This window comes from Mus musculus, chromosome 6 (assembly GCF_000001635.26).
Source record: "Mus musculus strain C57BL/6J chromosome 6, GRCm38.p6 C57BL/6J".
NCBI lineage: Eukaryota > Metazoa > Chordata > Mammalia > Rodentia > Muridae > Mus > Mus musculus.
In genome coordinates, this window is record NC_000072.6 from 22,668,753 (window position 1) to 22,740,841 (window position 72,089).

The window sequence follows — 72,089 nt, forward strand, 5'->3', positions numbered from 1 at the left end:
GATTCATAATGCCATGAGCTGGTTTTCTTTCAGAGCTGTCATGCTTCCATTAATATGAACTCTTCCTGCATCTTGCCGAGAGAGAAGCCCTGAGTAATATATCACAAAGGTTAGTGCTTTCTTTGAATTGTTACAGGCAATTTTTCCCAAGTACTGGGTGAATACAAAAGGAAAGGGTTTTGTAATGAAAAAAATATTAAATGCTAAGAAAAATTTCAAAAAAATATAGGAAAATCTCTGTATAAAGATGTTGCCTTAGACTTATCAATTATTAACATACTATATATTTTATGTTTGATTACTAGTCTTAAAAGTATATCAATTTTAAAGATTTCTTAAAAGATTTAAAAAATTATGACATTTACACAATAGAATACTACTTAGCTGTTAAAAACAATGACTTCATGAAATTCGCAGGCAAATGGATGGAACTTGAAAATATCATCCTGAGTGAGGTAACTCAGTCACAAAAGAATACACATGGTATGCACTCACTAATAAGTGGATATTAGCCCAAAAGTTTGGAATACCCAAGATACAATTCACAGACCATATGAAGCCCAAGAAGAGGAAAGACCAAAATGTAGATGCTTCAGTGCTTCTTAGAAGGGGGCACAAAATACTCACAGAAGGAAATATGGAGACGAAGCATGGAGCAGAGACTGAAGGAAAGGCCATCCAGAGAATCCATCTCATATATGGTCACCAAACCTGGATGCTATTCTGGGAAGTGCATGCTGACAGGAGCCTGATATAGCTGTCTCCTGAGAGGCTCTGCCAGAACCTGACAAATACAGAGGTGGATGCTCATAGCCAACCATTGGACTGAGAGTAGGGTCCCAGATGGAGGAGTTGGAGAAGGGATTGAAGGAACTGAGCGGGTTTGCTGCTCCATGTGGGGAGCAACAGTGTCAACTGGCCAGACCCCTGGAGCTCTGGGGGACTGGACCATACGTGGAGGGACCCATGACTCTGGCTGCATATGTGGTAGAGGATAGCCTTGTTGAACATTAGTGGGAGGAGTGACGCTTAGGCCTGAGAGTGTTTGATGCCCCAGTATAAAGGAATGTCAAGGAGGGAAGATGAGAGTGGGTGGGTGGGTGAGCACCCCCCATAGAGGCAGAGAGAGGGAGATGGGGAGACCTGGATAGAGAAAAACATTTGAAATGTAAATAAAGAAAATATCCAATTTAAAAAAATAAGAAAAAAAGTTATCTGTATATGTATGCCACATACATATGGCTGCCAAAAAGGGGTATCAGGTAGAGGTATAGGCAGTTGTGAGCTGCCTGATATGGGTGCTGGACATGACTGAACTCATGTTCTCTGGAAGAGCAATAGTGCTCTTAAATCTTGAATTATCTCTCCAGACCTAGCTTTAATATTTGGCATCAAGTTAAGATAAAACTGACCATCTAGCCAACAAGCATTGGAACAAGAAGGCCTTTGGGCAACACTTTTATTCTTACATTTTTATCTCTGTCTTAATCAATAATAATATTTAAAATGCATTTCTCTGTCATAAACCTCCTCCCACAATTCACTTTTCTAGTTAATTAAAAAGTTAAGGTATTAAACATTCTTCTATTAAATAGAACACAGTTAAAGTAGTTCTTAAAAGCATCTGAGGTTATATAGTACATGGTGTGTTGTCAAGGTCTGGGTAGCCTTTCATTCATGACAACTATCTCCATGGCTGCTGTCTTCATGGGCAATGCTCACCACAAGACCATTTTCTTTTCTACCAGGCAAGAATAATTATTTATTTTCTGAATCACATTATGACATAGAAACGATGCTCGGTATATATGACTGTGATTCTACTCCACTCAACAGAATCCATGGGACCCACCTACCTCTTGAAAGGCCCATCGAATACTCTATTTTGGTAGAAATCTGGAACCAACTTACATTTAATCAGAAAGTTAGCAATGGGTGTAGATGTTCTGCCAAACTGTGCTGGTCATTGTTTTTTTCTGCCAGCCTATTTAATGATAGGAGATAGTCTTACCCCTGGATTTTTTTTAAAAAACAGAAAACCCGATTTCTCTTGTTAATGCTAATTGATCACCTCTCTCTATAGTAGGCCTCTAACCTGAAGGCTCTTCTCCCCACATTTTGTACATAGCATGAACCTAGTATTCAATCCTGACTCAAAAACTTAAGATTTTCTGCAGAGAGACAAACATTTGTCTTGCAATTCCTGTATCCTGAACACTCAGTCACAAAACTGAAGGTGATATCATTGGATCCATGATGGAATATGATGAAACTGGGACAGAATGCCTGATTCTTGGGGAAAAAAATCATTAATAGAGAAGGAGTAGGAAAAAAAAGGCATAGATTCAGGGAAGCGAGAAGGCAAGCTGGAAGGTTTTTCTAAGTTTCCTAGTTGCTTTCTAATTAATTATCACTTCCCTAAATGAAGGACATACAAAAATTAGAAAAAATTTAAATGTCTGGAGTCAAAGAAAATATTAGGATAAGCTGGGGTTGATTCTGTTAAAGATTAAAAACACAGAACTCCCCCCGAGCCAGCGTCGTTTTCTTTGCTTCAGTCTCCTTATCAGTTCATATTTTAGATTAAGTAAAGATACCTTCAGTTCACCCTAAATGTGTTGTCACAGTGGCTTTCGACCTGATTTATTCCAGGAGATGTCTACAGGGTGTCAACTCTGAGTAAATGTTTGAAGGCATATGACACCCCAGGAGATTTTTAGAAACATTTTATCATATTAAATAATTGGCTGTCTGAATTATCTGCATCGTCTAAGTATTCTCTTGGTTTCTGATGTACAATGGGGTTAAGGAGCTTGCCCCATCCACACTTTTATTGCTGCACACTAAATTTGAATGCAGGCAATCTTTAGCTATGTACATACAATGTATGAACCTGTAAGAGAAAGTCTCAGCAGCTAGCACACCAAACTCAGTGAGTAAAAAGACAGCATACAGGCCCTACACTCCAATGTAAATGTCTGCTTATAAATATGCAAAGCACAGCTGCTTTGCCTGCAAAACTTTGGCAATTTCTGCAAATTGAGCAAATTTACATTTCACATTTCAGGGTTATTTTCATTCATTTTACTCTTCACGCCACATCCTTTCCTTGTTTTTAGCAGGAAATGATAAATCTGCAATACTACTTAGCACACTGGCTTTCCATAGAACATCTGTCTCTGAGCAAAATACCAGATTCTGTTCCACACAATGCTTTTGGCCTCCTTAACTGTGGAGTCAAGAGGCCTACATTTTCCTGCATGTGCAATAGTGTGTCCGAAAGTTTAGAGTTTGACTTAGATGTGGCATGTACCAATTTATACCTTCTGTTGGCACCAGTTTAGCACAAGAAACTAGACCCTGTGACCCTTCTGTCTTTGACTTCTAATTATCTAAGAAATACAACCTCCTTTATATGTCTCCCAAACATCACCCAAGTCTTTGCCCTCTTCTTTCCAGATTATACACACACAAAGAAAAATTATCTTTTATCCATCCCAAGATTATTTAGTCCCTAGTGAAATTCTTCCCTCACCACCACATCTCATTATTTAGAGTTCCACCCTTGAAGCAATTTCCAACATGCTTCATTTACCTTGAATCGTTGCTAAGTACCGACTCTAAATATTTTATTCACTGCTTTTCACATTTGTCATTAATTTACATTTTCCTTTTGTAATAATTTAAAAAACCTAAAAAAATGAAATATTGAAAACAATGTTGAGCAGAATAATTCACTGCCAAATTTATTTCCTTCCATTGTACTTTATACTGGAATGTCTTCTCATCCAGCCAGTGTTGAACATCAACTCTGAAGCTGGACCAGTGACAGCTAGAATTCCTCAAACCATGGCTCCCTGTACAAGCTGCACTTGACATACCCATGAAATGATGAATGCTGTGATCCCTCAAATCTAGTGTGGAGTCAACTAAAGCAGGTGTGAACACTAAAATCAGGAGCTAGTGAAATGGCTGAGTGGGTAAAGGCATATCCCATGTAAGCTTGGTGATTTGAGTTAAATCCCTGAAACTCACATAAAGGCAGAAAGAGAAAACTAATTCCACAAAGTTCTTCTCCTGACCTCCACATATATGCTGTGGCATGCATACCCATATACACATCATGTTTACATATATACACACATGTACATGCATGGCAGTTGTAAGTGAGATACACATACACACACACACACACACACACACACACACACACACACACAGTTAACTGTTGAAAAAGATAAGAGGAACAGTAATGCTTGGTATTCAGAACTAACATAATTAACTTTATAAAGTACAACAGATCAAAAGCTGAGACACATCTGGGTCAAGACACAGTACAAGGCATGGCCCAACACTCAGAAACGAATACAATATTAGAATACATTTTGTATTTATGGCCTCACCCCACTTACAGTGTACCCTCTTGGCTTCCTGCATGTGGGTAGAGATGCGATCAGCTAGTTCCCCCCCCACACACACACACACACCTTTGGTTGCTTGCTGGCACACCTCTCCTGCTATATGGACTTTACCTTTGGAACCGTAAGTCAAATTCTTCCTTCTGTAAGTTGCTTTTAGTCCTGGTATTTTAGTGCAATAACACAAAAGTAACTGATATAGGAGATAGCATCAGAGAGTGGTGGGTTTATTGTTCAGAAGAACCTGGCTATGTTGTTTCAGAGGAGCATGGGAGACTAGAAAAAAAAAGTTGAATCCTATAAGTTTAATAGGCCATTGTAGTAGAGGCCTGGAAGGGAGTAATAGTGAAAGAAATGTACACAGTTGAGGTCTGGATCATGAGGCGTCTGAAGGAAGCATAGACCATATTCATAACTTGGCTGGAAGCTATTTGTGTAATTTTGTCAAGGAATCTGGCTGTCTTCTGCCTGTGTACTGCGAATTTACTTGATGCAAAATTAAAAGGTAATAATAGACTATATTTCCTGGTAAAGGAAATTCTGTGACAGCATAACTTAGGGGTGGTTATGGAATAGTTATTTTGATAACTGTTAGGTAGGGATACAATGAAAGAGAGTGAGAGGGGCAGAAATATTTAAAACGTACACTTGAGAGAAAAAAAAATACTTCACACTAGGAAGCTTAATCAGGCCCTAAGGCTTTGCTGAAAAAATGGGCTGTGTGTTAAAAGTGTGTAATTTGGTTTGATTTTACAGGGGGATCATAGTTAAGATACAGCCTTGCGTCTCAGAAGAGACTGGACTTTTGAAAATTGTTGAACTTTGATAACTTGCCTAAAGAGGCCTAGTCTATTATCTATATCCCTAAGAATAGAATCTTAGAACTGTAGCCTTTCTGTGAGCAGCAGCTTAGCCATCAGAAGACTGGACTATGTGCAATTAGCAGTCCCTGCCAGGCTGGCCAAGCCTTAGCTTTTCATGGCGGTGGCTGAGTTCTGCTTTAGCTGCTGCTTCAATCTTAACTCTTGGTTTGGGTTGAGCATAATACATGCTAAGTAACTGTAGAGAATTTAGAAGAAATATATTAAAGAGTCCTTACTTTTTTATAAAAGACATTTTGGAAGTACAAGAAATTTAGGTCTCTACTCTTTGGTTTTATATTCTTGAATTATTACACAATGGTTTAACAATTGGTTTGTTTGTTTGTTTGTTTGTTTTTGAGACAGGGTCTCACTATGTAGCTCTTGCTATTTTTGAACTCACTATGTAGACCAGACTGGCCTTGAACTCACAGAGAACTACCTGCCAAGTGCTGGAATTAAAGGTGTGTGCCACTGTGCCTGGCTACAATTTGAGATCTGATATGAATTTTTCCTTATGATTTTTTTAAATCTCAGCTAGAGTCTGTTTCTAACTCATTAACATTTTCTGGCCATTAGCCTTTCCCACTAAATGTTCCCAATGTGTAAAGTCTCTAGTGATTTCAGTGGAGTTGCCTGTGGATACCACACACAATGGTCACAGAGAAAATATATAGAATCAGAGCTATTTTGAAAAGACCCTAATTAAGTTCTCCCTATTCACAGAACCAGATCTTTCATCAGTGGCCACACAATGAAATTAGGGCAGGGTCCTTGTCACTTACCATGGGTGCAATCAACTGATGCTAACGTTTCTTTGAGAAACACTTGAATAAATAGTGAGCCATTATTTTTATGTGAGAATTTCTCTTCATGAGAATTGCCATCCAAGACATTATTTTGTGATGAATTATGTTAGTCCCCATGGATTTGAATTTAATTCCAGTTTTTCTTTCTTTCTTTAAAATTAAAACCACTCTTTCCTAGCGTCTGAAAATATGTCCTATATACTTATTAAACACCTCTAACAAACATCCTATTTATCTAACATTGTAAAGGAAGTGCTCTTCTACACAGAAATAACAGTAATGAAAATAGTACTCACATTACTTTTGGAGCCAACATAATAGCTTTTCATCTCTTTCATTTAATATTTATAACAATTTGGTGAAGCTCACAAAATGACTTGTCAATAGGAACACAGCTGGTCAATAGAACTGATTTTATATTCAGGTCAGTTACTCCATCAAAGTAAATAGACTTTTCTGCTACACTATGATGCCCATTATTTTTTTTTCCTAATGCACAAACCCAAAATGATTTCAGAATCATGAAAAGGATCCCAGTGACAATATAAAGCTTTCCTCAAACTAGTGTGACAGTTTTACAGAGGAGAATGTAGGGCGTGTATGGTTTAATGGATGCAGAAGATGAAACACGTATCCATAAAGAGCAACAAAATCGGGAATGAAGAGACTGTGGACTTGGAGGCAAATTCACATGGCACAGAGTAAAGCTGAAAGCATCAAACAATAGTAAAAGAGCTTGAGTTTACTAATGAGAATGCCTAAACCGTAAGAAATCTAGATGTCTGGCCAAGAGTGTAGGCATAGTAAGGTAAGAGTGATCCAATAGGAACTCTGGGGTGTCAGCAGGAGAAGAAGGCACCTTCAGGCATCAGGCACTTGAAGTGGACTTCATAAGATCTTAAACCAAAGGTCCAAGTCCGCCATTTTGTTGCTGCCAAGTCAAGATGAGACAGTTTGATGAAGACAAATTGATGTGGTTAATAGAAAAAAGAGAAAGTGAGGCAGGGATGTAGACATATCCTGGATTGATCGTGTAGTGGCAGGGTAGGGGAGGAACAAAGTGTCCATGAGTACCCTCCAGCCTTTAACCAAACAAACTAAGGAATATGGATTTAACTTTTAAAAAAATGGTGTAACTGTCCTATTTCAACTTGGCCAATTCGAATGAATACTTCTTTTGGATTTGTTGGGACGGGGCACCACTGTCCAGCTCAGACTGGTCCTCAAGTTTGACTTTCCCATCTCCACTTTGCACTTGCTAGGATTATAAATCTTGCCAACACGGTGTCTTTTTTAAAAAAATTAATTACACTTTATTTGGTTGGCTTTCTTGGAAATAGGGTATCATATAGTCTAGACGTGCCTCAAATTTACTGTGTAGCTGAAAGTGATCTGGCTATCTGTCCCTCTGCCTTCAACTCTAAGGGCTGTGATTACTATAGACAGGTGCCACCGTTTTCCAGTTTTAGGGTTCTTTAATATTTTTCACATTGATATCTAACAGTTATTTGTATTTATGGGGTTCAGCTAAATGCATAATGCTTACTGTAAGTTTGTTTCTCTAATGGCATATTTCGACCTGGCATTTTTTTTTTTTTTGGCTTCATTCCCTAATATAAGAAACTGTTAAAACCCCTGCTTTTAAAAAATTTCAACAGCAGAGATAATTTATGGCGCAATTATAAGATTAATTGTCTGTTATAACACAAATGACTGCTGTATTTGAAATCAAGCAAAGGGCTGGCGAGATGGTTGAGAATTTAATAGGGCACAAGAGTTTGTATCAGATTTTCAGTTTACAGTTGTAAGACCTGAAACTCATAAAATGTATCTACACAAATCAAACTCCTATCAAAAACACAGCTTAAAGTCTGATTCCTTAGTCTGGATTTAGTGTTGAAGAACTTATTACATGGAATATTAGAAGATGCAAGAGCACGGATGCTGGGAGTGGTTCATAGTGCTTTACCTCAAAAATACAGTGTGAAAGGACAATGGATTGGCAACTATTTCATGACACACTTTAGTGAGAAGCAAGGAAGGCTTGTATGGTTGTAGCAACCTGTACAGACAAAGCTTACATAAATGTCTGTCTGGAAATAACAAGCTAGGAAAGAGCCTGAAGTTTGAACCCAGGTAATAGAGTTATCAAAGTTCTGTGCCAATTCTTTACTCCAATTCAAGATAATCTGTATCAACTTCCACATACAAAATAGTAACTTTAGGAAAATTAAATATCCAAAGGCCTAGTTATTTTTATTTTTTGTCTCTTACACCAAAGATCTTCAGATTTGGGCAAGAAGTCTCTTGACGGAGTCTCTCAAAAAGCAGAGATGCTAATTACCCCCAAGTTCACACATGACACAGCAGTATTTGGCTTACTCCTCTACTCTCTACCCAGTCTCCACAACTCAGGAGGCTCAGGAGTCCTCAGGTGAAGATCCTAAGCATGTGTGGGGTTCAGGGAAGTGTTTGACAAAGAGACTGTGTTCTGGTAATAGAGCATGCACTCACAGAGGCATAAGACACTGCAGGGTATTTTGATGAGACGAAGGGAAAAACGGTTGTTGTATTTGGGATTTAGCAGTCTGTGAGTTCTGAGACAGCGTTTTCAGTGAAACCTGGCATGCAGAAAGCCAAAGGGAAAAACATCAAAATGTAAATGTATGCTACATCCCTCTAGACGTACAAGTGTGTAACAAAACTAGGTTAAAGCTAAAATTCAGCTCTGCAGTATTTTTGGCACCCTGGGAATATATAATCACAATTTTCAAATGCTTATGTTTAATATATTTTAATAAGTACAGAAAATATCAGAAATTTTTAAAATAAGTGCTGACAAATTGTCTCTCTTTCCAAGCTCGTTGCCTGCTCTCTACCCACATCTTCCTTTCTGTTTGTTTGTTTTTGTTTTTGTTTTTTTTGAGACAGGGTTTCTCTGTGTAGCCCTGGCTGTCCTGGAACTCACTTTGTAGACCAGGCTGGCCTCGAACTCAGAAATTCGCCTGCCTCTGCCTCCCGAGTGCTGGGATTAAAGGCATGTGCCACCACGCCCGGCATCACAACTTCTTTTCTGATCACTCAAAAGACTCTTCATCTTTGCAGAGATTATTTTTCTAGTAAGGAAAGCAAATGCAACATCCGCACAGTGAACTAGTTTGTCTTGGATTGACCCTTCCTCCCCCTTTAAAGGCATTTTGAAGATGTTTATGAACAATTACAATTTATTTTTTAAAAGATAAACTTGTATTCCATTAGAGATACACTATATTTGAATAATTCTGCATAGAAAAAAAGCTAGATCACTTGCAAACATTTGCTGTTAGAAACAATACTGCCATATTTACCCACAAGCAAACCACCCCCATAGACTCCTAGAAGTAGACTTGCTGGGATGCAGGCTATAATCCGATGCCAGGATGTTCAATGTCACCAATGTGTCACACCTTGACTGCCTACCAATTCATCATCGCATCATTCGTGGAGGCAAGGACTCATTACAACATGCTTGTCAAGGTTGTTTTAGCAAAGTTTGAAATTTCTCTTGCTAAGCTCAGTTTACCATAATTCTCAGGTAGGATTCTCTTATTAAGTGTGAAGGACATCTTTTTAAGTGTTCATGAGACTGGTGACTCATTTGCTGTAAGACATCTGTCTATACAATCTGTTTCCTTCTGGGTTGTTATTATTGGCTTACTAAACGATGTGCCCTCTTCGCATGCAAGGATACCAATGAATCTATGAGAGTTTCTACCCTGTGTGTCATGCCTTTTGACATTGCATATGATGCTCTTGTGATGTAGAAGGTTTGTTGTCCTGCTCTGAGTTTTACAGAGATGAACTGATTAGTTAATTCTTCTAGCATCTAGAGTTCATGGTGCAGTTTCAAAGGTTACTTTCACTTTGGGGTTATGAAATGTTTATTTTATTGCTTTGAAATATTTTGAACATGTTTAGGATAAAATAATTTGCTTGTTGGAAGCATACTTGGTGTGCTATGCCAGACATGTCCTATCTATTTTTGTCAGATATGCTGATTCAAAGTTGATATTTTTTCCCACTTGAGCTCCTTCTTTATCTATTGGATCAATCAATAGTTTTCTTTTTAGAAAGAAACAAGAAACATCTTTCCACCTACAGGGCTTCTCTCTGGTGCTCTCCACAGACAATGTTTCCCTTCTCAATAGTTGCAGAAGAGAATTGTTCCAAGAGTCAGACCAGCTATTCCAAATCACATGTTCAAGAGGCATGGGGAGTAGAAAGACACTCTGCTGGTACTGGAAAGCCTGGTATCTGGGTTTATTTCTTTTAATGAAAATGTTCCTCTGAGAAATACTGTTTGCTTTTGAGCTGAAATGTCAGTTATAATTTTTAAAGCTAGCAAAGTTTTCATTATGTGGAGATTGTTTTTTTTTTAAAAAAAAGAATTGTGAATAGAATTGTTTCCTTTATAATCTGTAGAAATGAGCATATAATTCTTTTCTTTTTAATATGGCAAACGTATTAATACATATCATATTACCAAAACACTCCACTATTTTACCACGTTTCAGAGGGATATTTTAAAAAATGTTGAATTCCTTTGTTAATAATATATCTTGGTGTTTTCCTTAGTCTGTAGATTTTTCTTGTGAAATATTGGTTGGGGTTTCACATTATATTTGTTCACAAGGAATAGAAGGATTTTTTATTTTGTGCTTGTTTTTATCTTAACTGGAAAATCTTAGAAAACTATTGAAAATATGCTGAATTAAAAGACAGGATAGAATTTCCCTCTTGGATTTTTAAGGTTCCTATTCTCAAATAGAACACGTTCTTTTTAATACCTATTCTCGTTCAGCCTTGAGGAAGCCTTTTCTATTTCTATTTCTCTTTCACTGTCAATTTGGGATATTCCAGTTTCCAGGAAAATTATGTATTTTGCCTGTAGACTCTTTCTCTCAGTAAGGAGAAGAATTCCTTTCACAATCAATTTTTCAAGTTTGCTCTCTGACAGATAATTTTTTTGATCATTGTTCTGTATCTCACGGAACAGTAGTTAAATTCTGTTCTCTACACCTTATAGTTAGTGGCTTGTCATTTTACGGTTCCATCAATACATTTTGGATGCATTAATTCTATGTTTCTCTGTTTTCTATTAAAAATTCTGGCAATAAATTTTCCTTTGTTTTTATTCTTTTAAAAAAGTTTTTCCTGGCTCTTTCATTATATATGATATATATAAAATATTGATATATTGTTACTTTGAGATATTCTGAAGTTTCAGTTTGTGATTAATTTGGTGGCATATTTTTAATGTTATTTTAAATATGAATGATAAAAGACAAACAACCAATTTCAAAGTTGTAGGTTTTTAAAAAATAATCATGTATGCGTGTGACTGTGATTTTTTGAGTGTGTGTGTGTGAGTGTGTGTGTGTGACTCTGTGTGTGTGTGACTCTGTGTGTGTGTGTCTGACTCTGTGTGTGTGTGTGTGACTGTGTGTGTGTGAGTAAAGGTGCCCATGGAGGCTGAACAGAGTGCCAGATCCCCTGCAGCTGGAGTTACAGGTGGTTATGAGCTGCCTGAGCCAAATTCCTCTGCAAGAACAATAGTATTTTCAACTCTTGAGCCATTTCTCTAGTTCCAAATTTGTGTCTTTTATTTCAAAGTAAGAAGTATTTTCAATGAAGGAATCATTTAGCTAACGAAGGTTAAACACACTCTCCACTACACTGTAGCAAATGTGTTAATCTAATGTAACAAAAGTTCAAAGAATCTTTACAAATTTTAAATTAATTGGATAAAACTCTTTTCATGTACATTTCTTCTTAGAAAGACCCAAAGATCTTTTCCCAATCTGTTGGTTGCCTTTTTGTCCTATAGACAGTGTCCTTTAGCTTACAGAATCTTTGCAATTTTATGAGGTCCCATTTGTCCAGAGTGGCTGGTACAACCATTCTGGAAATCTGTTTGGCCATTCCTCAGAAAATTGGACACAGTATTACATGAGGAACCAGCTATACCACTCCTGGCCATATACCCAAAAGATTCTTCAACATATAACAAAAACACATGCTCCATTATGCTCATCACAGCCATATTTATAATAGCCAGGAGCTGAAAAGAACCCAGATGTCCTTTAACAGAGGAATGGATGCAGAAAATATGGTGCGTTTACACAATGGAGTACTACTCAGCTATTAAAAACAATAAATTTATGAAATTCTTAGGCAAATGGATGGAACGAGAAAATATCATCCTGAGTGAGGTAACCCAATCACAAAAGAACACACACTGATATGCACTCACTGATAAGTGGATATTAGCCCAGAAGCTCAGAATACCCAAGATACAATTCACAAACCATGTGAAAGTCAAGAAGAAGGAAGACCAAAGTGTGGATACTTCGATTCTTCTTAGAAGGGGGAACAAAATACCCATGGAAAGAGTTACAGAGTGTGGAGCAGAGACTGCCCCACCTGGGAATCCATCCCATATACAATCACCAAACCCATCCACTTTGTGGATGTCAACAAGTACTTACTGACGAGAGGCTCCACCAGTGCCTGGCAAATACACAGGTGAATCCTTACAGCCTACCATTGGAGTGAGCACAGGGTCCCCAGTGAAGGAATTAGAGAAAGTACTCAAGGAGCGGAAGGGGTTTGCAGCCCCATAGGGGGAACAACAATATGAACCAGCCAATACCCCCATAGCTCTCAGGCACTAAACCACCAACCAAAGAGTACACATGGTGGGACTCATGGCTCCAGCTGCATATGTAGCAGAGGATGGCCTAGTTGGTAATCAATGGGAGGAGAGGCCCTTGGTCCTGTGAAGGTTCTATACCCCATTGTAGGGGAATGCCAGGGCCAGGAAAAGGGTGTGGGTGGGTTGTTGAGCAGGGGGAGGGGGGAGGGAGGAGGGGATAGGGGGTGTTTGGAGGGGAAACCAGGAAAGGGGGCAACATTTGAAATGCAAATAAAGTTAATATCTAATAATAAAAAAAGAAAGACCCAAAGATACAGACAAATAACTTCCATATGGCAGGTCAATCAAGTTCTTGTATCTTACACGCGTTCGCGTGACCGGCCAGGAAAGATGCAACAAACCAGAATCTTCTGCGGCAAAACTTTATTGCTTACATCTTCAGGAGCAAGAGTGTAAAACCCCCCATTGCTTACATCTTTAGGAGCCAGAGCGCCAGAGCACCAGAGCGCCAGAGCGCCAGAGCGCCAGAGCGCAGAGCAAGAGCTCTATTGTTTACATCTTTAGGAGCAAGAGAGCAAGCCCCAAGCCCAAAGCGAAAGCGAAACCCCGTCCCTCTTGAGGAGAGTTATCCTTCGCCTAGGACGTATCACTCCCTGATTGGCTGCAGCCCATGGCCGAGTTGTAGTCACGGGGAAGGCAGAGCACATGGGGTGGAGAACTACCTTTGGCACATGCGCAGATTATTTGTTTACCACTTAGAACACAGCTGTCAGCGCCATCTTGTAACGGCGAATGTGGGGGCGGCTTCCCACAGTTCCCCCTTTTCTATTAATAAAAGCAATAGGCCACCCATATTAATGAGAGTGGAGATAGAGGTCAAATCCCCAGTGTGCAGGTAAAGGAGCCGTACACATAACCTCCTTCCAGGCTCATCACCTAGAGGGGTCCTGGTCTGGTCCCGTGTTATTTTTCCTGGAGGAAGGACACTTGAACACTCAACCTTCTTGAAAAATGACATGTCTCCCTAGAATAGGCTCATATATGTTGCAGAGCCCTTCTGCAGTGCTTAGCCGTGTAACTCTCTCGGGCTGCTGAAGCACACTCACTCTGTCCCGTGCAATGAGACTAGCCTCGTGGTGTGTAAGAGCTGAGTGGCCAGCGACCTATTGCTTAAGCATAGATAACCATAAATCAGGGGAAGCACCATGTTCTAGAGCTGCAAGCGCCTGGGCAATAACCACCTTGTCTCTCCTAGTTTGGGCCTTAAGCTTACAGACCAACCAGAGAAGCAACACTAATCCACAGCAAAGTGTATCTCCAAATAATATCAATCCCACCCATTCTTTAAAGAAGGAAAATGCTGAGGAGATCCAATTGGGTAATCCTTTGGTCAGGGACAGGTCCAAGTGCGTGGAGTTGACCTGAAGTCTCAATTCCCGAAGGATCTGTTTAAATTCAGCCGTCTAATTTTGTAACATATACTGAGAAAGACTTTTTGACAAATTAGCTGCCCTAGTAAATTTCTCATACTGAATGGAAGTAACACACAATCCCGGAAACTTTTGTTCACATCCCAGCTGAGCTATTTGCCATAATACATCTAGTTGTACCTGGACAAGATCTATGAGTTGATTAACCAGCATGAGACCACCCTGTATCATGACATTAGCTGAGGCCTGTTTATCTATGACTGTAGTCACTGAGGCTGACAAAGTGTTAATGGTGTCAGTCGTCTGGACCTGTCCAGACAGAGCCAAGGCTGTCTGAATCAAGGCCAAACCCAGTTCCTAGTTAGTGGTAAAAAAGCAGGGGAATACTTGAGCATTATACATCACCGGCATTGGGAGTGGAAATGTCGACATTATCCCCCAACGCTGCTCTCTCTTTATTATTGACGCCCTGGACATCACCAAGACGAGGGACATCAGTATTCCCTTGGTCAGTCTGGATTTTTCGGGTGAGTCTTTCTGGTATCTAAAATGGGTTGTCTTCATTCTGTGGGAAAAAACAAATAGCTCCCCTGGATCTTATCAAAATAGGATCCGGGCCATACCATTTATTATCAAGGACATTTTTCCATTTAACCATCTCATTGGGCCTATCTGGCTCTGAACAATGACATTTAGCCGCAGTATGGCCATGAGCATCAATATTTAAAAAATTGAGTGTAAAGAGTGCCATAGACACAGACACTCTTGGTACTCGGGGTAGAGTCTCGACTCCCCTCTTCTGCTTTATTAGATAGGCTTTGAGGGTACGATGCGCACGCTCAACAATACCCTGTCCTTGAGGGTTGTATGGAAGTCCAGTCAGGTGGGTCAAGTCCATCTGACGGCAGAACTGCTGGAATTTTTGAGATGTATAAGCTGGTCCATTATCAGTCTTAAGGAGTTTGGGTTTCCCCCAAGCACTCCATGCCTCAAGGCAATGTTGAATCACATGTGAGGCTTTTTCACCTGTTAAAGGTGTGGCAAACATTACACCAGAGCAGGTGTCAATAGAAACATGTAAATATTGATTTCTCCCAAAGGAGGAAATATGCGTGACATCCATTTGCCAGACCTGTAATGGCCTGGCATGAGTAGATAAAATTTGACAACAATCTAAAGGCATTATTAAGTAATCAGAATCACTTTCTGGCAGCTCTGGCAGCTCAAGGAATACCAGAGGAAGGAAAACAGCCATGTAGGCTTGGCAAAATTATTAGTTGAGCTATTCTGTCCCTTTGTGATATAGAAAAGACAACTTGAGGACAAGAACAGAGAACCTGAAGTTCCCCTTTATAATCCTGATCTACAACTCTAGGGTGGACAATAAGACCTTGTAGGCTGCAAGAGCCTGCCTCTGTCTCTCTGGCCACAAAATCTGAGAAGGACTCTTGAGGTCCCTGGACGATCTTTGTTAGTTGTCCAGTGGCTTCACCTGCTCGGGAGAGTGCCTTTTAGGCCCTAATAGCCTTTTCATCTGATTCAGAACTACTAAGAACTGGCTCCTTGAGCTCATCTAGTGATGAGTATAGGCTCCTTCTCCTAGAAGCCTCCGCTGATTGATCTTTTTTCTTTTCTTTTTCCTTCTCCTTCCTTCCAATCTCTCCCCAGGTATTCTTACCTGACCTAAACTTTTCCTCGGGTTCAAGACCCTTGGAAAGGCCTGTATACTTAGTTTGTGTACCATATTTCCTCTTTGCTCCTACTCTCTCTCCCCGCTTTACTTCTGATAGATTGCCCTGAATTTCATCCAGAATTTTCAGCCCTGCCTTAACCACTTGATAACATGTGAAAAGGAACAAAAAGGCTCCTAACACTAGAAAAAGTTCAAGGCCAAACATACCTTGTAAAGCTATTTCCCACTTTACTTCTGATAGACTGTCTTGAATTTCGTTAGAAAGTTCAAGACCAGACTTACCTTGTAAAGCTATTTCCCACTTTACTTCTGATAGACTGTCTTGAATTTCGTTAGAAAGTTCAAGGCCAGACTTACCTTGTAAAGCTATACTTACGGGTACCCTGTTTTTTAGCTGAAGAGTTCTGAATTCACGCAGTTGAATCCTTCTCAACAGTCTGTTTTACGGGAACACTTCATTACCACCATTCCCCAGCTGAAGAGTTCTGAATCCACGCTGGATCCTTCTCAACAGTCTGTTTTACGGGAACACTTCATTACCGTGACCCGCAGTTCTGGTTCCGGAATGAGGAATCTTCCTTGCGCCGGTGATGGTTAACTCCCGTCTTGAGTTTTCTTGTCCCGGGTTTCGGCACCAACTCTTACACGCGTTCGCGCGACCGGCCAGGAAAGACGCAACAAACCAGAATCTTCTGCGGCAAAACTTTATTGCTTACATCTTCAGGAGCAAGAGTGTAAAACCCCCCATTGCTTACATCTTTAGGAGCCAGAGCGCCAGAGCGCCAGAGCGCAGAGCAAGAGCTCTATTGTTTACATCTTTAGGAGCAAGAGAGCAAGCCCCAAGCCCAAAGCGAAAGCGAAACCACGTCCCTCTTGAGGAGAGTTATCCTTCGCCTAGGACGTATCACTCCCTGATTGGCTGCAGCCCATGGCCGAGTTGTAGTCACGGGGAAGGCAGAGCACATGGGGTGGAGAACTACCTTTGGCACATGCGCAGATTATTTGTTTACCACTTAGAACACAGCTGTCAGCGCCATCTTGTAATGGCGAATGTGGGGGCGGCTTCCCACACTTGTATTCGCTGCATATGACAAAAAAAAAAGGGTTCCTTAAATTTGAAACCCAGGAAGACTTTGTAAGAGAAAGCCATTTTAGATTTCTTAAATAAATACAGTGAGCACTGAGTTATGAAATTGAAATCATAAAAATGCTTTAAACTAGAGAGATTTGGTGAAAGAGGACCATAGTTTCCTCTTCCAGGTGATGCCCTGTGGTGCTTCATTCTCCCACATTTTCACATAGTTCTGTCTATGTACTACCACTGTGCCCAGGCTAATACCAGGCTAACTCATGAAACTTTACTCCTAGCTATTATAGTGACTCTTCATTCCCACTGTTTCCCTGGAAGCCTTTCAAGCTCAGCAGCCAGCCTCATTGCCTTCGGAGTCATAACTGACATCTCTGTTGAACAGAAGTGCATCTATACCACCTGTGTGAGAGGGACATGCATGTTCCTTCAGTATCTTGCCCTGGGTTTATTCACACCAAGGCTCAGTCTCCTGGAAGGTGAAGCGCAATATGGTGCTAGCCATGACTGTCTTGAAGACGTGGCTATTCTGGCTTTCTTGTTTTCAGTTTTTGAAACTTTTGTTAAGTGAGAACTGATTTTATTTATTTTAAAATCTTTTTTTCTTTGAGACCTTACTACAATAATGTCATTTTTCTCTTCCCCCCTTTCCCCTCTAAATTTCCCATACCTCTCCATCCTGTCTTTCAAATTCATGGCCCCCCTTTCTTTAATAAATGCTACATTATATGTACACACCATGCGTGCATGCACACGCATACACACACACACACTTAAATACAACCTGCTCAACCTAAATAAAGTTACTTGTATGAATATTTTCAGAGCTAACCATTTGATATTAGATATCTAACTGGTGTGCTGGCTATTTCTCCCACTCCCAACATTCCTTTGTTGCCTCTGGTTCTTCATTGAGAGTGGAGACCTCGAGAGCTGTCCCCATTCCATGTTAGCATGTCCATTGTTGTCCTGGTCCAGCGTATGCTTAAACAGCCAGGTTGGTTTTACTTTTAAAATACAGTTTTGAACTCTGTGAGTGTATAATTTTTGCTTTCTGGAACTCAATTTCTGACCCGTTGATAGTGAATATTATTTGGGTATTTGAGGCGAGGACATGAACTCTATTTTCAAAACATGTTATTTAATATTTATTAATTTGCTATGCACACACAGACACACTAATGAATGTTCAGTTTATCTGAAACAGAAAGCTGCCTAGTAGTAAACCAATCCACAGCTACTGTTAGGTTTCTGCTTCTCCCTGATTCTTGAGTAGTTTGAGTAACCAAAACATTTTTCTTTAATTTCAGGAAAGGTTTCTCAAAAGATAACCTTGATAATTAATCTTTATGCCATTTTTTTTATCTCTTTAAGAACTCCAACCATGTGTGATCTCCATGCTTAACTTTTGGTCACTGAAGCAGGATCCCATGTAGCCCACGTTGACCTTAAACTTTAAATGTAGCCTATGATGATCTTGAATTCCTGATTCTCCTGCCTCTACATCCAAGGGGCTGATGTGACCATTGCGTGCCACCATATGGCATATTTCTTTTCTTAAGTGTTTTGTTTAATTATATTATTTGTTAATTTTCTCATTTTTCCTCTGTTTCTTGCTCTCCCTTCATAGGAGCACCATTTATGCCAATTATGTTCATATGGTTATTCTATCTGGGAAATGAATCGGGGAACTATTAGTGGTTCCGTGTGTCATCAGTGTGCTATAAATAAGAGAGGTTGATTTAGGTTGGTTAAGCAGGAGTTTGTTGCAAGGATATTAGACAGTCCACAGAATTATCATTATTGTGATCCAGCATCAAATTTACTGGGGGATATTTAACTTTTTTAAAGTAATAATTTTTTCCTCATGTTGTTTTAGAAGGCTGACACTGCATCAAGGTCAATAAATGTGACTATTCAGATGGGACTCTCTGAGATTGAACCCTGTCTCTTTCATACCTTGGCTGTGACCTTGGGAGACCCTTACCGTACTTTAACTAGGGCATGCCTCAGTCTCTCTGTTCATGGAAGTAGGAATTGTAAGACTATCCATCTAAGTGGGTCTGTATGAGGATTAAGGATGCTAACACTGGCAAATGCCATATAACTTTTTCATATAATTGCTGGTCGTTACTGCTCAGCATACTTTCCTAAGTTTCCCTCTGTGGAATATTGGTTTCTTTTGAAAGAGCAATACATTAGAACATTTCCTCCCCCAAACTTTACAAACAGCATAGAAGAATAAAATTACTTTAAAAAAATTAGCTGAAAAGCCCAAGACTTGTTACACAGAGAAAACATGTCTCAAAAAAAAAAAAACCCAAAACAACAACAAAAAACCCAACCAACCAACCAAAAAAAAAAAACAATCAAAGAAATAACAAAAAGGTGAAAATATCAAAATTTTAATAAAATTATATGAAGCCCTGTAAACATAGGTAACTAAGAAAAACTTAAATAAAAGGGGAATTTTCTGTTCCATAATTATTTCATAGTATTTTACACATACACACACACACACACACACACAGAGACACAGACATACCACACACCACACCACACAATTGGTGCTTATTTGGTTATTTTAATTACACTGTATACTTTATAAGATCCAATTTGTATCAGGCAGAAATCTTTATTTTGTGTATGTGGCGTAGTTTGTATATCTGAGATCATATTTCTCTTTCAAAATCTAGTTATCTTAACACAAAATCAAGATTTGACCACATTAAAATAAGTATTTTCTCATTTAATAAATTAAATGCATTATGCGAGTTATATAACCTAAATACTTAAATTTGCTTGATTAGTAATTAGCAATTTAATCATCTCATAACCTGTCATTTTGAAGACGTTGTTTCGAATTTACTGTTCAAATTGTTTTATTTCATGTACCCATAAACTGTTGCCGTTTCTAGGTGAAATTCCTAGCAATCATGCATGATATGCTTTAGAACAGAAGCCATGTGTCATCTGACTGAGACGATGCTGGAAGGGGGGAGGGGGGACAAGTTGACTGCAATTATTAAAGCTGGCTTGCTTCCAGCTTCCTGTTCACGGAAGCCAGAGGCTCTCCTGAGGAGATTCCAGACCTGTTTCTAGGTGGAGTGTATACTGTTGGCTTTGCCAAGTCATAAAATTGTTTTCTCCGTTTCACTGCCTGTACTTGTAAAGGTTACTCAGGCTTCTAGAAACAAAATTAGAGCATCTAGTGGTAGGTAGGTCATATCAAGGATGATGGAGCAATCTGACAGTGACATCTGTCTCTCCACTCGTGCCAGGTTTGATTCGAGGGATCTGGCTGGCTGAAGGTAATCAGTGCTCTCGCTGCTCGCTGTCCTGTCCTTGCCATCCTGCCTTTGTCATTGGCTTCATCTTCAGGATGGCACACAAGTCAAAGAAGGTGACACTCCCCAGTCAGGGAGCACCGTCCTGTGGTACCAGTGATAGACGTGAATGGAATGTTCCTGCCATGCCTAAAAACCGAATTAGGTTCCTCTGCTGCTGTCGATTTCAGTTATGCCTTTTGTTTATAAAATATCAACCCAATGTTGAAGGTGGGCAAAGTTGTCCAGCAGAAGATAAATATATTCAGAGAATCTGCTTGTCATGAGATCTCTAAGGTTCTCTTCTCTGGACAAATTTAATTTGGTCACCTACTGGATAAAAATACAGCAAACTTTCTATGCAGAAGGAACAGTATTTGGAAAAATTCCAGAGTTGGGACAGAAAGTGCCATTATCAAAGGAGAACAAGACATCTTTGCAGCCAGGCTAGGCTGTGACAAAGAATTTATAAATTTTATACTCAGAATTTATATAACAGATGCTAGATGAGGGAGAATGCCCACGAGGTTATTGCAGAAACCTTGTTTGTTTATTGTGTGTGTGTGTGTGTGTGTTCCTGTATTTGTGTATATATGTGTATATGAGGGGGTGCCTGTACATGGAAAACGGAGGATGGTGTCAAGTCTGCTTTAGTCATTCTCTACCTTATTTGTTGAGATAAGAACTTTCACTAAACCTGTAGCTTGGTAATTCTAAACTGGTTGACTATTGAGCCTATGGATTCTGGTATCTTTGTCTCCCAAGTACTGTGGCTATAGACACACAACCATGTTCAATAATTTATGTAGGTGCTAGGGATCCAAACTCTAATCCTCAGGTTTGTGTGGCATGTATTTCACCTATTAATCCATCTCCCAAGATGCCCTGAGCAAAGAGAGTGGAAATGAGATGCCAATAGTCTTATGATGTGTTCAGGATGCAGAAGAACAGGAGGTATGGGAGAAGGTAGTTGTGAGTACTGAGGAGTTTGAGGATAATGACACAGGGAATGCTTAGTTTCTCAAAGGGTAACTGCATGAGTGTGCTTCTTTTTTATTGAAACAGAAAACCTAGATGGAAGATTAAGGGGAATGATGAATTCAATTCGGACTATTGAATTCAAGGTAGACGTGGGATATCCAGCAGATTTCAAGCAGACAGTGGTAAACACGAGTAGATGGTCAGGAAGAAACACAGTAGAAGTGCTCACTTGAAACCACACACAGGTCACACTGCAGATGGAAAGAAAACCTCCTCAGAAAAGTACTCACTGCAGGAAAGAATTAAGACAGGTTTACATGATGGATGATGAGTTTGGTATCACGGGGGAGCATTTAAATTATCTATTTTTAACCCCACCTCCACTACACTCTCATAGCTTTGTACATTTAAAAAGCAGCATAAAGAGTTAGGTATATAAAAGAGTGACCTCAATAAAATCTCCATGGTGCCCCTAGATCAAATCATGAACAATATTGATGCCAGTTCAATCATCTGGGTTGAAAAGTAGCAGGCTCCTTGAGAAATGGCAGACACAAGAGAGACAGGAACGTGTGGCATTTGTGCATCTTGGCTCTGTATATGTGGCAATTGATAAGCAGGGTGTCTCCAAGGAGAGCATTAGTGGCAACAGAGCTTTGCTGGACACAGATGGCCTTGGTCGGCAGCACCACCAAGGGAGTAGTAGATGTTCTAGAGTTACCAAATGACTGGCTGCTGCAAGACACATGGAGGTAGGACATGAACAATTAAACTAAAGAGGAGTCAGCATGCACTGAACATAGTGATCAAAGAGCCAGACACAGTCCACTTCATGATTGTTTTTGTGGCATTACTTCTAGCAGTAGTCTGAGACAACCTGGGGGTAAGAAATAAATCCTTCTTGAATAGTTGTTATGCACATTAAAAAGTCATATACATAACTTCATTTTAGAAATAAATTTTTATCTTACTTATTTTAAAAACTCAAACTCAATTATGCTTTAAATAATATAGATTCCAGCTCATTAATCCCCAGCCAGTAGTTTTAAATGTAACACGCCTCTCTGCTCTTTTAAAAAATTAAGTCAAACACATTTTTAAATGATAATGGTGCATTTCCGATACCACAGATAAAACTTCACTGAAGCAAGTCTCCCTACCATGAGTAAAAGTGGCAGAATTGCTTGCCTCAATTAAGTTTTAATTTCATCTAATCATTAATTCATTTTTACAGTGTGTTTTGGAAAACTAATTAATTAGGGCAATTCCTTCCGGTCTCATGTGTTGAACATTAAATGAGGTTGGAGAAGTCCCACCAAACTGTGTTTTAAATTTGATAAGCAATATTGGTAGTTAAAAATTGTGAGGCGATATGAGAAGCTTAAAACACGAAAAAACCCCAAGCCATCTGGTCTATGATTAGGCTTTACAATGGGGCTTTGAATCAAGGCTCTGCTATTTTGCAAGTTCTTTTAACCACTTTGTGCTTTAGCATTCTCTTGGGTAAAATGAATCTGATGTATATTATACTTGGAAAATATTAAGTCACTGTGTTGTTATTCCCCTCTACTAATCATTTTCCTTTGATGTCACCTCTAGGAAGAGGTGATCCTGGGGGAAGTGTCTGACATATAATAATGGGGAAGGTCTTTTGGACTAGAAACAGGAAAAGGCAAAGGACACAATGAAGAAGAATAATCAGGTCTTCCCCTCTTCCTCTCTGCTACTCACAAGGTTCAATCATGAAGGGTATACTAGAGAGTGGCAATTTTTATTTTTAGAGGAGGTTGAAGAGAGTGTAGGGAAAGACTTAACCTCTCTGGGAAGAAGTCACCTTATGAGCCTAAAGGACCAGTCACACTTGAATTAAATGGCAAGAATGAGATGTCAGAAATGATCACACTGACTGAAGAGTTCCAAGCCACAGGGATCCTCAGCACAGAAAGAGACAGGGCTGCTGCTGAGGCAGTAGAGATGATCGAACAACACTGGCACTTTCCCAGAGGTGGACATCAATGCACACATACCTTAAGGCACCTTAAAGAACACCAATTAATGGTGTTCCACTGTCAGTGCAGGAAGGCATAATAACACTTAGTCCCTGTTAAAATTCAGAGACCATCTGGAAAAAGGAAAACTAGCAGAAAATCTGAAAGAGGCATATCTTCCAGAAAGAGGAGTGATCATACTGAGTAATTTCCTTCAGGGTGGAATCTCGAATGGCTGATTGGCCAGAACTTGAATACGATGACTTCCATGGGCTAGAATGCTTAAGCTGGTGGGTTGAAGAGTTAATGGCCCAAGGTTACAAAATTTCATTTAGTTAGGAAAAGTAGGCTGAAATCTCTTATCAACACGATGATTACAATTCATATGTTGCATTCTTGGAAAAATGCCAAGAATGGATATCATATCTTAACACAAAGCCGTAACTCTAAGAGGCAATAAATTTCTTTCATTTAGAAAGTTGCTTCTATTTCCTCATCCCACAACTACCACAAACTGAGACCCATGTGAAAGCTGAAATCACTTATGGCTATATATTTATAAAATACCATAATATACTATAAATATTATGTACAGTACAATTGCATGCGAAGTTAAAATGTATACGTTCCAACCATAATTATAACAATATTACCCATGTACAGTAACACATTCCAAAGTTCATCCAGTTACATCAAGCCTGTTAAATGTAAGTGAAGACACCTTAATTTACAATTAATTATGAAACAGTTATTGAGTTGCATGGCAGGTCCCCTGCTAGGTATATAGACAGATAGGTGGTCAAGATTCAGCAGTATATCCTGGCCTTCAATTGATTTATAATGTTGCAGCCTGTAGCCCAAGTGACTATTAGAACAAATCAATGACCCTGGTTGCATTGACAAATGAGTGCACCAGCAAAGAAAAATACTGTATGAAAAGATGGAAAGAGGAGAGAAGAGTGGCCATGGTAACACGGTACCAACAATTATCCCAACTATTATGGGAGACACTGTTCCTTGATCAGCCAGTGCCCATGTATGACCTAATTCTGAGAAGGATTTAATGGGGACAACTATGAAAGGCAAGAGCATGGCTCACCGCCCTTTCAAGAGCTGACTCAATAAGCCCCAATGAGGCTTGCTTTGGTGTTGAAACCGAATGAATACTAAACAAACAGGGCTTTTAATGCAGCTTTAATCTTGATAAACACAAAAAGTATAACTAGTTATTTATCTTTTTAGTTACATATAATTCTATATGTTCATATTTCAAAAGTTTTATACTTTATAACATTATTCTCATCTGTTTGTCTATATGATTGTAACAGTAGACTGGATGTTATTTTTCTGTATGAAAACACAGTTCCTTCCTGGGGGACATTAGTAAAACAGTGGAAATTTTTACAGATATATTAGAAACCCTATAATGTTATAATATTACCTAGAGATAGAATGACCAGGAATCATTATTAATTTATATTTTATTTACACATTGTAAAAAGATAACATAAAACAGATATCCCAGTTACATCAATTTTCTGCAACAAAACTTTATTGATTTAAGAATGTGACATACCAAAGTGTGGACACTTTGCCCCTTCTTAGAATTGGGAATAAAACACCCATGGGAGGAGTTACAGAGACAAAGTTTGGAGCTGAGACAAAAGGATGGACCATCTAGAGACTACCATATCTGGGGATCCATCCTATAATCAGCCGCCAAACGCAGACACCATTTCATACACTAGCAAGATTTTGCTGAGAGGACCCTGATATAGCTGTGTCTTGTGAGACTATGCCGGGGCCTGGCAAACACAGAAGTGTATGCTCACAGTTAGCTATTGGATGGATCACAGGGCCCCCAATGGAGGAGCTAGAGAAAGAACCCAAGGAGCTAAAGGGATCTGCAACCCTATAGGTTGAACAACAATATGAACTAACCAGTACCCCTTGGAGCTCATGTCTCTAGCTGCATATGTATCAGAAGATGGCCTAGCCGGCCATCAGTGGAAAGAGAGGCCCATTGGTCGTGCAAACTTTATATGCCTCAGTACAGGGGAACGCCAGGGCCAAGAAGTGGGAGTGGGTGGATAGGGGAGTGTGTGGGGGAGGGTATGGGGGACTTTTGGGATAGCATTGGAAATGTAAATGAGGAAAATACCTAATTTAAAAAAATTAAAAAAAATGTGACATAAAGTGCTGAGACTTTACACAGCAGCATGCAGGGGAAGGAATGTGGCCAAGTACCTAATTTGAGCAAAGGAACTGGCCAAAAGAGACTCTACAAAAGATGATACATTCCTTTCCTAACACAAGAGTTCAGTGGATGGCATGGTCCTTTAAAATGACTGTAGTTCAGGGACTTGAAGAGCACTAGGTTCTGTCATTGATCGTTTAGCTAAGAGGCTCCTGGCTCATGGCAGGAATCTTCAGGAAAATAACTTCGGAGACCAAGTTCCATGTAAGCTCTAACATTGGGTGACAGTAGTAATGTAAGCCTGTGTCTGCACTGCCATGAATTCCCAATCCTAGGAAGTCATGTGTCAGCTTCATGCTAGTCTTTCTTACATTATGCATTAGTCCTCTGTTTGAAATTCCTTTCTTCTACTTCAAATGTCTTTCTTCACTTTCAATGCCTCTCATGGAAAATGTCTACTTCTCCTTGCATTCATCTCATGTATTTATTTCATCCTGAATTAGTTTTTTTATTCTTTCTTTATCCTTGTCTCCACTAGCATCTTGCAGTCTAGAGCATTCCTGTTCCACCCGTGCACTGCATATCTAACTGAGGCTCAAACAATTGGAAGGTAGAGACGTTTTAAATTTACATAACTCTAATGCCTGCTGAGACACACACAGAAAAGCCTCAGTAATACTGAATTTACTTCTGGTAACCAATGGGTCAAAACCAGTTGCTCTGTATAAATTATAGCAGTAGTTTTATGATTAAGTTCTTCCTGTATTCTCTATTCCGGTAAGCTGTATAAACAATACTTAAAAGGCTCCAGACAGTAAGCAATATTCTAGCGAGAGGAAAAGAACAACAGGGGGCCCAAGCAAACAGCATCTTGTAAACGACCATCATATGCCAAAGCAGAATGAAGCATCAAAAAAGAAAGAAATCCTGCGATTGTATTAAAGAATTTACACTTGGTTGTGGGCACTGAAGATCCATGAAGAGCTGGGTGGAATTTATTTGGAAATGAACAGTAGGCATGAAAGAGGCAAGAGAATGTGTTTAGGATCAAAGGCAATGCTTACTATTTTTTTCTGGAGTAAATTATAGGAACCAAAGGGAACTAAATCAAACTAAGCCAAAGGGAACTGTGGTTAGTGACCTTGGCCTACTATGCAAGTGCATTCTGTGTCACTCATTTGATGTTTAACATTAATAAATTTTAACATTCAGAGGAGCTCAAACAAAAATGTAGCCCTCTAAAATAGCTTTATGTTTTCGGAAAACTGGTCATCTTTAGCCCTCATGGGAATACTCTTGAGATGGTATCAGAGTGAAGTAGAGAAGACTGTGGAGCTGGGGCACAACTTGCCCTGCCAAGTTCACTGTATATATACAGAGAACACTTTCTAAAATCTTGGGACACTCACAGTGCCATCAAAATGATGAATATCACTTTAGCAGCAGTCGCATAGTTTTGAGACATTTAAAATATTCATTATTTTTGTTTTCCCCTTAAAATGTTTCTCTTTTTGGGTGCCTTGTAAAACAAATTAATAAAATATTTCATTATTTATATATGACACACAGTATATATATTTCTAAGTTCTATTAGCTGAAAGCATATATATTGATGACCTTTCTCCCCCAGCAGCCTGTAGAGAACCTTCTTCAACACTATGAAAGCTAGCTAAGAAGAACTGTAAGGGAGAATATTCCAGATCATTACCATAGTGATTTTTCCACATCTTGTGATCCAAGTATTTGGCGTCTTCAGCAATTTTATATATATATATATATATATATATATATATATATATATATATATATATATACATACATACATACATACATACATGTTATGTGTGTGTATATGTGTGTGCATGTGTATTTGTGTACATGCAGGTATATGTTATATATGTATACAATCATATACATGTATATGACTGTGTATATGTATATGATTGTATATGTGTATGTATGTATAGGTATATATAGCTGGAGAGGTGTCTAAGTAATTAATAGCATTTGTTCTTTTTGTTCTTGCAGAAGACTGAGGTTCCATTCTCTGAACCCAAGTAATGATACACAATCTGTCACTCGATTGAACTGACACCCTCTTCATGCCTTTCCACTCACCAAGCACACATGCATATATGCAGACAAAGCCAGTCATACATAAAATATAAATAAATAAGTCTAAAAGTAAATAACTCAGTATAAGGTGTTGGGTTCTTCTCTTTAAGTAGTTAGTCAGGAGAGTCCCACAAACATCCCTAACAAATATAAAGTTTGCTGTCACTCTTGGCTTCTCACCAGAATTTGATGTTAAGATCCTGTTGCTGGCTGGGTGTGGTGATGCACACCTTTAATCTTGTAAGAGCACAGTACTATTCATAGTACCACATGTTAAATAACTTTCTACTTTCAAGAGGGAGGCAGAAGGAGGCAGGTCTCTATGATGTTGATCTGCCAAATCTATGTAGCAAACTCCAGGCCAGCCAAGGCTATATACAGAGACCACACGGTGTATGCATACATGTGTGTGTGTGTGTGTGTGTGTGTGTGTGTGTGTGTGTGTGTGTGAAAACATTTAATTAGGGACCTGCCAATAGTTTCAGACGGTTAGTCTGTTATCATCATGAAAATGAACATGGTGACATGTAGGCATGGTGTTGGAAAAGTAACTAAGAACTTTAGGTTGTGATCTACTGGCAGCAGACATACAGAGTGACTGACAGCCTGGCATGGGCTTTTGAAACCTCAAAGCCCACTCCCAGTTACACATACCCTCCAACCAGGACACATCTAATAATCCTTCAGAAACAGTTTATCAGAAGGGACTAAGCACTAGAACATATGAGCCTATGGGACTACTTTCACTCAAGCCATCACATTTCTAAACATCGACCATTACATCCTAAGATTACTATATCTCTTAATCCTCATGAGAGAAAGTCTTTTAACAATGGACAGAGGTTAATAAAGAGGCTCACAACTGGTCAAAGTATAGAGAACAACTAGTTGTGGGTAGCTCATCCTTAAATTAAGTAGGCATATTACCCCTTCCCCAAGACTCACGGAACATCATGGAAGATGAGATGGAAAGACTGTAATGGACAGAGGTGGGTGGACTGCTTCAAGGTTGTGTCTGGTGTGCATGACTGGGCCACTGCACACATAAATTCACAGAAGTTGGCCTATACAACATCTGCACAATAGCAAGCCCATTAGCATTTCAGCACAGATGGGGGAAAGTCTCAAATCTCCACCCATAGGAGCTAGCAGCAGTTGACGGCACTGGGGGAGTATCAATTTTTTTTTCAGGGATGTGGCCTTTGGTAGGTTACCATGTTCTAGTGGGTGGCTCTATATCCATGCACATACATTTAGGTGCAGTAGTTGTGTGTGTATGTATTTTTTAATGACATGAAGTTAGGAGGGGGAGGTGGTGAGATGGTCTTGGAAAAGTTGGAGTAAGGCAAAGGAGTAGATATGGTATTCATGTGCAAAATTCTCAAAGAATAAGTAAAAGTATTTTAAAAGTGTATATATTTCAAAAAATTTCATTTATAGTAGATTTAAATCTTAGAAATGGGTTTTACTTATAAATGTTATTTTCCAGGTATCTAGAAGCCCTAGTAACCTTCTTTAAAGTGACCTTGTCTATTTCTATAAAATTTTAATGTCATTTGTTCTAAAAGGATGTCACACATTATATTTTAATTCCTATAACAAAGAGGAATTCTAACATTCTCATCTCTTTGTTACAAGCTAGTTTTCATTATAGACACATCCCTACTTAAGCACTATACTCCAGAAATTTTACTAAAGTTATCCTGCCTCACCATCCCTCCAGAGTATGTTTCAGGTAGCCATGAAGAAGGCAGTTCTCTTTGGAAGCAAAGTGCAGAGTTTCCTGATGTGGTTTCTTCTTGCTGTAATTTTAAAGACACTATAGAACTTAGATCTATTTATTTCTCTTGATTCTTAGTCATCACCTCTATCCATGAATCCCAAATTGAACAGGAGCCAGTATGGATAAAATCTGCCAACACCTTAGGGAGAGGTTTCCTGTAAATACAAGGTACTATTCACAGTACCACACCTTAAATAACTTTCTACTTTCAAGAGGAAAAACATATGAAAACCAGCCCAAACCCACAAAGCCAGTCCATCAGGTTGTCTACTGGGTGACACCAATTAAAGACTTAAGAGGCCCTTGCCTGTCTATTTGGCACTAGCAGGTTGTCTTGTGTTTAAGTTACTAGACTTTAAACAGCATTTAAATGTGACTCTGACTTGGATCTATTTAAAATACAATTTTTAAGTCTCTCACTCACTGGATATATAGTATCTATGACAAACAGTCAGGGGAAGAAAGATTTCCCCCAGCACACTGCACATTGTAGCTATTTACCAAGCCTGGATGTTTTGTGCTCCAGATACATTCCTGTTTAGCCAAGAGTCCACATGGCTTTGGTCAGTGGAGTGCTTCTTCTGTTGAAATACTCCTAGCAAGATGGGGCAGTGAAATTATTTCAGTGTGGTACCTGATTGGTTTACTAACCATCACCGGAGGCTACCTGGACTTGCCCAGTTTCTTAACCATGTTGCTACTTTGTTTCCTTTGTGCAAAGGGAAGGGGATGATCTTTGTTCCCACCAGTACTGAGAAGTAAGTCAAACACAGGTCTATCCTAAGTCCGTGCTTTGGCATTTCACCCTTTGATAGGATGCAAGAAGTTTGGGGTTGGAATGCTTGCCTGGCACGGAGTGGGTATTCACTGAATGTTGTTAAAAGCATGTCTACTCTCTGCTGCTCTGAATAGTAACGAAATTATGCTTATCGGTTCTCTGACATAGCAAACAGCGCTTTAAGTGCTATCCACAGACTCATTCTGTCTGGAATTATTCTTCTATGGGAACGATTCTAATATTCTATTATTCTGCAGAATATTCTAATATTCTATTTTGCCAAAAGGATGCTAGAACAAAAATAGTTGAGCCGCTTTGCTTAATTAAAATCATCCTGGACTTAGAGGAAATTCAAGCTAAGACAGTTTCTAGCACTCGAGTTCATGCTGAATGACACAAGAAGAATTTATCAAACATCAGTGCACGAAGAGAATCTCCTCGAAAACTTGCTAGAAAACCCTATTCCAAGGCCCAGCCTTTGATATTTAAAGATAAACACCTTCTGTTGAGCCAAGGAACTATTATTTCTTATTTTTGCCCCAATTTACTTTGTGTGTGTGTGTGTGTGTGTGTGTGTGTGTGTGTGTACACGTATGCCACATGTTGTATGGATTCCCGCAGAGGCCAGAAGAGGGTGTAAGATCTCCTAGAACAGGAATTACAAGTGGCCCAACTCAGGTTTTTGGGAAGAACAGCAAGTGCTCTTAAATGCTTAGCCATTTTTCCAGCCCCAGGAATCATCACTTGTGTCAATACTGAGAAATTCTGGTGTGACCGGCCGGCCGTTTAACTGACACTCTGGAAAACACTAAAGCAATAGCAAAGCACCAATCTGATTAACCACTCACTGGGTGAAATGAAGGGTGGGAGCTATAATCAGCCAAACTTTAAGTCATCATGATACTTAAATAATAATATTCTTGCTCCATTTAGAAATTCTACCCGAGCTTTGACCAGAAATGAGATGAAATGAGAAATAGCAAAAGAATGCACCATAGTCAAGAATAGACAACGAAATAACCATGCTGAAAGGTTGGCCCAGAGGCAGCACACCCTGTATTTGGGCAGACAGGAGACCAAGAGATTCTGATGACACCACTTGAAGAGCTGGTATTTCTTCACTGGGGAGAGATCAAACCCTTCATTTAGCCTTATTTAGAAAGCAGCTGAATTGCCGGTGTCTGTCCCACACATTCAAATGAAAATAAAAATACAAGGTCCTTGTATAGCAAGGACCACAGAATGAAGCTTGATTTCTTGCAAGAAATAAATAATAAAAGAAAATATTATATCTTTGATTTCAAAATGCACTGTGTTCTGCTTTGAAAGTTCTAAAACTGCAGTGTGTGTTACAATCAGTGGATTCATTCGGGGGAATAGTATTTTCAGCTCTCCATTCAAAGTGGTATCTTGGGATCAGGAAATGTAGTAATTTATGCTCAAATCAGTTTTCAGATGTCACAGATGATAAGAAAACAGAAAGCATAAATTTAGGTCATAATCAAAAGAAAACGGTTGCAACTACTAGTTACTCCTTAAAAGTCAAAAAGATGCAATAGGACTTTTTAGCATATAAATATAAATTCATATTTCAAAACACAGAGTAGCTAGCTGAAAATGAATCTATTCACTAGCACTCAATCTTTTTCTCATTGTAGATGTTTATTAATAATCTCCATGTTGATACTCTCCCTCTAACACTCCACACCTCTTCCAAAGTCAATTATCATTAGAATGTCTTTTATTAGGGAAAAATAATACAAGTTGATTAGGCATACTTTCATTTGTGTTTTCTTGCACTTTTTCACATATTGGATGAGATTCTCAGTGTAGAGCAATTTGAAGAAAAACAGAAGAAAAATGTAAGGATCTGTGAGGACAGGATGCTCATGAAAAATAGATCTAAAACACCGCCACTGGACTGTCCAGTTTGCTGAAGGTTAAACAGTTGGTGGGTGAATGCTTAAGAACTTGTGCTTAGCTTATGTTTAATTAAAGGATCTGAACTTCTGCTTGTGATTTCTAGTTAAGGGGTATTTGAAGAGTATCAAATTTGAAAGAACTTACTTGTACTCGAGTTTCGGGATGCAAGAACGAAATCTGTGATGTTTAAATGAGCATGCAGAAACTTTTAGTTCTACCCATTAAAAGCTGGTCCAAGCACAGAACAGGAGCAGATAGGAGAGGCTGGGATGGTCAGGAGGATAGAGAGCCTGACTCTGGACCATATGGATAGCCTCAGAGGAGCTGAAAACAGGACACCAAAGTGATAACACACATATTTTAAAACATTCCTCTGCCTTGATTTGAATTACCGAGAAGGCTATTACTTTTACTTTCTCTAGAAAATTTGTGAACTTTTATTACTTTTTTTTTAATTAGGTATTTTCCTCGTTTACATTTTCAATGCTATCCCAGAGGTCCTCCATACCCACTCTACCTAGCTTCAGTATAATTGACTTAATTTTAACAAAAACACACATTGTGGGCAATCACAATTGTGTTAAAGATGAAAATGTGGATTAAAACTAGCTAGGTTACAAAACAAAACAACAGAAAACAAAGAAACTCGGTGCCTTTCTACTATAGTTCTTTCTAGAGCCAAAGCAAAGGAACGAGAAGCCCGAGAGCTTAATCTGCTTGGGAAAATGTAGTAAAGACTCTGAGAGAGGCAAAAGCCTCTAAAGAGAATATTGTGTCTCAAAAGCTAAGCAAATAATCAGAGCATGGTGGAATAAGGCCAATTCAACAGAAGATTTTAACTGTGTAGTCATCAAAAGTAGGTTACTTACAGCTCTGGGGGTTAGCAAATCTATTTACCCGTGTTTTCTAATTAAGTCTGGAACTTCTTGCCTATTGTGCTGTTTTTGCTGTTTTTTTCCCCCACTTTTATCTCCCATCTTGATATCACCCATTCTTTCACAACTGGGCTGTGTTTCTGCTACTCCTGGTAAGATAGAACATGGAAAGCTCGGTCTCAGTGTTGGGGGAGAGGAAACGGACACGCGTGCCTTTCTGGGGGCTACGGATGACATCATGGGCATCAGCTCATGCTGTACTGTGTGCCCCATGTCCTTCCCTGTGATTCACCAGTCGACTCATAGGAAGTTGTTGGGTGTGATCTCTCTCCTCTGACAGACAGACAGCAAACTCAGTCAGAATGGCAAGTGTAGGGAGTGACTGAAGGGACTCAGAGCCAAGGGTGTCAGTGACAGTTACCTTGGTGAGTTGAAAACCCCCTTTCCTTACAGCGCCGTGTCTCTTGGTTTCCAGGACTTGAGCAGCTGTCACTCATTTACCTATCTCGCTCACCTCACTACCCTAAATTATGTCTATAGACATTCTCCTAAGATGTCATAAACCATGTTTATGTTTGTTTGTATTGATGAGAACTATGATCATTGCCACTAAACATTACACACACCATTTGGAGAAATTTCTCATGTAAATTAAACATTAAAGTCTATACAGAGTGAATACAGTGTGTCATGCATTCACAAACAATATCAGATTTCATGTCAATGTTTGGGCTTGAAGGCATTATTTCTTAGAACAGGGGTTTTTAGACATGGAAAAAAAGAAAAGGGAGATTTTTCAAAGGCAATGGTTGTCATTGCCCACGCAAGCTCTGTGGGAGTAGGTAAGGGGTCACTTGTCAGGTCAAGGAGAGAAGGAAGGGGTCTCCTTTGGCAGGTATATACCTCTAATGGAAACGAATCACCCTAGCAGAGCCTCATGGGAGAAAGCATTTATGCCAAATAACCAAGTCGATCATTTTCAGTTGCTTGTCAAACTGAAGTTTTACTTTTGACTTTCTCAAAATTTTGTCAATTAAAGGGAACATTCACCAGTCAAATAAGTACTAATATCATTCTTCGCTAATATTTATGCTTTTAATTGTGAATTCATTGCTTTTCAGTCAGTAGGTTCTTTAATGAACCTTAATAGATGTTCCTAAACATAACCAATTCCAGAACATGGGCAATTTAAATTCGGAGTACTTCAGGTTAAGAAATTGTCTTGAGGATCAATAAGTTTGATGAAGTAAATGCTACCTGGTGAGGTTCGGCAGCAGCCATTTCTTATGGCACTGTAGCTTCGTCTCTTATGTTAGCTCTGAACTGTCCATACTGGCCTTAAAGAGAGATGCGTGCCATCTTAGATAGCAGGGAGAATGGAATCAGTATATGTGCTCTTCAGCAGGTGAGCATAGAGAGAAAATGTGATGCATATGCAATAGAGCCATAAAGAAGGATGAAGTCCTGCCCTCTGGAGTAAAATGAGTGGAACTGGAGGGCAATATGATAGCAAAATAAGCTAGACACACACACACACACACACACACAAACGAGACACAAACGAGTGTCACATGTTCTCTTTCATATGCAGATACAACCAAACAAAAATGATAATCCTGAATGTGTTATGAGAAATGACTAAGGTTAGAAAAGGTTTCAGGGGCTCTCTGCTCCTCCCTGTTCCAGAGACAGCCGCATCTTCTTGTGCAGTGCCAGCCTAGACAAAATGGTGAAGGTGGGTGTGAACAGATTTGGCCTTATTGGGCGCCTGGTCACCAGGGCTGCCATCTGCTCTCCACATGGCAAGGTGGAGATTGTTGCCATCAACGACCCCTTCATTGACCTCAACTACATGGTCTACAAATTCATTGGCACAGTCAAGGCCGAGAATGGGAAGCTTGTCATCAACAGGAAGCCCATCACCATCTTCCAGGAGCGAGACCCCGCTAGCATCAAATGGGGTGAGGCCGGTGCTGAGTATGTCATAGAGTCTATTGGTGTCTTCACCACCATGGAGAAGGCCGGGGACCACTTGAAGGGTGGAGCCAAAAGGGTCATCATCTCCGCCCCTTCTGCCAATGCCCCTATGTTTGTGATGGGTGTGAACCATGAGAAATATGACAACTCACTCAAGATTGTCAGCAATGCATCCTGCACCACCAACTACTTAGCCCCCCTGGCCAAGGTCATCCATGACAACGTTGGCATTGTGGAAGGGCTCATGACCATGGTCCATGCCATCACTGCCACCCAGAAGACTGTGGATGGCCCCTCTGGAAAGCTGTGGCATGATGGTCGTGGGGCTGCCCAGAACATCATCCCTGCATCCACTGGTGCTGCCAAGGCTGTGGGCAAAGTCATCCCAGAGCTGAACGGGAAGCTCACTGGCATGGCCTTCCGTGTTCCTAACCCCAGTGTGTCCATCGTGGATCTGACATGCCTCCTGGAGAAACCTGCCAAGTATGACGACATCAAGAAGGTGGTGAAGCAGGCATATGAGGGCCCACAGAAGGGCATCCTCGGCTACACTGAGGACCAGGTTGTCTCCTGTGACTTCAACAGCAACTCCCACTCTTCCACCTTCGATGCCAGGGCTGGCATTGCTCTCAATGACAACTTTGTCAAGCTCATTTCCTGGTATGACAATGAATAAGGCTACAGCAACAGGGTGGTGGACCTCATGGCCTACATGGCCTCCAAGGAGTAAGAAACCCTGGACCACCCACCCCAGCAAGGACACTGAGAGCAAGAGAGAGGCCCTCGGTTGCTGAGGAATCCCTATCTCAACTCGGCCCCCAACACTGAGCATCTCCCTCACAATTTCCATCCCAGACCCCCATAATAACGGGAGGGGCCTAGGGAGCCCTCCCTACTCTCTTGAATACCATCAATAAAGTTCGCTGCACCCACAAAAAAAAAAAGAAAAGGTTTCAGGAAAGGAAACAGCATATATGATATATATACACATATGTACATATATATTCATATATACATGTATACACATTACATATACACATATACATATACATCATATACATACATCATACACATACACATACATATGATGCACTGGAACCATCACAGTGAAGTCCATTCATTTGTACAATCAGATGTGTAAATGCTAACTTTAAAAAGAAAGGTAACAGAAGTACATTAGGGTGTATCTATTTCTTTTCTCCATTGAACCATCAGGGTACTAGGTGCAGCAGCACATTAATTTTCTAGGTTTGGTGGAGGAGGTTCATGCTAAATGACAAACTAATTGACTTGCAAGTATAAGTTCTAAATTTAAAATAATGTCTTAAAATAAAGATGATTTCTGTGTTGATGACCTTCCCCATGTACAGTCTCAAATCTATTATCATTTTCTCCTTTTGTGAGAATAATCAAAATAATTTAATCAGTGAAATAAAAATGGCAATCTTCACAAAGCAAAGGGGAGAGAAGTTAAATGTCTCTCCCGGGGTTAGTTTGCTTCCAGTATCTCAGAGTTGTGAGTACACAAAAGGGCTTAGTTCAGTTTATATCCTAAAGCCTCAAATGACAGTACATCACTTTAATAATTTAACGTCAGGGCCACGTTTTGATTTTAAAACCATTGAAACACGTGGACAACTAAGCATGTAGGTGCTTTGTGATATACTTTTGCTAAGGTACAGAGTTGAAGGTGATGTTAGCCACCATCAAATTTTATTTTTACCTTTTGTTCTTTAGACTCATCAGGAGTCACTATTTTCAAGGAGTGACAACAGGATGTCCAAGTACACTGACTTTTGTTGCTAGGAAACCAAGTCCGAAGATTTTTTTTTTTCAATTTGGATCCTGAGAATGTATCTCTCAATTTCTCTTTCCCTCAGAGATTTCCTTCTCGCTCTAGGTCACAGTTTTGGAATGTTGTTAGTGTCAGGGCGCAGGGAAGTGAGGTCTATTTTCTCTAGGAGGCTGCATGTTCCCTTCACCCACAGATTTCAAATCCCCTCTTCAGAAAGTAGGAGAGGAGGGCTGCATCTATGGTGACTTATTTCGCTCACTTTACAGGTACCCACGAGCCGGCTGTTTCATCAGGAAAAGACATTATTGTCTAGTGTATTCACAGTTGAGATGTGAACGTGAAATGACTCTCATGGATTGGTGTATTTGAACTCTCAAGCCCCACCTCATGCTCTTGGGGAACTATTTCCTTTCTTTAGTAACTTGTCTATGATTCTGACATTTTCTCAGAGTTATAGGAAAATGGATTAGTGCTTGTAACTGATTGTTAGTGTGCCGGGGCTGTCATAGCTCAGTACTACAAACTCTACTGCTAGAAACGACCAAAATTTAGTTCTCAAAAAGCTCAAAAGACGGCAAACCTGCAATCACACAATCAGGACCTTGCTGTGGGACTCCTCCCTCACAAACCCCGCCTCTTGGAGCTCCAGGCATTTCATTGGTTTGACTCACTTTCAATCATGTGGCAGCTCTCTCTAAAGACAAACCACTTTCTCTCTTCTCATGGAAGTACTGGGTTACAGTGCACCCTAATGACTTCATCTTAATTTTATTTGCCAATATCCTATTTCCAGGTAAAGATACATAAAATAATTATTGTGTCTTCAAGTTGAATCTGTCTTGGGCTGGCGAGATAGCACTAAAGCACTTGATGAACAAACGATGATTCCCTTAGGTTCTTGATTTTTTTTTTTTTTTTTTTTTCTGAAACCAAAACTGCCAACCATTACAGAGAAACTCACTCTGGATGCCACAGGAGAGACAGCCACAGGGTACAGGGAAGTTGGATCTAGAACGGCAGAGTGACAGAATCACGAGCCCAGGTGGCTTGTTATTTGAGTCAGATGGAAGGACTTTACAATCACCTGGGACAAACATGATTTCATGAAAGTTAGGACATACTTGATCAATCCATAGTGTGTTGAGAAATTATGCAGGGGAATCCTACAAGTGTTGTTCAGAGACAATCGTGGCAATTATAACTCAACATGGCTGTAGTCCTGTCAAGATTCTTACACCAACCTACGATACCTATTGTGATTTCTACTATATATGATGACTATTTCTGTAGTTATGTCAATTTTTTCTTTTTAATGGACTATCACTTGCCATTTTGTTTGATCCCTACAAAAAAAATATGATGGTGTTAGTATAGTCACATCTGTATTTTACTTCATTAATTAGCTCTTATGATTAAAAATGGTGTGTATGGGGGAGGGGTGGGGCATACACATGTGCCACACTTATGTGGGTATTTGAAGAGGCCAGGCATCAGTGTGGGATACCTTGGAAGTAAAGTTGCAGGCGTTTGTGATCTGACTGATAGAAGTGTTGGAAATTGAACTGTAGTCCTCTGGAAGAGCAGTGAGAACCCTTAACTACCATGCCACTTCGCCAGTCCTTTTATTTTACATGTCAATTTATTTGAGGCAAGGTCTCAAGTAACCCAGGCTGGCCCCGAGTTACAAATGTAGCTGAGGACAATGATGAACTTCAATCTTCCTATCTCACTTTCCAGGTGCAGAAATAATAATCATGTGTCATCATGCCTAATTTGTTTGGTACTGGAGATTGGATCCATGGCTACATGCATACTGGCCAAGAACTCTTTTAAAATGGGATATATCTCCAGCCCTGTCATCTCTCTTATTATATAGTTAATGATGGAAAAATCACATTGCCCTTCTTATCAGACATTTCTCTTTTTATGGTGTATGGTACTCTGTAAGTCATCAACAGACATGCAGTTGATATGATTAAAAGAAAGGGTTAGTCTAGATTTACCTCAACTACAAGGCGACAGGAGACTTTGATCATGGCTATTTTGTTTTGCCATGTCCACATGCTGTTACATGGGAGAATTTGTTAGACTCTGGCCATGTTGACTCCTCCTAGGATATTGTCTTTATAGGTAGATCTTATCTCTTAGACTCAGTTAACTTAGATGTCTTCTTAACTGAGCTTCCACATCGACACTTCTTAGCTCTTGTTTTTAGGCCTGACATTGTAATCTCAGGTTCCATCTGAAGCCATTGAGCCTAGCAGTACATCCACCCAGATCCTCTCCCTTCTCTTCCTCCGTGAGCATGCATACAGAGGCATTCACATGCCCATAAGTGTTTTAAAACACATCAATTACTTTGCTCAGCCTCCATAAGCATCTCTGTCTCTAAGGCCAAAGTTGTAAACAGATTAGTCTGCTACTACGTACAAGGATCTAGGGTGGGAAGGACTGAAGACATAGCTCAGTTGGTAAACTGTTTGCCTTGCATGAAAATTAGAGTTCAAACCCAAGAACCCCACAATAATTTTTTTTAGGCTGGGTGTGGTGGCACATGGCTTTAACCCCAGTACTCAGGAGGCAGAGGCAAGGGGATCTCTGTGAATTCAAGGCTAAGTAGGTCTACAAAGAGAGTCTAAGACAGTCAGGGCTTTGTTAAACGGAGAAACCCTGTCACAAACGAAATCCTGTCTCATAAAATATCGTTAGGCCAAATAGCAAGCACTCATAATCTCAACACTGGGAAGATGGAAACAGTCAGATGCTGGGAGCATGCTGAGGGCAAACCTCACCTACTTGACAAGCTCCAGGCTACTGAGAGACCTTACTTAAAAATAACACAAAAAGAGAAAAGAAAAGAAAAGAAAAGAAAAGAAGAGGAGAGGAGAGGAGAGGAGAGGAGAGGAGAGGAGAGGAGAGGAGAGGAGAGGAGAGGAGAGGAGAGGAGAGGAGAGGAGAGGAGAAGAGAAGAGAAGAGAAAAGAAAAGAAAAGAAAAGAAAAGAAAAGAAAAGAAAAGAGAAAAAAGAATAGATATACAGCAACCCCAGTTTATCCTCTACCTTCACATACATGTATACACATGTATGTACTCACAAATATACACCACACACATACATATGCATCATATATATGTATATATACATGCACACTTACATATACACATACACATACACATACACACACACATACACATATACATGTGTAGACATGCACGCACAAGAGGACTTGGAATGTATCTCATGAGGGACCTGGAAATCAAGCTTAGAGTACACAGATGGAAGCCGAGTCCTCAACAGCCTGCTACCTTCTGGACTTCTTGTTCCACCCAGCACTGTGGTCAGGATTGGTTCAGCACCCTCCACCTTTAGGACCCTAGGTCCCATTTTTATCTGCCAAAGAGCTCTCTCTCTCTCTCAGAAATGCTAATTTTTTCCATTTTAAATTCTGGAGACTCATTGATTTTTTTTTCCATTCTAGACAAAGCCATTTTCTACAAAAGCCAGGCACAAAGAGTCTTATTATAACTTTGTGTTACAGATAAAAGAGCCATTTGCTCTGCTCTGCCCTTCTCAGAATAATATCTTCAATAATACAAAATTCGTGTCCTGTCCAATAGAGCTAAGTATAGCCTCTCGCAGGAAACTAGATGGCTTCCTCATACCTTCCTTTAGAAAAAGAAAAGGAACAATGTTAGTGCTTAACATAATCCTGTGAATAAAGACAAAAACAAAGTCTACCTATTTGCATCTGTTTAACTGTGTTCAGCTCCCTAGTGCTTGTATTACAAGTTCATGGATCAGGTCTAACAATTGTTTTTTTTTTTAATCAATCGCATGACTTTATTGGTCAGGCCATGCAGCACTGACAAGTACTTGCCAGAAACATCTCTGTCAGATTCAAAGCAAAGTTGTATGTTATTTATTTTTTATTAGAAATTTTCTTCATTTACATTTTGAATCCTATCCCCAGACTCCCCTATATATCCCCCCCCCCCCCACCCCCCGCCATGCTCCCCAACCCACCCACTCCCACTTCTTGGCCCTGGCATTTCCCTCTACAGGGGCATATAATCTTCACAAGACCAAGGGCCTCTACTCCCATTGATGGCCTACTAGGCCATCCTCTGCTACATATGCAACTAGAGACACAGCACGGAGGGGGGGGGGGCGGGGGGCGGTACTTGTTAGTTCCTATTGTTTTTTTTTCCCATTTTTTATTAGCTATTTAGCTCATTTACATTTCCAATGCTATACCAAAAGTCCCCTATACCCACCCACCCCCACTCCCCTACCCACCCACTTCCCCTTTTTGGCCCTGGCATTCCCCTGTACTGGGACATATAAAGTTTTCATGTCCAATGGGCCTCTCTTTCCACTGATGGCCGACTAGGCCATCTTTTGATACATATGCAGCGAGAGTCAAGAGCTCGTGGGTACTGGTTAGTTCATAATGTTGTTCCACCTATAGGGTTGCAGATCGCTTTAGCTCCTTGGGTACTTTCTCTAGCTCCTCCATTGGGAGCAGTGTGATCCATCCATTAGCAGACTGTGAGCATCCACTTCTGTGTTTGCTAGGCCCCGGCATAGTCTCACAAGAGACAGCTACATCTGGGTCCTTTCAATAAAATCTTGCTAGTGTATGCAATGGTGCCAGCGTTTGGAGGCTGATTATGGGGTGGATCCCTGGATATGGCAGTCTCTACATGGTCCATCCTTTCATCTCAGCTCCAAACTTTGTCTCTGTAACTCCTTCCATGGGTGTTTTGTTCCCACTTCTAGGAGGGGCATAGTGTCCACACTTCAGTCTTCATTTTTCTTGAGTTTCATGTGTTTAGCAAATTGTATCTTATATCTTGGGTATCCTAGGTTTTGGGCTAATATCCACTTATCAGTGAGTACATATTGTGTGAGTTCCTTTGTGAATGTGTTACCTCACTCAGGATGATGCCCTCCGGGTCCATCCATTTGGCTAGGAATTTCATAAATTCATTCTTTTTAATAGCTGAGTAGTACACCATTGTGTAGATGTACCACATTTTCTGTATCCATTCCTCTGTTGAGGGGCATCTGGGTTCTTTCCAGCTTCTGGCTATTATAAATAAGGCTGCTATGAACATAGAGGAGCATGTGTCCTTCTTACTAGTTGGGGCATCTTCTGGATATAAGCCCAGGAGAGGTATTGCTGGATCCTCCGGTAGTACTATGTCCAATTTTCTGAGGAACCGCCAGACTGATTTCCAGAGTGGTTGTACAAGCCTGCAATCCCAACAACAATGGAGGAGTGTTCCTCTTTCTCCACATCCACGCCAGCATCTGCTGTCACCTGAATTTTTGATCTTAGCCATTCTGACTGGTGTGAGGTGGAATCTCAGGGTTGTTTTGATTTGCATTTCCCTGATGATTAAGGATGCTGAACATTTTTTCAGGTGCTTCTCTGCCATTCGGTATTCCTCAGGTGAGAATTCTTTGTTCAGTTCTGAGCCCCATTTTTTAATGGGGTTATTTGATTTTCTGAAGTCCACCTTCTTGAGTTCTTTATATATGTTGGATATTAGTCCCCTATCTGATTTAGGATAGGTAAAGATCCTTTCCCAATCTGTTGGTGGTCTTTTTGTCTTATTGACGGTGTCTTTTGCCTTACAGAAACTTTGGAGTTTCATTAGGTCCCATTTGTCAATTCTCGATCTTACAGCACAAGCCATTGCTGTTCTGTTCAGGAATTTTTCCCCTGTGCCCATATCTTCAAGGCTTTTCCCCACTTTCTCCTCTATAAGTTTCAGTGTCTCTGGTTTTATGTGCAGTTCCTTGATCCACTTAGATTTGACCTTAGTACAAGGAGATAAGTATGGATCGATTCGCATTCTTCTATATGATAACAACCAGTTGTGCCAGCACCAATTGTTGAAAATGCTGTCTTTCTTCCACTGGATGGTTTTAGCTCCCTTGTCGAAGATCAAGTGACCATAGGTGTGTGGGTTCATTTCTGGGTCTTCAATTCTATTCCATTGGTCTACTTGTCTGTCTCTATACCAGTACCATGCAGTTTTTATCACAATTGCTCTGTAGTAAAGCTTTAGGTCAGGCATGGTGATTCCACCAGAGGTTCTTTTATCCTTGAGAAGAGTTTTTGCTATCCTAGGTTTTTTGTTATTCCAGATGAATTTGCAAATTGCTCCTTCTAATTCATTGAAGAATTGAGTTGGAATTTTGATAGGGATTGCATTGAATCAGTAGATTGCTTTTGGCAAGATAGCCATTTTTATAATGTTGATCCTGCCAATCCATGAGCATGGGAGATCTTTCCATCTTCTGAGATCTTCTTTAATTTCTTTCTTCAGAGACTGAAGTTTTTATCATACAGATCTTTCACTTCCTTAGTTAGAGTCACGCCAAGATATTTTATATTATTTGTGACTATTGAGAAGGGTGTTGTTTCTCTAATTTCTTTCTCAGCCTGTTTATTCTTTGTGTAGAGAAAGGCCATTGACTTGTGTGAGTTAATTTTATATCCAGCTACTTCACCGAAGCTGTTTATCAGGTTTAGGAGTTCTCTGGTGGAATTTTTAGGGTCACTTATATATACTATCATATCATCTGCAAAAAGTGATATTTTGACTCCCTTTTTGCAATTTGTATCCCCTTGATCTCCTTTTGTTGTCGAATTGCTCTGGCTAATACTTCAAGTACTATGTTGAAAAGGTAGGGAGAAAGTGGGCAGCCTTGTCTAGTCCTTGATTTTAGTGGGATTGCTTCCAGCTTCTCTCCATTTACTTTGATGTTGGCTACTGGTTTGCTGTAGATTGCTTTTATCATGTTTAGGTATGGGCCTTGAATTCCTGATCTTTCCAAGACTTTTATCATGAATGGGTGTTGGATCTTGTCAAATGCTTTTTCTGCATCTAACGAGATGATCATGTGGTTTTTGTCTTTGAGTTTGTTTATATAATGGATTACATTGATGGATTTCCGTATATTAAACCATCCCTGCATCCCTGGAATAAAACCTACTTGGTCAGGATGGATGATTGCTTTAATGTGTTCTTGATTCGCTTAGCGAGAATTTTATTGAGGATTTTTGCATCGATATTCATAAGAGAAATTGGTCTGAAGTTCTCTATCTTTGTTGGATCTTTCTGTGGTTTAGGTATCAGAGTAATAATGGCTTCATAAAATGAGTTGGGTAAAGTACCTTCTACTTCTATTTTGTGAAATAGTTTGTGCAGAACTGGAATTAGATCTTCTTTGAAGGTCTGATAGAATTCTGCACTAAACCCGTCTGGTCCTGGGCTTTTTTTGGCTGGGAGACTATTAATAACTGCTTCTATTTCTTTAGGGGATATGGGACTGTTTAGAAGGTCAACTTGATCCTGATTCAACTTTGGTACCTGGTATCTGTCCAGAAATTTGTCCATTTCGTCCAGGTTTTCCAGTTTTGTTGAGTATAGCCTTTTGTAGAAGGATCTGATGGTGTTTTGGATTTCTTCAGGATCTGTTGTTATGTCTCCCTTTTCATTTCTGATTTTGTTAATTAGGATTTTGTCCCTGTGCCCTCTAGTTAGTCTAGCTAAGGGTTTATCTATCTTGTTGATTTTCTCAAAGAACCAACTCCTCGTTTGGTTAATTCTTTGAATAGTTCTTCTTGTTTCCACTTGATTGATTTCACCCCTGAGTTTGATTATTTCCTGCCGTCTACTCCTCTTGGGTGAATTTGTTTCCTTTTTTCTAGAGCTTTTAGATGTGTTGTCAAGCTGCTAGTATGTGCTCTCTCCCGTTTCTTCTTGGAGGCACTCAGAGCTTTGAGTTTCTCTCTTAGAAATGCTTTCATTGTGTCCCATAGGTTTGGGTATGTTGTGGCTTCATTTTCATTTAACTCTAAAAAGTCTTTAATTTCTTTCTTTATTCCTTCCTTGACCAAGGTATCATTGAGAAGAGTGTTGTTCAGTTTCCACGTGAATGTTGGCCTTCCATTATTTATATTGTTATTGAAGATCAGTCTTAGGCCATGGTGGTCTGATAGGATACATGGGACAATTTCAATATTTTTGTATCTGTTGAGGCCTGTTTTGTGACCAATTATATTGTCAATTTTGGAGAAGGGCCCGTGAGGTGCTGAGAAGGTTAGTTCCTATTGTTGTTCCTCCTATAGGGTTTAGCTCTTTGGGTACTTTCACTAGCTCCTTCATTAGGGGTCCTGTGTTCCATCCAATAGATGACTATGAGCATCCACTTCTGTATTTGCCAGGCACTGGCATAGCCTCACAAGAGATAGCTATACCAGGGTCCTGTCTGCAAAATCTTGCTGGTGTATGCAATAGTGTCTGGGTTTGGTGGTTGTATATAGGATGGATTCCCAGGTGAGACATATACCCAGAAGATGTTCCAACTTGTAATAAGGACACATGCTCAAATATGTTCATAGCAGACTTATTTATAATAGCCAGGAGCTGGAAAGAACCCAGATGTCCCTCAACAGAGGAATGGATACAGAAAATGTGGTACATTTATACAATGGAGTACTCAGCTATTAAAAACAATGAATTTATGAAATTCTTCCGCAAATGGATGTATCTGGAGAATATCATCCTGAGTGAGGTAACCCAGTCATAAAAGAACTCACTTGATATGCACTCACTGATAAGTGGATATTAGCCCAGAAACTTGCACTACCCAAGATATAATTTGCAAAACACATGAAACTCAAGAAGAAGAAAGACCAAAGTGTGGATACTTCGTTCCTTCTTAGAATGGGGAACAAAATACCCATGGAAGGAGTTACAGAGACAAAGTTCAGAGCTGAGACGGAAGGAAGGACCATCAAGAGACTGCCCCACGTGGGGATCCATCCCATTTACAACATTTTTTTTTAAATGTAGGGTAGTCTAAACCAATCTGATCATTCATAACTATCGGGTTTGGGAAGTCAGGAATAGGCTGTCCCTGTGTCTCTCTTCACAGCCTCACTACCAAATAACATAAGCACCTCTTCCTCTATGTCTTTGCCCTCACACAAATATTTATTTGTCAGCAGGCATAAAAGAAACAACAAAACCAGTCACATTGCCCAGTCTGTAATTTGGGAACTTGTGGTTCCTTGCAGTGTCAGGGCTCTGACAAACAGAAAGAGTCTCTTCAAAGAAAAATTACAACCATGTCACGGGAACCCTATGCTGAACACAGCTGACTTTACTCATCAAGTGCAAGCTTGTATGTTCTACATGCAGGGCTCAGTAAGGTCTATATGCATTCTGCTGTACTAATGGAGTTGATACATGGACATTTCGATCATGTGATCTTAGAACTATTGAACTTTACTCGGGTCTCAATAAACATTGTTTCTGAACAGCAATGTAAACAAGCCCTCTCAGGTGTGTATATGTAACACGTTTCCCTTGTTTCCCTTTGCCACTTTTGTAGCAAGGCCTGATAATAGTAAACATATGTATTTTACCACAGATGAGAGCCTGGATTTGTGACTCTGAGATAATTTAAATGAAAGTTAATTGCTATCAGGCCCAGGTAGAAGGTAATCTACCCTTGTGTGTTCTCCCTGTTTAAAGAAAAGGAGTTAAAAAAAATTAAGAGCAGTGGAAAAACTTACATCTGTATACATCTGTATCATCTCTATTAGCATTCTCATAACACTGTAAGAAATACAAACCTTTATTGCCACTTCCCCGTAAGTAAGTAGGATAGACATTATTTCCATTTTTTCAGATGAGAAAACTGCATTTGAAGGCTCTTTGACCTTCTCCTACTGAGTAACATGTGGACTCTAATGCAGTCAGGATGTCCACCACAGACATCTTCACAGTTTGGTGCAAAATGACCCTATGAATAACCACTAGCAGCCTCAGGGAGGTTATCAGAAACAGACCCTCCAGGCTGCCCTCCAAGTGCTAATTCAGAACTTCCATAGGCTGATGGCACAGTAAATTTAATATGCAGTGGATCAAAGCAAAGGTTGCTGGTTGCTTTTGTGAATGAAGTTTTACTGGAATACAACTACAATGTCTGTGGCTATTTTCTCAGCTGAGTTACTGGTTGTAGGTGGGACTGAATGACCCACAAGTAAAGGCAGATTTGATATTTAGAGACTTACAAAAGATTTGTTGATATGTTTCATTGCTATGCTTCTTTGCACGTAAGGGACAGTTTTTTTTTAAAGTAATTTCTGATCCATTATGAACTGGCATCTCTAGTATTTACACATCATAGAAAGAATTGTTATAAAATAATATATATATATATAATTTTAATGGAGAATGCTATGTTCAACAGATACTAAATTCTTCTATCAGATAGCTAAAGTGTTTGACTGAGAACATCCCACAGAGCAACACTGGTTTGTGGGTATTATCTGAGGGGCTGCAGCTCAGAGAGCAAAACCCGTGTTTTGCCTTTTCTGCTGGTTTTCAGTGGCTTGTTTAGTGATGGGACAATAAAATCAAACCTTCCCATCACTCTTTGGGGAAGTGTTTCCTTTAAGGATCTCAGCTGATGTTTTATTTACCATTTTCTCCTCTACCTACCTTGTTATTTCAGAAATATACGCAGCCGCCGCTGCTCCGTTGTATTAAGGGATGTTTAATGCCACTCACTTTTGAACTCTTGGTTTTAAATATAGCATCTATGCTCCTGTTACTAAAGAGACAGACGCTCCCCACACTCCCCAAATATCACATTGCATCCAGGGAGAACTCGCTGAATTCTGACATCTAATTGACATGCAGAACAAATATTAGACTCTAGAAAAGCAAAAGATAGAAGAGCACACTTTCCAAGCTCCCCTGGAAAAATTACCTGCAGTCTGGGAAATGAAAAGCCTCCAACTCCTTTATTAACTGGTCTTACGTTGCTAGGCAACAAGTTCTCAATAGCTTTTAGCCAGTATCCACAGCCAGGCGTTGAGGAGTCAGGCTTGTTTCCGAAGTCCCCAAGAGTCCTCAACTCTGACTCCCTTATGTTTCCTCAGCCTTCTGTTCAGTTACTGTGTGCCTGTTTCTTGGGGCTTTGACAAGATCTCTACCCTCCAACCCAATAGAGATATTTCCCGAATTCAGGAATCAAAGGTGGGGGGAAAACTTGGCATCCCACCATTCCAGTGTTTGCAAGATTCACGGAAGGTTGTCAGGCTGTACTGTGGGTTGAAGTCATGCTTCTATGTGGAGCTGCTAGAATCTCAAATGAGCTCATGGCTGGAAGCACATATAGAGCTGGAGCAGAGAGCACAATGGATCAGGCAGGTACCTTGGCCAGTGCTCAATAGTTGGTCCACTTTTTACCCTTCTATAGAACGACTAGAACCATCATTTTAGTGATTAGGCTCCTGAAGACCAGAAAATGTTTGTGTTATCTGTACAGAACACACTATTAAGGAGGCAACTAAATAAAAGTTAGATATTAATAAACACCACTACAAGATAAAAGAGCAAGGCAAGATCAGCTGCCAAGTAAAATTGTTATAATTATACTCAGTGAATCTCAAAAACACGTTCCATTCATCACCATATGTAGGAGTAAGAATGGCCCAGGGCCTTCCTCCAGCACATCACAGATTTTAGCATAAAATTGGCCTCTGTGAGGAATCCAGGAGGCAGAGTGAATAGAAATGACACAGCTCTCCTGATATAGGTGCAGGCAGAAATACAATGGAGAAACCCTTTCTGATTCCAGCACACTACAGTCCTATATTCAACCGCAGTGCATGCCAGCTCTTTAATTTTAAATCTGTGGTGGTTGAGTATATAGCTAAGTAAAGGCATTATGGCTTTAAAATAAGGAAACCAGGAAATCAGTCTGAGCATCTTGTCCAAGCCTGGGAGTGTTTATTTTTAATTTTTGGCAGTGCTGGGATGGAACTCAGGGCTTTGCATATGTTAGGCAAGCATCCCACCAATGAGCTGCACCCCCCAGCTCAGTACTAGATTTTTAGAAGGCAGGAGCAGCCCATAAACTTAATGTGTTGGGTCCAGTCTCTCCTTCCCCAGCGAAGCATGCATTAGCTTAAAAAGAAACGACTTATTTAGGCTTTGTGTTATACAAGTTTCACTTTGCAGGCACTTGGTTTGATTTCTTTTTACCTGTCATGAGGCAATGCATCATGGTGGAAGTGTATGGTGGTGAGATATTGTTTATCCCAGGAAAGAGGACAGTGAGAAAGGGGCCAGAAACAAAATATACCCTTCAAGAATATGTGACTCAAAAACCTACTTCCTCCAAAATTGTACTTCTTCCTAGAGTTTCACCACCTATAAACCCATAACTAGATTTATCTGCTGATGACCAGAGCTGATGTCAGAGTCACATTCTAGAGTCCCCAGTACTGAAATCTGTGAGTTTTAGATTTAGGATCTAATCCACAGCATAGTTCCCCTGACAATATCTTTTCAGAGGTGAATTTAAGTGTTCTGCTGATTGTAGAATCTTAAAAAACAAACAAGGCCAGAGAAGTCTAGGACACCAAGAGTACATGGCCCACAGAATCAACTAAGCACGGCTCATGGGGGCTCAAAGAGGCTGAAGCAATAGTCATGGTGCCTGCTTGGGTCAGAATTAGGTTCTCTGCATTAATGCGATCATTGTGTAGCTTGCTCTTCTTCTGGTACTCCTAAAAGTGGATGTGGGTTTCTGAATGCTTTGTCTGCTTCTAGGATGCTTTTCCTCCTACTGGGTTGCCTCATCCAGCCTTGATAAAGGGTTTGTGCCTAGTCTTAGAGCAACACGTTATGCCATGTTTAGTTGATGTCCCTGGGAGGCCAGCTCTTATCTGAATGGAAATGGAGGAGGGAAAGAAGGAGGAGCAAGAGGAGGAGGAGGAGTTGGAAGAAGAGGAGGGGATCAGGGAGGGAGGGAGGGAATTCGAGCAGGGGAAGAGGTGAGGGAGAGAGGCAGGGACATCTGGGAGGGGTGAAGGGAGGAGAAATTGGAGTCAGGATGTATTGTATGAGTGAAGAATAAAAAATTAAAAACAAAAACAAAAACAGAACAGGAGCTAGCGTGATGGCTCAATGAGTGCTTACTGCTTAAGTCTTACAACCTGAATTTCATATCTAGAATCTATGTCAAAAAAAAAAAAAAAAAAAAAAAAAACCTTGGTGTAGTGGCTTGAGTCTGTAATTTCAGCACTCCTCCAGTGGCATGAGAGGCAAAGAAAAGAGAATGGCCTGGCAGTTCATAGGCCAACTTACCTTGAATACATAGCCTGGCAGAAACAACAAGAGAGACACTAGGTCAAAGAAGTAGGAGAGAATGCACCTCTGAGAGTATCCTCTGACATAAGCAGATGCTCTGTGGTAAGCACGTGACCCCTACCTGCAATGCACATCACATGCACACACACACACACACACACACACACACACACAGGCATGCACGCACACATGCATGCACACACAGGTACATGATACTAATAAAGTCTTCTAACAAGCCATTGAGAGCAAGACAAAGCCAAAATAGCAAGCCTACAATCTTCCTCTGGGCTTCCAGGAGTTAAGTGTAAAGATGGGAGGGAGGTAGGATGTCTGGAAGGAGGAAGTAGGCAGGAGTGGAGCAAATGGTAAATTGGCATTTGAGTCTTTCTATGTAGATCTTCTTTGACGTTTTCTCTGTCATTTAAAGTGTTAAATGTTCTGAAAATACGGTTTCTGAGAATGGATTCAATCCAAGAACTTTTCTAGTAGTACTAAATTTTTACACCAGAGGGTAATTTTTTTCAGTACATAAACTTCTTTTTTTATATAATAAAATAATATGCAGTAAGATAAAACAAAAACTAACACATTGGAATGGGACAAACAGAAGGGAAAGAGCCCAAGAGAAGGAACAAGAAACAGACCCAGTGGTTCACACACTGAAGAATCCCAAAAACTGAACTGGAAGTCATAAAACATATGCAAAGGACCTCTAATATATATATATGTGTGTGTGTGTGTATGTATATATATAGTATGTATGTTATATATAATTCTATGTTATAAAACATTTACATATATTATTTGAAAAGGTTAAAAATAAGACAAATAAGGTAAAATGAGATAAATTAAGATAAAATTAAAAGAGAAAAAAGGGAAAGTTCTAATGACATGATGAGATAAAGAAGTTCCAAAGATGTTGTTGAGTTGTTTTCTGTTGACGTCTCCTGCTGGGCATGCAGCCTACCCTTAAGAGTGGTTTGTTTCCTCAATGAGACCCCCTTGGTGGAAACTGTATTTTTCACTTGCAAGTCCTTATCAATTGGAGATAACTTCTGGCTTAGGGATTCAGGCATGCTCCACTTCGTTTTGGTCTAGGACTCTGTCTGGTAAAATCCTATGCAGGGCCTGTGTGTGTTGCCCCAGGCTATGTGAGCTTCAATACTGTTGATTTAGAGAGGGCCTCAAGGTACTCCATCCCCTCTGGCTTTTTTTTTTTTTCCTTCATCTTTTGTTTTATCTTTTTTTTTCTAATTGAATATTTTATTTGTTTACACTTCAAATATCCCCTTTCCCAGTTTCGTCCCTGCAACGCCCCTATTCCACCCCCCTCTGACCCTGCTTCTATGAGGGTGCTCTGTGTCCACCCATCCTCTCTCACCTCACCGCCCTAGCATTTCTCTACACTAGGGCACCAAGTCTCACAGGACCAAGGGCCTCCCCTCCCATTGATGTCAGATAAGTTCCCTTCCCCTAATTCTTCCACTGGGGCCCCTGTGCTCAGTCTGATGGTTGACTGCGAGCGTCCGCATCTGTATTGGTCAGGCACTGGCAAAGCCTCTCAGGAGACAGCTATATCAGGCTCCTGTCAGCAAGCACTTGTTGGCATCAGGAATAGTGTCTGGGTTTGGTGTCTGCATGTGAGATGGATCCCCAGGTGGGGCAGTCTCTGGATGGCCTTTCCTTCAGTCTCTGCTACACATATTGTCCCTGTATTTCCTTTAGACAGGAACAATTCTGGGTTAAAATTTTGGAGATGGGTGGATGACCCCATCCCTTAACTGGGGGGCCATGCTTAACCTCTGGATATGGTCTCGACATGTTCTCCCTCCCCTTTTGGGGGTATTTCAGCTAATGTCATCCCTGTGGGATCCTGGGAAGCTTTCTTTCCTGGCATCTGGGACTTTCTGGTTACTACCCCCAGTTCCCCATCCTCCATTGCTAAACATCTCTGTTCAATTTCCTGACCCTCTTTAATATCTTTTTCTATCCTTTTACCCTGAGGTGATATCTATCCTTGAGGTTAAGATATATTTCTTGGATAAAACAGATGGGTGGATCCTTTATTCTCACCTATTCTATTAGTCTATGTCTTTTTATTGGGGAATTGAGACCACTGGTGTTAGAGATAACACTGAGCAATGGTGAATTCCTGTTATTTTGTTGTCGGGTATGTGTGTGTGTGTGTGTGTGTGTGTGTGTGTGTGTGTGTGTGTGTGTCTTACTCAGGGTTTCTATTCCTGGCCAAAACATCATGACCAAGAAGCAGTTGGGGAGGAAAGGGTTTATTCAGCTTACACTTCCATACTGCTGTTCATCACCAAGGAAGTCAGGACTGGAACTCAAGCAGGTCAGAAAGCAGGAGCTGATGCAGAGGCCATGGAGGGATGTTCTTTACTGGCTTGCTTCCCCTGGCTTGCTCAGTCTGTTCTCTTATAGAAACAAGACTACCAGCCCAGAGATGACACTACCCACAAGGGGACCTCCCCCCTTGATCACTAATTGAGAAAATGCCTTACAGCTGGATCTCATGTAGGCATTTCCCCAACTGCAGCTCCTTTCTCTGTGATAACTCCAGCCTGTGTCAAGTTGATATAAAACTAGTCAGTACAGTTGACCCCTTGTCAACTTGACACACAAACATATCACTAGTAAGCCTCAACCCTTGGTTTCTTATTTATCCCCAAGATCTAAACAATTTTAAAAGTCCCACAGTCTTTACATATTAAAAGTTCAATCCTTTTAAAATATCCAGTATCTTTTAAAATTCAAAGTACTTTAAAATTCAAAGTCTCTTAACTGTGGGTGTCACTAAAAAACGTATTTCAAGAGGGAAAAATATCAGGGCATGGTCACAATCAAAAGCAAAAATCAATCTCCAACCATCCAATGTCTGGGATCCAACTCACAATCTTCTGGGCTCCTCCAAGAGCTTGGATAACTTCTCCATGCCCTTTGTAGCACACACATTGTCTTCTAGGCTCTAGCTACCTGTACTCCTCTGCTGCTGCTATTCTTGGTAGTCATCTCATGGTACTGGCATCTCCAAAATGCTGCTGTCTTCCATTGTAACTTGGCTTTAACAATAGCCTCTCTTAGGCTCTCTTCATGGTGCTAAGCCTCAACTCCTTTTCATGACCCCTTCAGTCCTGGGCCATCAATTGCAAGTGAGGCTGCACCTTCACCAATGGCCTTCCGTGGCCTCTCACAGTGCCAAGCCTCAGCTGCTCTGTGTGACCCCCTTCATGCCTTCAAAACCACTACCACCTGGGTGACTCTTACACATTACCAAGTCCAGCCACAGCACAAGGTACAACCTTGGTATCTCTGGAACACAGCCTCTGTGCTCTCAGAAAAGACTTCCCAGAAGATATCACCGCAACAATGCTGATCTCTTCTTTTTTTTTTTTTTCCATTTTTTATTAGGTATTTAGCTCATTTACATTTCCAATGCTATACCAAAAGTCCCCCATATCCACCCACCCCCACTCCCCTGCCCACCCACTCCCCCTTTTTGGCCCTGGTGTTCCCCTGTACTGGGGCATATAAAGTTTGCAAGTCCAATGGGCCTCTCTTTCCAGTGATGGCCGACTAGGCCATCTTTTGATATATATGCAGCTAGAGTCAAGAGCTCCGGGGTACTGGTTAGTTCATAATGTTGTTCCACCTATAGGGTTGCAGATCCCTTTAGCTCCTTGGCTACTTTCTCTAGCTCCTCCATTGGGAGCACTATGATCCATCCATTAGCTGACTGTGAGCATCCACTTCTGTGTTTGCTAGGCCCCGGCATAGTCTCACAAGAGACAGCTACATCTGGGTCCTTTCAATAAAATCTTGCTAGTGTATGCAATGGTGTCAGCGTTTGGATGCTGATTATGGGGTGGATCCCTGGATATGGCAGTCTCTACATGGTCCATCCTTTCATCTCAGCTCCAAACTTTGTCTCTGTAACTCCTTCCATGGGTGTTTTGTTCCCAAATCTAAGGAGGGGCATAGTGCCCACACTTCAGTCTTCATTCTTCTTGAGTTTCATGTGTTTAGGATATCTTGGGTATCCTAGGTTTGGGGCTAATATCCACTTATCAGTGAGTACATATTGTGTGAGTTTCTTTGTGAATGTGTTACCTCACTCAGGATGATGCCCTCCAGGTCCATCTATTTGGCTAGGAATTTCATAAATTCATTCTTTTTAATAGCTGAGTAGTACTCCATTGTGTAGATGTACCACATTTTCTGTATCCATTCCTCTGTTGAGGGGCATCTAGGTTCTTTCCAGCTTCTGGCTATTATAAATAAGGCTGCTATGAACATAGTGGAGCATGTGTCCTTCTTACCATTTGGGGCATCTTCTGGATATATGCCCAGGAGAGGTATTGCTGGATCCTCCGGTAGTACTATGTCCAGTTTTCTGAGGAACCGCCAGACTGATTTCCAGAGTGGTTGTATAAGCCTGCACTCCCACCAACAATGGAGGAATGTTCCTCTTTCTCCACATCCATGCCAGCATCTGCTGTCACCTGAATTTTTGATCTTAGCCATTCTGACTGGTGTGAGGTGGGTACAAATTGGAAAAGAGGAAGTCAAAATATCACTTTTTGCAGATGATATGATAGTATATATAAGTGACCCTAAAAATTCTACCAGAGAACTCCTAAACCTGATAAACAGCTTCGGTGAAGTAGCTGGATATAAAATAAACTCAAACAAGTCAATGGCCTTTCTCTATACAAAGAATAAACAGGCTGAGAAAGAAATTAGGGAAACAACACCCTTCTCAATAGTCACAAATAACATAAAATATCTTGGCGTGACTCTAACTAAGGAAGTGAAAGATCTGTATGATAAAAACTTCAAATCTCTGAAGAAAGAAATTAAGGAAGATCTCAGAAGATGGAAAGATCTCCCATGCTCATGGATTGGCAGGATCAACATTGTAAAAATGGCTATCTTGCCAAAAGCAATCTACAGATTCAATGCAATCCCCATCAAAATTCCAACTCAATTCTTCAACGAATTGGAAGGAGCAATTTGCAAATTTGTCTGGAATAACAAAAAACCTAGGATAGCAAAAAGTCTTCTCAAGGATAAAAGAACTTCTGGCGGAATCACCATGCCAGACCTAAAGCTTTACTACAGAGCAATTGTGATAAAAACTGCATGGTACTGGTATAGAGACAGACAAGTAGACCAATGGAATAGAATTGAAGACCCAGAAATGAACCCACACACCTATGGTCACTTGATCTTCGACAAGGGAGCTAAAACCATCCAGTGGAAGAAAGACAGCATTTTCAACAATTGGTGCTGGCACAACTGGTTGTTATCATGTAGAAGAATGCGAATCGATCCATACTTATCTCCTTGTACTAAGGTCAAATCTAAGTGGATCAAGGAACTTCACATAAAACCAGAGACACTGAAACTTATAGAGGAGAAAGTGGGGAAAAGCCTTGAAGATATGGGCACAGGGGAAAAATTCCTGAACAGAACAGCAATGGCTTGTGCTGTAAGATCGAGAATTGACAAATGGGACCTAATGAAACTCCAAAGTTTCTGCAAGGCAAAAGACACCGTCAATAAGACAAAAAGACCACCAACAGATTGGGAAAGGATCTTTACCTATCCTAAATCAGATAGGGGACTAATATCCAACATATATAAAGAACTCAAGAAGGTGGACTTCAGAAAATCAAATAACCCCATTAAAAAATGGGGCTCAGAACTGAACAAAGAATTCTCACCTGAGGAATACCGAATGGCAGAGAAGCACCTGAAAAAATGTTCAACATCCTTAATCATCAGGGAAATGCAAATCAAAACAACCCTGAGATTCCACCTCACACCAGTCAGAATGGCTGATCTCTTCTTAATCACTGCTAATTTCTTAGCTCCAGCTAACCAGCATCAATAGTCCCAGTCATGCAAAGGTTTCACTTTAGTAGTTCTGGTATCTTGTTAATCACAGCTGATTCTTCAGCCCCAGCTAATCAGAACCACAGAATCTTCACAATCAAAATAGCAATGGCCCTGATAAGAGCCTTTAATCTTCCCTCTGAAATTTCACAAGCCAGAGCTCCATCTTCTACACTGTTCTCAACTTTATCTTCCAAGCTCCTACACAACATCCAACAGAGCTCTTAACACCAAATGGATTTTCTAGCTCAAAGTTCCAAATTCCTTCCACAGTCCTCCCCAAAACAAGGTCAGGTTTTCACAGGAATACCCCACTATGCTGGTACCAATTTTGTCTAAGTCAGGGTTTCTATTCCAGGACAAAACATCATGACCAAGAACAGTTGGGGAGGAAAGGGTTTATTCAGCTTACACTTCCATACTGCTGTTCATCACCAAGGAAGTCAGGACTGGAACTCGAGCAGGTCAGAAAGCAGGAGCTGATGCAGAAGTCATGGAGGGACATTCTTTACTGGCTTGCTTCCCTGGCTTGCTCAGCCTGCTCTCTTATAGAACCAAGACTACCAGCCCAGAGATGACACTGCCCACAAGGGGACCTCCCTCCTTGATCACTAATTGAGAAAATTCCTTACAGCTGGATCTCATGGAGGCATTTCCCCAACTGAAGCTCCTTTCTCTGTGATAACTTCAGCCTGTGCCAAGTTGATACAAAACTAGCCGGTACAATGTGTTTCCCTATTTTTAATTTTCTGATATGGGATTCCTTATTCCTGTGTTTCTTGGGTGTATTCAACTATTTAAACTGGGGTTTTTTTCTTTTTAGCACCTTCTGTGCAGCTGCATTTGTAGACAAATATTGACTAAATTTGTTCTTTTCATAGAATGTTTTATTCACTCCATTATTGTGGTGGTAAATTTTGCTGTATATAGTAGTCTAGGTTGGCATCTGTGGCCTCTGTGAGTCTGTAGAACATCTGCCCAGATCCTTCTGGCTTCTCGAGTCCCCAGTGGGAACTCAGATGTACTTCTAACAGGTCTGCCTTCATATGCTACTTGCCCTTCTACCCCTCTAGCTTTTAATATTCCTCCTTTGTTCTGCACTTTTGCTGTTTTGATTAGTATGTGCCAAGGACACTTTCTATTCTGGTCCCATCTGTTTGGTGTTCTATAAGCTTCTTATACCTCAACAGGTTTCTTCTTTTTTTAGGTTAGGGGAATTTTCTGCTATGATTTTGTTGAAAATATTTTTGTGCCTTCAGTGTCTGCAATTTTCTCTTCCATCTTCGTGTTCTTTTGGTGAGGCTTGCCTCTGAGTTCCTTGTTCCAGTTCCTACATTTTTAATTTCCAGACTTCCCTCAGTTTGAGATTTCTTTATGGATTCTATTTTATTAATTTTCTTTCACTGTTTGTTTGTGCTTGCATACACATACATTTCTCTAAATGTTTTATTCAGTTCCTCTTTAAATACCTCTATCATTTACATAAAGGCTATTTTAAGGCTGCTGTCTTTGCTTCTGTTATGTGCAAATACTCAGGGCCTGCCTAATGTGGTTGTCTTGCTGGGCTTCAGTAAAAACATATTGACCAGGATGTTACTGACTGTGTTTTTATGCTAGTGGCTGAGCATCTGGGTTTGGGAAAATTGACATTCTAGGTGTTGATATCTGGTCTTGTCCTTGCTGGGTAGGTGTTTTGTTTCTTGGTTTCTATTGCTTCCTCTGTTTCTCAGGAGTACTTTGTGGCCTGGCAGAAAATTCTTCTTGATCCTGCTAGGTGTAGCCATTGTATGAATTCTGGATGCAATGTGTTCTAGATATTGGGAGCTGACACTCGGTAATGAGGATGTCTAGAAGGTAGAAAGGGCTCAAGGAGTCCATAGGAGAAAGGAAAGCAGGCTGCTTCACCAGGATCTGCTTAGTCCCCTGGAAATGGGGGCAGAGAGTGAAGAGAGGCCATAGCAGGCAGTGTACTTAGGAGCTGGGGATAAGATTGAATTGATTAAAGCAGACAGGAGGGAGAGTGGGGCTCTGAATCTCACCTACCTGCTTCCTTTGCTGTCCTACTTACTGCAGGCTTTGCTAGTAGGAAAGCAGAATGAGTGGGGAGAAAGTTTGTGGACAGCATCTAGGGAAAGCAGCAGATCTGGAGTAGGAGGCTGAAACAGGAGGCCCACAGAGATGACAGTGAGACAGGGGGATTGGATTTGAAGAAGGTGGGCTTCTCTAGCTGCAGTAGCCAGAAGGTACTCAGGGAATCTATTGTAGTTGGGAGCTGGGATACAACAGTGAATGGGGCAGGGAAAATTGAAGGGGAACATCTAGAGATGAGGGCAGCAGTGTGAGTAGGGAACTTACAGTGAGTTTGCTATAGAGCTGAAGATGAGACCAGGGGATTTGATTTGGAGGAGGGGGAGGGGGGAGGTCTGCAGCCAGCCTACTTGTTATCCTGGCCTGCATTTTATATGTGTTCTTAGAGAATCTAAATATTTCTAGCTAAATTATTCAGTGAGTGTTTTGCATTCATCTCTTGTTGTTGAATAGTAATGAGAGAATGCTAACTTGTATTGTTTTTCTGTTAGGACAGGAGAGAAAGCCACTGGCAGAGTCACTGAGAAATGTCTTCTAAAAGTTATGAATCTATAGCTTCCTTCATCAAGCACGAGGCAAATGGTCCTGATATGCATAGTAATTGCTTCTACACGATGTATATGGGACCACAGTGACACATGGTGATTGTGTGAATGACAGAGCTGAGCTTGGGAGCCAAGATCACCCAGAACCAAATAGCAAAGTAACCTGTCAGTGAAGAACTTACATTAAGGAGAAGAAATCACAGAAAACTAAGCAATCCAATTAAACAAACTAATAGCTTCATAGAAATGACATGGTATTGATATTCATAGTCTCTGGAATCTCATCTCACCCTATATATTGGTTTGTATTGGATGTATTTTCCTGAAATCACTGCCTTAGACAGAGCTTCCCATCAACCCCTTGTTAGCCCTTAGCTAACACCTCTCCTGGCATTCATGGTGTTTATCTTATTAGCTTCATGTTACCCATCCTTGTCATATCCCTCATTGCTCCTATGCTATTGTACCATCCCCTTTCACAAACCCAAAGGACATCCTTCACTCCTAATTTATATCAGTATCTCAACATCTGCACCTTTTGAAACAGCATTCCAGTCTTACTTCAAACACTTTTCTCTGTTCCCCAGCCACCATTATTACGCCCCTGCCACCTTTTACTAGGTACTTGTTCCTGCATTTATGAAGAGCCCCTCCCTTTTTCTGTATATTCTTCCTGAAATTCATGGTTTTAATTACTATTCATCACTTTGTCTTCTATTTGTGCTTCTCAAATTTATCTCTTCAGTCTATATCCTTCTCCTGAATTCTAGGAATAAAAACATTGTTTTGGTTTTTTTTCTCTCTAACTATTACTTTTATGCCAGTGTTCTCAGGGAACCCAGGTCAATGTATCCAAAATACCCCACAAGTTAAAATATTAATCACAATATCCCACTGTACCTAAGTGAGTGAGATCATGAGAAAGAAATCAGCAGCTGTCCGTTTGAAAGGGAGCAAGATCTCAGATTAACACTGGTCTTCTATGAAGAATTGGAAAGAGTCTAAAACCAGACTAAATCTAGCAGAAGGGAGGAACTATTGAAGGTGAGTGAATATGTAAATTAGAGCAGATACAGGAAATCAAATAATAGTTGAATACTCACATGCAAAAGAATGAAACTAGACCCCTCCCACCATGTATGAAATTTGATTGAAAATGCATCATCAGCCTAAATATGAGAACCCGACTTAAGACATTTAGAAGAAAACATGACTAAATCTTTTCTTTGGATTTGATAATGAATTTTTAAATATAACACCCGAAACACAATCAATTAACAAAAAGAAATGGTAAATTGGATGTCATCTAAATTAAAAGCTTTTATGCATTAAATGTTGTTATTAAGAAACTGAAAGAACACCTTACCAACTACAAGAACACATGTTTAAAGTTATACCTAATAAGGGTCTATGAACTAGGACACAGTAACAGCTCTTACAATTTAACAAATGATTGACAGGACAGATCAACTGAACACTGGAGAAAGGACTTGAGAAAGTCCAAAGGCACAAAATACTGAAGTGCATATAGAAAGATGCTTACCATAGGTCATTAAGGAACTCTAAGCCAGCCCCACTGACCAAAAATCATGGTCCAGGATACATAGTAAGACTCTATCTCAAAAACAAATATCAAATCAAAGCATGAACTCACTTCACACTCACTAGAATGACTACAAGCGAAAGCAAGGAGGGAGAGTAAGTGCTGGGGAAGATACAGGGAATTGTCTCCCTTGTGTTTTATTGGTGGGGACACAGAAGGATGCATCAGCTGTGGAAGGTTGGCAGTTGCTTAGGATGTTAAAGATAAAATTGCTCCAACTCAGCACTCCACTTTTAGTTAAATGCCCTCCAGAATTGAAAACTGGGATCCAAACAGATGCCTATCTGCACATGTTCATAAGAAATGCTATTTACATAAGAAGTGTAGTAGAGGGCTATTTGTTCATAAAAGGGAATGGAATTCGAACAGGTTACAACATGAAGAAACCACAAAAACAGTATCCTAAGTGCATTAAGCCTGAAAGAAAGGCCACATACTACATGATACTATGTGAAATGCCCTTAGTAGGTAAACTCTTAAAGAAAGCATATTGGTAATTATCAGGGGTCTGGAAGGAGGACTGCTTAGTGGGTATGGGGTCTTCAACTGAGGTAATGAAGATACATTCATTGGAACTAGATTTAGAGGGTAGTTGTATATCATTGTAATTCCATTAAGTACTGCTGAATATGCATTTAATGTGATTAATTTATTATTATGAAAATTTCAGCCCAATTACAAAATCTTTGTCTGTGGGACCAGGAAGATAATCAATAGTGTTACTTTTCTTCCCCAAATTTTTTTTAAAATTAATAACTCAGATATGGTGATCGCATTTAATTATAGTCTTAAAAATGCATGATTAGAGAAACTTTAAATGTTTTAACTGAGTGTTCATATTTTCTTACTGTATGCTTTTTAAAATAAAATTATAATTTTTGTAATAAACAAAACTTTGTCTTTTTAGGTATGTTAAAGTAAAACTATATAAAGTCTTTAAAACTAAATAAAACTATATAAAGTATTTATGTTACCTCATGTATAATAAATGTACCACTTAAGTTTTTATTTCTTAGCCTGCTAAAAAGAATAGGGTTTTTCCCCCCCACACAGAGTTTCTTACTATAACTGAAACTCACTATAGACAGCAGGTTTTATTTCTTAGCCTGCTAAAAAGAATAGGTTCCTCCCCACCCCACTCAGAGTCTCTTACTGTACCTCAAACGCACTATAGACCCCAGGCTTGCCTCAAACTTATGACAATCCTCCTGCTTCAGCATACCAAGCACTAAGAGCTAAATGGGAGGCATGAAGTCACTATGGTGTGAAGGAAAGTAGCCCTCACAGGATCATTTATTTGCATGCTTAGTCCCCAGTTGATGAGCTGTTTGGTAAGGATTAATGGATGTGGGCTTGTTGGAGGAAGTGTGTCACTAGGATCGGATTTTGAAATTTCAAAAGCTCATGCCAGGCACAGTGTCCCACTCTTTGTCTGCTGCCTGTGGATCAAGATGTAAAGCTCTCAGCTACTGCTCCAGTGCCATGCCTGTCTGCTTTCTGCCATTATGGTCATGGACTAAGCTCTGAAACTGTAAGCCAGCCTCCAATTACTTGCTTTCTTTTTAAAGAACTACCTTGCTCAGGGGATCAATTAACAGCAATAGACCAGGAGTTAAACCTGGCCTTGTATTCCTTAGAATAAAGAGAAAACAATTCAAAGAAAAATGTATTCAATAAAAAAAATCAATCATAGTACAGTACCATATGATTTTTTTCCTTTCCTAACAGAAGTCATAATACCAATCACAATAAGGACACATTTTGCTGAAAATGAAATAAGTGTGGGTTTGGTGTTTAATATCTCGCTTGGACAGTTTAAATGGAAAATTTTATAACAAGTTACCTTTAAATGTCACTTCTGTCAATATGTTCTCTAAGGATCATCAAAGGCATGATGCACTGAACCCATGGACCTAGAATATAACCCTCCCCTTATTCTCATAGTCTCCATGCACAGATCTGTACTGTTCTGTTTTCAGTGAAAGATACTATTTGTAGTTTAACTCATTTAAGCTTCTAACAACAAAAATTTGTGAGGTAGGCAGAAACAGTGTATGCAAGTCAGTAGGAAATGATTTCTAACTTCTTAATTTAGTTGGGACTCCTCAGGCTCATCTTGACAAACATGAGATTCAGCTAGTCCATTTGTGAGTGAGTCGTGAAAGGCAGTGAGAGGGCAGGAAAGGCAATACAGAACAAGAAGTATTGCCACCACAGGGCCATGAATGAACAATTTAAAGGTTCACCTCTGAAACTGCTCTGAGATGCTAGCTAACATGCATCTCTCAGTTTCCACACAGAAGGGTAAGCGAGCAGGGATACAGGCTCACCAGCTCCACAACCACTTCCATGACCATGGTTGAGCATTGATTCTCAGCTTCTCTCTCTTAGTGTATGGCAGCTGAGTATGCTTCAGAAACCAGATAGCAGCTCATAGGTGATGAGAGACCACAGGAAAAATCAGTTTCCTGAAGGGGGCCTCAGTGTAGGTCAGCAGGACACTATGTCAGGCTGAGTTCTAGATGCAGACTCTGCTGGCATATAGTATGTGTGTGCTAGCTAACTAATTAGCACCCTTGGAGCTATGCTGTGGACGCAGGAGGAAGCACTGAGCAGAAGGCAAAGTCAACTTTCCAAGGCACAGTAGTACTCCACTGAGACACAGAACAAGGTCCACTCAGGAAACTGAAACATCTATCCTAGAAAATCCTCATAAATTTGGTCAGGAAGATTTTCTACCTTCATACTCACAATACCTTGTGTGCATCTCACCTCCTTACCATGTGTTCAAAAGTACAAGGACTTAACATGTTAATGCAGACAAAAATAATCATTTTTAAAATTTTCTAAATTACCAATAATTGACTTAAATTGAAATAATGAAAGTCAATTTATAGTTTTTAAAATTTTGTATATATTTTATTTTATTTTTTATTGTATATTTTTAAATTTAGATTTCAAATATTACCTCCTATTCAGTTCCTCCCTTTCCTGGGAACCCTTGATCCCTTCCACCTACTTCTATGAGGGTGCTCCCCTTTCTAAGAAGGACTGAAGCACCCACACGTTGGTCTTCCTACTTCTTGAGCTTCATGTAGTCTGTGAATTGTATCTTGGGTATTCCAAGCTTTTGGGATAATATCCACTTATCAGTGAATGCAAACCATGTGTGTTCTTTTGTGGGTTACCTCACTCAGGATATTTTCTAGTTCCATCCATTTGCCTAAGAATTTCATGAATTCATCCTTTTTAATAGCTGAGTAGTACTCCATTGTGTAAATGTGCCACATTTTCTGTATCCATTCCTCTGTTGAAGAACATCTGGGTTCTTTCTTCTGGCCAATATAAATAAGGCTGCAATGAACAAAGTGGAACATGTGTCCTTGTTATATGTTGGAGAATCTTTTGGGTGTATCCCCAGGAGTGGTATAGCTGGGTTCTCAGGTAATACTATGTCCAATTTTCTGAGGAATCGCCAGATTGATTTCAAGAGTGGTTGTACCAGCCTGCAATCCCACCAACAATGGAGGAGTGTTCCTCTTTCTCCACATCCTCACCAGCATCTGCTGAGATGTTGATCTTAGCCATTTCGACTGGTGTGAGGTAGAATCTCAGGATTATTTTGATTTGTATTTCCCTAATGATTAAGAATGTTAAACATTTTTTTAGGTCAACCAACCTGACCCCCCAAAACTCCTAGGGACTAAACCACCAATCAGAGAGTACACATGGCTCCAGCTATATATGTGCCAGAGGATGGCCTTATCTGGCATCAATGGGAAGGGAGGACCCTGATTCTATGAAGGCTCGATGCCACAGCAAAGAGGGATACTAGGGTGGTGAAGCAGGAGGGGCGTTCATGGGAAAGCACCCATTTCTTTTCTGGTCCAGTCTATTTGGAGTTCTGTAGGCTTCTTGTATGTTCATGGGTATCTCTTTCTTTAGGTTAGGGAGGTTGTCTTCTATAATTTTGTTGAATATATTTACTGGCCCTTTATGTTGGGAATCTTCACTCTCTTCTATACCTATTATCCTTAGGTTTGGTCTTCTCATTGTGTCCTGGATTTCCTGGATGTTTTGGGTTAGGAGCCTTTTGCTTTTTGCTTTTTGCAGTTTCTTTGACTGTTATGTTAATGTTTTCTATGGTATCTTCTGCACCTGATATTCTTTCTTCTATCTCTTGTACTCTGTCATTGATGTTTGCATCTATGACTCCTGATCTCTTTCCTAGGTTTTCTAACTCCGGGATTGTCTCTCTTTGTGATTTTCTTTATTGTTTCTATTTCCAGTTTTTTTCCTTCATCTGTTTGATTGTGTTTGCCTGTAATTCTTTAAGGGAGTTTTGTGTTTCCTTTTAAGGGCTTCTAGTTGTTTACCCGTGTTCTCCTGTATTTCTTTAAGAGTTATTTATGTCCTTCTTAAAGTCCTCTATCATCATCATGGAAGAGATTTTAAATCTGAATCTTGCTTTTCTGGTGTGATGGTGTATTCAGGACTTGCTATGGTGAGAGAATTGGGTTATGGTTATGCCAAGTAACCTTGGTTTCTTTTGCTTATGTTCTTATGTTTGCTTGCTTGCTTCCTGCCATCTGGCTATCTCTAGTGCTAAATGCCTTCTATATATCTGACTGGAGCCTGTCCTTCCATTGATCCTGGTTGTGTCAGAACTCCTCAGAGTCTCTGTGATCCTGTATTTTCTGATCCTGTAATCCTGAGATCCTGGGTGTGTCAGAGCTCCTGCAGTTGACTCTGGGCCCCTGAGATCCTGGTGTGACCAAGCTCCTGGGATCCTTTGATCCTGTGATCCTAGGATACTAGGCATGTTAGAACACCTTGGAGTGGAGCTTCCTCTGGGTGTTTTAGGACTGGCTCCAATTTGTGTTTTAAGAACATTAAATTTGAAGATGGCGTCTCCTCAGGCCAGATTGTGATCGCAATGAGGCTTCGGAACCAGCTCCAGTCAGTGTACAAGATGGACCCACTACGGAACGAGGAGGAGGTCCGGGTGAAGATCAAAGACCTGAATGAACACATCGTTTGCTGCCTGTGCGCGGGCTACTTCGTGGATGCCACCACCATCACAGTGTCTCCACACCTTCTGCGAAAGTTGTATCGTGAAGTACCTGCAAACCAGCAAGTACTGCCCCATGTGCAACATCAAGATCCACGAGACGCAGCCGTTGCTCAATCTCAAACTGGATCGGGTCATGCAGGACATAGTGTATAAGCTAGTTCCAGGCTTGTAAGACAGTGAAGAGAAACGGATTCGGGAATTCTATCAGTCCCGAGGCTTGGACAGAGTCTCCCAGCCCAGTGGTGAAGAGCCAGCCCTGAGCAACCTTGGCCTCCCCTTCAGCAGTTTTGACCACTCTAAAGCCCACTATTATCGATATGATGAACAGCTGAGCCTGTTCCTGGAGCGGCTGAGTTCTGGCAAAGACAAGAATAAAAACGTCCTTCAGAACAAGTATGTTCGATGCTCTGTTAGAGCTGAGGCCCGCCATCTCCGAAGGGTTCTGTGTCACCGACTAATGCTAAATCCATAACATGTACAGCTCCTTTTTGACAATGAGGTTCTCCCTGATCACATGACAATGAAACAGCTATGGCTGTCCCGCTGGTTCGGCAAGCCATCTCCTTTGCTTCTCCAATACAGCGTGAAAGAGAAGAGGAGGTAGGGGCCAGGCCTGCTTCCACCCCCTTCCCACCCCTCCCCAGATATTTATGTGAAATTAACTGTGGCTTTATTTTTTGAAATAAATGCTTTAAAAAAGCAAAAAAAAATTAAATTTAAACAACACAACCCCCTACAACCCTATCTCTATGAACACAGAATCACAGGTGGGTTTTATAGACACACACACACACTCTGTCTCATATAAACACATTTTGTAAAGTTATAGGCTCAGAAGTTGATATGAAAATCAGTATCAATCATCCTGATTCATTTTTAACTCAGATGCTAGTATCTCTCCTGCCACCTCCAATGAGTAAGTAAGCCACTCATGTTCACACCAAGTACCTACTACAAACTTCCCATTACCTATTTCAGCACAGCCTCGTAGTCCTGAAACTCAGAGATAATGGAATGCTTAGAAGGAATTCAATTTTATAGAGAACGAAGCAAAGAGAGGTTATTTTATACCAATTGTTTCCTTGCAACTCACTGCTAATTTTAGCTCAAAGGAAAACACTTAAGAAACTAGCCTTCTTTTCACTTGAATCCTTCCGGCAATATCACAAACCAGTGAACCAAATGGCCAACTCCCTACGTTAACAAGCCACAGAATAGCAAGACAATGAACATGGTTTTAGTGTCTTAATCAAGCTTTCCCCCACCCCACCCCTGCCCCTGTCCTTGTTTATTTTCCTTCTGTCTAAAACTGACAAAAGGGAATGTGAGCCCTGGTTTTATCTGGAAGCAGAGACAGCTTCAGAGGCAGCAGCATTACATGGAATAAGCGACAGAGTGAATGGTCTTCTCTACTTGAACCACTTGAACCAGTCCACAGGAAATTTGGTCATATGTTTCTTTTAATTGCTAATATTTCTAAAGATAGTGCATTCCCAAACATAGGCTCAGATCCGAATTCTAATTCTGAACAAATGTAAGATAAGGAATTCTTTTCTGCTAATTGGTAACAATAACTTTCTAAAAGTATTCACGTTTATTAGTTTTTGATGCACCCAGTAATCCCATGTAGAAAGTAAATTAACCATTATAATTCTTTTTTTTTAATAAGACTTTTTGTGTAAGGCAGATTTAAAGCATGTGGTCATGATCACAGGTCATAGAAGGATTGGTGAAACTTAAAACAAAGTTTCCTGGATTTAAACATTTTTCTATCTCAAATCTACTACTTCAATGTTCTATTTCAAATGAGTTTTTAGTGTAGTTAGCATCAAAGTAAAAATTCAGGTTCAAAACAACTATCATAAAACACTTTACATATTAACATGTAGTAAGAGAGATTGAATGAAAAAATAAAGACACTTTCAACCTAGGCAGCATCTATGGGTCCATTCTATAACTTTATAGCCAAGTTGTTGGAGAAGCTGAAAAAGAGGTTGAATTTACCATCTTTTAGCAACAAAGGTTAGCACCATTCCGGAAAAGCCATTTTCTTCTCAAATATCATTTCTTAGCACAGTCACAGTGTTGAGATTTGATATATTTTTAATGAAAGCTACAGATTACTTTAGCCTATATAGATTTTCTTTTGCCTCATTTTCTTTATAGTTATGCTCAAGTCAAAGAGGATTTGGTTTCCACAGTTTACTGTTTACCACATCCCTTAATGAAAGGATTTAAAGGAAAAAAACCAAGAATTTTAATATAACAATTGTAGAACCTTAGCCTTTTAAGTAACAGGAGCGGACAATAGCAGTATCAGTGAGATCTTCAGGGGAGAGAAAGGAAGACAAGAAATAACCCTAATGTGTGTAAGGTCAATGTGAAGAATGATGTGCCAGAACTCGCCTTATGAAGAGTCTATCTGTAGAAGCACCCACCATTTGTCCATCATCAGCTTCTCTGTGTTCAACCTTCTGAGCACAGGCAAAAATCTGTCTACTCCGTACATTTCACAATGATGCTGTTTTCCTACAACTCATTGGTTCTTAGTAAAGTCATAATTTTCCTACTCTTTCTCAAATTCCAGCAGGATGATTTTTAAAAGATACTTAGATGACACTTGACAGGCTCACGTTATAATTCACAGCAGATACAGAGAAGAAGCCCAATAGGCAAGGTAAACAGATACGGCTTGATTTTAGACATCTGTACATTGGTCCTCTTCATGAGAATTTGGAGAGAATGAAAATATGCACATGCGATCACATCGTAGTCATCAAAAAGGAAAACAACAACAACAGCACACAGGTATCAACTGAAAACAATTTCAACTGTGGGACAAAGCCATTTGCATGCAGCAAGTTGTAGACTCCCAAGACCCAAAATTAAAGCTCTGGGGACCGAGTGTATTTTAAGACAACACTCTTGTAAAAAGTCACTATACTGTAGACTATTTAAGGTGAGTCAATTCACTTAGCTTGAACCTTCAGTACCTAGAATACAGTCAATGGTTATTAAATGTTTGCCTAATATCTGGTATACCAAAGGAGAAAAGCTAAATTTTGTCCATCCAGAAATAACATTCCATCCTCAAATTTGACTGGAGTTATAGACTTCAGGATTTGAAAGCATCTTTCAAAAACATCTTAGTGAATTATGCAGGGCGTTGTGAACTAACATTTTACATACCCGAAGTTTGTTTCTTATATTAGATGAATGATCAAAGAATCATAAAGTGCTAAGAAATTTAGTTCAAATATAGAAAGGAAATAAGGAGGGAGGGAGCACACTTGATACCTGCTAGGAAATCAGTTTTCTCTAATGGAGTGCCACTGGATAAATCAATCACACCCTAGGACAGGCCCCACACTCAGGAGTAGTTGGACAATACAAAATGTACTCCATGTTTTATTTATTTATTTATTTAATCTTTTAGTTTTTGAGATTATAATTTAGTCATATTTCTCTCCTCCCTTTTCTACCTCCAAGTCCTCCCTATACCCTTTCCTCTTGTCCTTCAAATTCATGACCTTTTTAAAACTAATTATTATTGCATGCATATATATTCCTAAATATAACCTGCAAAGTCCATATGTTATATATACATATTTTTCAGGGTTCACTGGCATTGGAGAACTGATTGGTTATCTGTGAGGGTCTTTTAAAAATATATTTTGTCATTTTGATTTTCTTTTAATTAGTTTGCTTTGGGTTTCCTGAGATTTGAAGGTTGTTTTATTTTTAAGAGAAAAAGAAAGAGAGAGGAGAGAACAAGTTGACTTGGTGGGGAGGTGATAAAGAGTTCTGAAAAATTACAGGAGGGAAGTAAATATTATCAACATATTGTATTAAAATGTTTAAATAAAGAAGCTTAAAACCTTTAACTACATATAAGCAGGAATTAAGAAAAGGCTATTGATCTACAAACAATTGGAAATATAGTTTGCATTTGATAAATTAGATTTTATTTGGTAAAAATATTTGACACTGAACATAAAATTTAAATTATCTTCATTGTTTTTAAGTCTTTAAAACATAGGAAAAAAATCCCATTGAGTGATATGAGGTCTCATGTGAAAGTTAGGTGTCTTTAGTAAACACAATGACTGGTATTTATGGCATGCTTACTATATTATATACTCGGCATATACTTTGAAGTACTTCATCTTCAAAAACATCTCATTTGACGGATACGGAAATTGGAATATGGAGAAAATAATAACTTTCACAACATTCTAAAGATGTTAAAGGAAACACAGAGTCAGAGTTTAAAATAAATTTTATGTAGACGTAGAAAAATCATTGCATCTTATCAATTTCTCCCTACTGAATTTATTGGAATAATTCATAGCACTGTGGTAAGAAACTTACACCAACTGCCATCATCAGTTTGTACAATAGACTCATGCATTTAAATACTCCTAAATTATACACTATAAAAATTAGAACCTGAGAAATACCACTGCACATATCATTTTCAAAATAAAATTAATTTTAAATATTTCTACTGAATATTAGAATAATGTAGTTGCTTAGAGACGTGTCTCATCCTGGGCATAATTTTCTCACCTTAATTTTCAGGAGGACAAATTGTTATATTTCTGAGGCATTCATTTGTATTTGTGCCAAAGCTTCTTCAGCAATATTGTTTCTTAAACAAACTGACCCTAAAACCTAATTAAAAATTTATCTCGTAAGAATAATGCCTAACACTCAACGAAAGATTATCGTATCGAAGTTGTACATGTGATTCAAGATGAACATTGTTAGCATACTATCAGACCATTCATTCCTCAAGGCTTAGATTTTGCAAAAGGTTTGTCTGGTGACAATAGAGTCACAGATTGTGTATAAGACTTTTAGCCCAGAGAACTCCTAAGCCTGATAAACAGCTTCAGTGAAGTAGCTAGATATAAAATTAACTCAAACAAGTCAATGGCCTTTCTCTACGCCAAGAATAAACAGGCTGAGAAAGAAGTTAGGGAAACAACACCCTTCTCAATAGTCACAAATAATATAAAATACCTTGGCGTAACTCTAACTAAGGAAGTGAAAGATCTGTATGATAATAACTTCAAGTCTCTGAAGAAAGAAATTAAAGAAGATCTCAGAAGATGGAAAGATCTCCCATGCTCATGGACTGGCAGGATCAATATAGTAAAAATGGCTATCTTGCCAAAAGCAATCTACAGATTCAATGCAATCCCCATCAAAATTCCAACTCAATTCTTCAACGAATTAGAAAGGGCAATCTGCAAATTCATCTGGAATAACAAAAAACCTAGGATAGCAAAAACTCTTCTCAAGGATAAAAGAACCTCTGGTGGAATCACCATGCCTGACCTAAAGCTGTACTACAGAGCAATTGTGATAAAAACTGCATGGTACTGGTATAGTGACAGACAAGTAGACCAATGGAATAGAATTGAAGACCCAGAAATGAACCCACACACCTATGGTCACTTGATCTTCGACAAGGGAGCTAAAACCATCCAGTGGAAAAAAGACAGCATTTTCAACAAATGGTGCTGGCACAACTGGTTGTTATCATGTAGAAGAATTCGAATCGATCCATTCCTATCTCCTTGTACTAAGGTCAAATATAAGTGGATCAATGAACTTCACATAAAACCAGAGACACTGAAACTTATAGAGGAGAAAGTAGGGAAAAGCCTTGAAGATTTGGGTACAGGGGAAAAATTCCTGAATAGAACAGCAATGGCTTGTGCTGTAAGATCAAGAATCGATAAATGGGACCTCATAAAATTGCAAAGCTTCTGCAAAGCAAAAGACACCGTCAATAAGACAAAAAGACCACCAACAGGTTGGGAAAGGATCTTTACATACCCCAAATCGGATAGGGGACTAATATCCAATATATATAAAGAACTCAAGAAGGTGGGCTCCAGAAAATCAAATAACCCCATTAAAAAATGGGGCTCTGAGCTGAACAAAGAATTCTCACCTGAGGAATACCGAATGGCAGAGAAGCACCTGAAAAAATGTTCAACATCCTTAATCATCAGGGAAATGCAAATCAAAACAACCCTGAGATTCCACCTCACACCAGTCAGAATGGCTAAGATCAAAAATTCAGGTGACAGCAGATGCTGGCGAGGATGTGGAGAAAGAGGAACACTCCTCCATTGTTGGTGGGATTGCAGGCTTGTACAACCACTCTGGAAATCAGTCTGGCGGTTCCTCCGAAAATTGGACATAGTATAACCGGAGGATCCAGCAATACCTCTCCTGGGCATATATCCGGAAGATGCCCCAACTGGTAAGAAGGACACATGCTCCACTATGTTCATAGCAGCCTTATTTATAATAGCCAGAAGCTGGAAAGAACCCAGATGCCCCTCAACAGAGGAATGGATACAGAAAATGTGGTACATCTACACAATGGAGTACTACTCAGCTATTAAAAAGAATGAATTTATGAAATTCCTAGCCAAATGGATGGACCTGGAGGGCATCATCCTGAGTGAGGTAACCCAATCACAAAGGAACTCGCACAATATGTACTCACTGATAAGTGGATATTAGCCCAGAAACTTTGGATGCACAAGATATAAGATACAATTTGTTAAACTTATGAAACTCAAGAAGAACGAAGACCAAAGTGTGGACACTTCGCCCCTTCCTAGAAATGGGAACAAAACACCCATGGAAGGAGTTACAGAGACAAAATTTGGAGCTGTGACGAAAGGATGGACCATCTAGTGATTGCCATATCCAGGGATCCATCCCATAATCAGCTTCCAAACGCTGACACCATTGCATACACTAGCAAGATTTTGCTGAAAGTACTCAGATATAGCTGTGTCTTGTGAGACTATGCCGGGGCCTAGCAAACACAGAAGTGGATGCTCACAGTCAGCTAGTGAATGGGTCACACGGCCCCCAATGGAAGAGCTAGAGAAAGTACCCAAGGAGCTATGGGGAAC

The 72,089-nt window shown here is 39.9% G+C and overlaps 2 pseudogenes; both read left to right on the top strand.

Moving 5' to 3' along the window:
• On the top strand, window positions 34,676-35,878 carry Gm8927 (predicted gene 8927; annotated as a pseudogene).
• Window positions 64,977-65,835, top strand: Gm8930 (predicted gene 8930; annotated as a pseudogene).